General features: G+C 41.4%; 1 protein-coding gene across 1 annotated transcript; it reads right to left on the bottom strand.

Annotated features, from left to right (window-relative positions):
* Nucleotides 1-46,452: 46,452 nt before the first annotated feature.
* LOC310964624 (uncharacterized protein) lies at nucleotides 46,453-62,232 on the bottom strand. The gene is made up of 19 exons (XM_083937820.1): nucleotides 62,121-62,232; nucleotides 60,504-60,566; nucleotides 59,161-59,276; nucleotides 56,642-56,851; nucleotides 56,418-56,501; nucleotides 55,533-55,638; nucleotides 55,220-55,349; nucleotides 54,415-54,658; nucleotides 54,088-54,238; nucleotides 53,874-53,973; nucleotides 53,711-53,773; nucleotides 53,358-53,557; nucleotides 52,641-52,766; nucleotides 51,994-52,181; nucleotides 48,784-48,938; nucleotides 48,395-48,640; nucleotides 48,141-48,303; nucleotides 47,384-47,493; nucleotides 46,453-47,114 (listed from the first exon to the last, which is right to left on the bottom strand). Exons 2-18 carry the CDS (start codon nucleotides 60,538-60,540, stop codon nucleotides 47,398-47,400), a joined length of 2,415 nt encoding a protein of 804 aa, XP_083793946.1. The 5' UTR covers nucleotides 60,541-60,566; nucleotides 62,121-62,232; the 3' UTR covers nucleotides 46,453-47,114; nucleotides 47,384-47,397.
* Between the last annotated feature and the right edge of the window lie 9,857 nt (nucleotides 62,233-72,089).

The raw sequence follows: 72,089 nt of genomic DNA, 5'->3' as shown, positions 1-72,089 counted from the left end.
AAGTTCTAAATAGTGTGCACGTTATCATGGCTACAAAGGAATACCAACACGCCCCTCCCCCAACCTGTTGTTGCAACTTTGTAGCTACTAAAACAGCTGAGGCAGTGTAAGTGTTGAAGGATTTGGTCAAAAAATCAAAAAAGAGAGTAAATGAGCAATATGTCAACAATGATTTATTAGAGATCTCCTGCTGATGTTGTTTTTATTTGTCTTTCAAAGTAAAAGGAGTAAGTCATGGTTTGTGAGTCGTTGACTTTGAGGAAACATTATCAACTTTGCGAAAGGAAGAGATTCCGAATTATATGTGCATGGTTGTAAATTCTGCATTGAAGGTAACACATGAAGTTGTGAATCGTTATTCTGTTGTATCAGTGAAACAGCCAATGATATGCTTGTGTTTGTGTGACAATAAAGATGCTCCACTGTGTGTATATTCCTTTGCAGTCATGTTCAGTCCAACACAGGACATTTGCCATGACCTTATGATATGATGATAACAAGGGCTTCATTAGAAATATTTTCTGCCTCATAAACATCAAATATGATCAGAACTGCAGTGGTATGGCTGGAAAACAACTTCAACAACAGAAGAAGAGAAGCTGCTTCATGTCCCCTCTTCTGTCCATGTTTTATGACTGCTGTCAAACAAAGTTATGGTGTATTACTACCACCTGCTGGTGTGGACTTTGGATAGGGACTGAAAATGTGCCTGCTTTTGTTTAATGTAAGTGATGAAAAAAAACAAGGCTTTTCCAGAGTCCTTCACCAAACAAGGCTCACCTGTCCCAGGACCTGTTACACTGCAGGAAACTTTTTCCACTAATTTTATAAGCTTCTTATAGGGTCCCACAACAACAACAACTTTTTTTCATTTTATGAGATGTTGAATGCGGGAATTGAAAGAAGAGTACTTCAATTCGCCATATATTTTTGTACATTATGAGAAGAACTTTTTATCTGGAATATTATAACGTGCAAAATATACCCAACATTAGTGATGGTGTAACTAGTTGTAATGTTAGTGTTCTAGGGTTAAGTTAGATGCAACGCCAATACAGCAGGTTGCAGAAAGAAGTTCCTACTGCACCTGAATGTCGCACGGTGACGTTCTGGTCGTGGACTGGGCTAATCGGCTTCAAGAGATTTGTAGCGTCGAGAATCCGGAGAGAGCTGCAGAATCTCAGCGAACAGGAACAGGACCAGGATTAGGACTCGGACCAGGATAGAGCAGTAGCAGCAGAACCCGGAGCCCAATAGAGCAGCAGTAGGCTCGTCCTCTCAGGTCAGTGTTCAGGACCTCCCAACCAAAATAAAGACACGAGGAGGAGTCTCAAGAGTCCATGGATCATCCGCTCATTCTGTTGTTGGACATCTAATGTGAAAACAGTTAGTAGTTAACATTACTTTCATTTATTTTGAATTAAAAAAGGAATACTCCTTTAGCCGATTTTATATATTGGTTTTGAGGACAACCCGTCCACATGATGGCAGTAATTTATCTTTACTTATTTTATTGTTAACATCATTTAAAACATACATAAAAATTACCCCCAAAAAATAAGTAAAACAAATAAGACAAAGACAGCAATCTGTAAGCAGCACATGAGGAAAATAATTTCTAAAACAGCAGTTAAATGCTTGTTTATGCATATTTTGTGACCCTCAATGGAAATACAATTTTTAGCCAAATAGAAAAAAATCATTACATCATTTGGTTCCCTGGAATTTTATTGACATTTGACCTCTATGAGTGAGAAATTTAGGAGAATGAAGACCTGATGATTTACGAGTTGAACATGAATGTAACTGAGTTTGCTTTAAAAATAAGTCTGAAACTGCTCAGGAATATTCCCTTCATTAATCCCACAAGGGGAAATTAATTTTTTTTCACTCTGTTATTATTTTACTTGTAAGTATTTTGTAAATAAAAACACATTTGAAAAAATATGAATGTCATCCATTGTAAGAATCTGGAGTTTCTATAATAAAGGGGTGAATGAAATATGTGACTCTGACTGGGTCAATCCTGACAAAACATTTCTTGAGGATGACAACTTTGTGAAGATGACAAAATTATTACTATTAGAGACAAAATCAACTCGCTAGGCACCACTTTTTCTTCAAACACAGGAACCTTAGAAACAACTGTACGACCTGATATGTAATTGGACTGTTTTTTTACAACAAATTAACATCTCCCATTTCAGCATCAAAGCTTCTATTTGTCTCCTAGACTCTATTCCAACTAGATTACTTAAAAAAAGTGTTACCTTTAATTGCACTGAGCTGGTTCAAGTCTTATTTATCAGATAGATCTCAGTTTTTACATGTTAATGACAAATCCTCCATGCACACTAAAGTCAGTCACGGAGTCCCACAGGGTTCCGTCCTTAGACGGAATCTATCCACCTTGTATATGCTTCCTTAAGGAAATATTATAAGGAAGCACTCCATAAACTTTCATTGTTATGCTGATGATATACAAATATATTTGTCGATCAAACCAGAAGAAACCAATCAGTTAGCTTAACTTCAAATGTGCATTAAGGAAATAAAAAGCTTGACGACCTGCAATTTTCTGATGTTAAACTCAGACAAAACTGAAGTTATTGTACTTGACCCCAAAGGCCTCCGAAACTTAATAGTTAAAGACATTGTCACTCTGGATGATGTAGTGTTGTCCTCCAGCACCACAGTAAGGAATCTTGGTGTTATTTGTGATCTGGATATGTCCTTCGATTCTCACATAAAACTAATAACAACGACTGCATATTTTCACCTGTGTAATATTGCGAAAATTAGGAACATTGTGTGTCAGAAAGATGCAGAGAAACTAGTCCATGCATTAGTTACTTCTAGGCTGGACTACTTCAACTCCTTATTATCATGCTGCTCCAATAAGTCTGTTAAGAGTCTCCAGTTGGTCCAAAATGCTGCAGGTCATGTACTAACTAAAACAAATTGAAAAGAACATATGCGTGGATGCATGCATGGATGGCAGTGAAGGTGAGGGGCCTCAATGGAGCAGACACAAGCAGCAGGGGCTGGCTCTGGGGACGTGGAATGTCACCTCTCAGTGGGGAAGGAGCCGGAGATTGTGCAGGGGCTGGAGAAGTACCAGTTAGATCTGGTGGGGCTTACCTCCACGTACAGTGGACACCGGTGGTAAGGAAAACTGCCCGACTGAAGGAGGCCTTCCGGGATATGTTATTCCAGAAGACTCCAGAGGCAGTTGCAAGGTACCGACAGGCCAGAAGCGGCTGGGGGAGAAGTTTGGAGAAGGACTTTCAGGTGGCACCAAGGTGCTTCTGGAAAACCATTCTCAGGAGGGGGAAACGGGGAACCGTCCATGCTGTTAACAGTAAGGACGGGACACTGGTGACCTCAGCTTATGAGGTAATCGGGCTGTGGAAGGGACACTTCCAAAAACAACTGGTAGCTGTCGAAGTATATACTCATTAAGCATAATCGTTTATTCCAGAGTAGTATTATATTATAATTATTGATAGGTTATTGTAATTAACACTTTAATGTTGCAGCTGATAAAGGTAGGGATACTTTTATTGACTGCTGTTTAGCTTAATTTATAACAATTTATGTCATTTAATTAAAAAAAAAAAATCTTAATCTATTAAATAACTAAATAAATGCAGTGGAGTATAAATTAGATTAAAATGTAATTACTAATGTACAAGTACCTCAAAATTGTACCTAAGGTAATGTAGTAAATGTACTTTCCACCACTGCAAACAACTCTCTTAGGACCTTTCATACTGTTCCAAGTTGTGTTTGCTAAAATACTTCACTTTGTGTTATTATCTTTTTTTTAGCAAGTGAAAGTAAATCAGTGGATCTTTTCAGTACAGTTGCAGTGACAGTTTGGACAAACTTTAAGTAAAATACACATGCCATATATGTATATATATTTTTAGGCAATGGAGAGAGGTATCTTTTAAAAAAAAAAAAAAACTAAAAATAGTAAAAGAAACAAGCTTTGTTACCTGAGGTGACTGAAAGGTTAAGATAGTTCATACGAGTGTTACTTGTGTCACATGATGACTGGGCTCCCTCACACTACTTACCACGTTCTTTGAACTTCTTTGAACTCTATTTTAAAGAGTTTCACCAACAGAGGTCAAGTAGAAGTCTAACAGTCCTCAACACAGCAGGTCAGGACAAATGGGAAGGCAGACATGTAATCAAGTTTCAGACAAATACAGTAAGAATATGCAGACAGTAAGGGAGCGTCCACTAGATTGAAAACAACCTTTTTTTTCTCCGTCGTTGTTAAAAAGTGTTCCCTCCACACGGCCTGGACTCAAGAAATCTCTGTGTTCACAGGAAACCGACTCCAAACGCTGTAGTCCACATGCCAGGCATGGATGTTGCGCTGTAAATGCCACAGAAATACACCAGCAACGGAAAAGAAGAGACGGGGAGATGCTGTGGAGAATACAAACACTGGAGAGTTTCTCTTTCCAAATCCTCATCAATCCTAAAGAGAAATTTGTCGACCGTTTCTGGTGTTAGCGGAGACTTTTGTCGTGTTATGGACTCTGATGCATGATTCACTCTGTAGTTAGTGTCCTAACCGAGCAGAGGGTGCTGTTGTGAGACCCTTTCCAATGCCAAAGCACTCACAGGCGCCGCTTTCTCAATAGATTTAAAGACTTTTCACACTTTCTTACCAACTTTATTTAGAAAAAGAGACTAGAGCTCCTTATTCAGAGCATCAGGGAAAAGGGAGAAATCTTTGGTCAGCCTAATTCATTCCCATGCATGTGGCTCAGAGTACAGTTCAGTAACAGTCTATGGGTCCATCTCTCCTCTCACGCAGCAGCACTAGTGTTGTTGTTATGCTAGGCCGTGGGGTTAGAGGTTTGAGCTGGGATGATGATAGCATCGTTCAACAAAGTATGTGGTTTTGCCGTCTGTGTGTGGATGGTCGGCCAAAACGATACTAAAGTTTTGCGGTTACAGGAAAATAAAAAATAAAACAAATAAAAATATCCGGTCTCCTCTCCACTACAATTCAGAGAAGCCAGTTGTGACAGCAGAAGCATTATAGGATAACCAGCTGATTAGTTTTTGCATTCATGCTAATACCTTGCTTCTTTACATTTAAACCTAATTGATTGATTTTTGTTGTTTGTCCCTCCCTGCAGAAACAGCTCTTCCAGCTGTGAAGAGATCTGCCCCCCTTCCCAAGGAGCTGATGTTTCTATTGCAGAAAACAGCAGGACCTACTACAACAAACAGGAGAAAGCCATCACACTTCCAGATGAGTGTTATTTTATGTGTATTCACATTTAAAAATATTAGTGTAGTATCCATTGTAACTGTTGTCATTTGTATTTTTAAATTCTGCCTTTATCTCCCTGTTAATAATAAAATGTTTAGTATTATATGTAGAGCCTTCTGCAGCCCCCTCTTAACCTCTGCTGACACAAAGTGCAAAGAGATCTCAAAGTAGTTATTAAAAGAAGCATTTAAGCAACTCCAATGTCCTAATTCGGCCACTAGATGGAGCCAGCAGTGGAGCATATCAGATATAAACAAGTGGGCCTCTCTAATATGAAACCTCTCTGGTCTAGTGAAATTATTGATGACACTTTGGAGGCGGAGGGTGAGAACCTCATTAAGAATCTTACAATCTATGTTCAAAAGTGAGACTAGTCTTTAGCTGCCACATGAAGAAGGGTCCTTGTCTTCCTTAATGAAATAGATGCCTCATACAAGGTCGCTGGCAGTCTGCCTCAAGTAAAGGAGTCATTGAACATTCTCACAGGGATGGGGGCTTATATCATAGAGTACTCCTTAAAGAACGCGACGGTAAAACCATCAGGACAAGGAGATTTCCTGTTTTGCATAGACTTGTTCGCTTTGTGCACCTCAGACAGAAAGATGGGTCTACCGAGTTCCCTAGAGATGTTTATATCAATCTGAGGGTATGATAAATGATCTAAGGGATTAGGGGTTGCTGCAGTAATTGGGCTGTATTCAGAAGTATATAGTGCGGTGTAGAAATCAGAAAAAGACTTGTTGATCATCACCGGGTCAGAAGTGTGGCAACCCTCTGGTAGTTTAATTTAAGAGATCAGTCTAGAAGTGTTTGTTGCGCAGGCCTGCTGTGCCGAGATCTTTCTGCCTTAATCTCCCTGCTCAAAAAAGTTTTGTTTGGATTGTGGTAGCTGTCTCTCAGCTTCACGTGTCATTAAGAGGCTGTGTTCCAAATGTAGTAGTAGCAGTTTCTAATATAAAGGGGATGGAGAGGGGAGTAAGTTTTACCAGGTTTTACCAGTTCCTCCGCAATGTCCACCAGCCTAGCACGTTCAGCCCTGCTTATTTGAGAAATATAGGAAATCACCTGTCCTTGAATAGTAGCTTTAAGCGCTTCCCACAGCATGCCGCTGCTGACATCAGGGGTGTCATTAAACGGATTTGAGTTACAACAAAATCTTTAAACTTATTATCCGACAGTAATTGTGAACTGAATCTCCATGTTAAAAGTGGAATAACATTACGTGAAAAACTTATGTCGACTGTGGTAGGAGCATGGTCAGAATTGACTATTGGGTGATATTCACACTCATTCACACAGTCGAGGAGGTTGTAATAAGTAATAAATTCGGGAGAATGTGTGCTGTACATGGGAAAAAGGGGAAAGCTTTACCATGGGGATTTATAAACCTCCAAGGGTCAGAAATTCCATCTTTCACAGTCCATCTGGTCGAATGTGTCGGCATATTTAGGTGGTGTATCGGTTAAACGCGACAAATATTACTATTGTTGTGAAGTTCAGCGTCCTGAACCGAAAAAATTATCAAAAGTTGTGGGAGTGAGACTCGACTCGTGTCTTAGCCAAACCGGAAGTCCAATTAATACTACTTGTTTTGATCAGCTGTTGTGCTGTTGCATTTTGAGCCCTATTACTATTACTTACATTGATAAAATAAAGACAATATATCTTATCTCATCTTATCTTCATCTGCTTATCTAGGGTCAGGTCGCGAGGGGCAGCAGCTTAAGCAAGGGACCCCAAACTTCCCTTTACCGGGCCACATTAACCAGCTCTAACTGGAGGATCCCAAGATGTTCCCAGGCCAGTGTGGAAATATAATCTCTCCACCTTGTCATTGGTCTGCCCTGAGACTTCCTCCCAGCTGGACCTGCCTGGAACACCTCCCTAGGGAGGCGCCCAGGGGGCATCCTTACTAGATGCCCAAACAACCTCAACTGGCTCCTTTCAACGCAAAGGAGCAGCGGCTCTACTCTGAGTTCCTCACTGATGGCTGAACTTCTCACCCTATCTCTAAGGGAGACTCCAGCCACTGGAGTGACTGGAACTCACTCATGAACATGATCCCGAGGTACTTAAACTCCTACACTTGGGGTAAGGACTGATTGCCTTCCTGGAGTAAGCAATCCACCGGTTTCCTACTAAGTGCGATGGCCTCAGATTTCCTCCTCATCACGGAGGATCTGTTTCACGATCTGCTGCGAACCGATCCATTGAGTGCTGAAGGTCACTGACCGACGATGCCATCAGGACCACATCATCTACAAAAAGCAGAGACGATATCCTCAGCCCACTGCAGTGCAACCCCTCCCCCACCATGACTACGCCTCGATATCCTCTCCATGAAAATCACGAACAGGATTGGTGACAAAGCGCACCCCTGGCGGAGGCCAACCCCCACCGATTCATCGAGAAATGCTGAAAGCTTTGGGTTTGGAGGGGCTGTCTTGGTTGACACGTCTCTTCAACATTGTGTGGTAGTATAGGACAGTGGCAAGGGAGTGACAGACAGAGGTAGTGGTTCCCCTATTTAAAAAGGGGGACCAGAGGGTGTGTGCCAATTACAGGGGTCACACTATCACACTACTCAGCCTCCCTGGTAAAGTCTAATTCAAGGTTCTGGAAAGGATGGTTCATCCTATAGTGGAACCTCAGATTAAAGAGGAACAATGCTGATTCCGTCCTGGATGGGTCTCGCAAGGATGCTGAGAAGAAGAATTCCTTTATTGGTCCCGCAAATGGTGAAATTCAATTTTCACTCTATTATTTTTTTCATTTTACAAACACACAGACAGACAGACCCAAAATACACACATATGCACATGACTTATATACATGCAACCAATCGAGAGATGTTAGAGCAAGGGGGCTGCCAGTGACCGGCGCCCCGAGCAGTTAGGGGTTCAGTGCCTTGTTCAACAGCACCTCGGCAGCCACCAGTCCACACTACACACAGGGACTCAAACCAGCAACCCTCCGGTTCCCAGCCCAGTCACCTATGGACTGAGCTACTACCGCCCCATGCTTTGTCGTTCCTAGATGTGGCCCCATGCCCATCCAGTCTACATGTGCTTTGTGAATCTGGAGAAGGCGTACAACAGGGTCCCTCGGGAGATACTGCGGGAAATGTAGCGGGAGTATGGGGTGAGGGGGTCACTTCTGTGGGCCATCCAATTTCTGTACACCCAAAGCGAGAGCTGTGTCCAAATCCTCGGCGGTAGGTCAATATATGCACCTATTATTATCAAGCTGCTTCAACAAGTCTGTTAAGAGTCTCCAGTTGGTCCAAAATGCTTCAGCTCGTGTACTAACTAAAACAAATCGAAGAGAACATATTTCTCCTGCTTCTCTGCACTGACTACCTGTAAAATCTAGAATAGAATTTAAAATCCTTCTCCTTACCTACAAAGCTCTTATTGGTCAGGCTCCCTCGTATCTTAAAGAGCTCATAGTACCGTATCACCCAACTAGATCTCTGCGCTCTGAGAATGCAGGGCTACTCGTCGTTCCTAGGGTCTCCAAAAGTAGAAGTGGAGGCAGAGCCTTCAGCTACCAAGCTCCTCTCCCGTGGAACAAACTCCCAAATGTTATTCAGCAGGCAGACACTGTCCCCTTATGTAAGAGTAAACTTAAAACTTTCCTTTTTGATAAAGCTTACAGCTAGGACTTACAATAAGATTTTATTCTGCTTAATTATGAAGCTTTTCCTGATACTCTGAGCTTCTCTCCTTGCTGTCTGTATCATTCATTTCTCATCATAGCATGTTACTAATTCAGCTTCTTCCCCGGAGCTGTTTGTGCTTTGTCGTCTCGCAGGTCTCTGCTGATCGTGGTGGTGCCTGCTGCCGTGGTCCTACATGACGCTTCCTGCTGCTATTATCACTGTTACTCATATATACTATCACTAGTTTAATAAACCAAGAAATTTGTAGCTGTATCGTAGCTGCTATTGCCACTACTCATCATTGATCATGTTTGCCACCATAATTATTATCATTTTCATATTCTGTCACCTTAGCTGTGCTTGTTTCTACTATTCTGTTGTATTAATTGTCTTAACATATACGTCATATTCATATTACTATAAATATTATTATAGTTACTGTTAGGCTTTGCTTGCATCTCTGGAAGTGTGTCTGTCTGTCTCTCTCTGTCCATCTGTGTGTCTTTTCTCTCTTTCTCTCTCCTTTTCTTCCTGCCCAACCGGTCAAGACGGTGATGGATGGCCGTCCTCCACAGAGCTGGGTCTGTCTGACGTTCCTGCCTGTTAAAGGGAAAGCTTTCGTTGCCACTGTACTCTACAGGGGAATTGTTGGGTCTACGTAAATCATGAATAAGTCATTGAGTGTGGTCTTTACCTACTCTGTAAAGTGTCCTGAGATAACTTTTGTTATGATTCGACACTATAAATAAAATTGAATTGAATTGAATTGACTTGAACTTTCAATGACTCAGTTTTTGAGAGCTGAGCCTTCCCCTTGGTGGGAGATTTTACACGTCACGGGGTCATCAACATCAGACAGATTGGAGACTGCAGCCACAATCAGCGCTGAAACGCACAAGTTACTCGACAGCTGAGTGCTCTGCGCCTCTAACGTTGTTACATCCCCATCCCTGGAATTAAACAGTTTTAACATGTTAATATTGCAAACTCAGGTTTTCCTCCTGATTAAAAAGCCTGGACTGGAAATTGGAACCTTGGTCAGTCTGAATCACACAAGGGAGACCAAGGGTGGATGAGCACTTTGTCAAGGCTTTCACTACAGTGTTAGCTGTGATGGTGCGCAACGGAACATCTTCTGTAAAACTAGAGGCAGCGCATTTAATGGTGAGTAAATACCGATTTCCGCTTTTGGTCTAGGGCAGAGGCCCTACGCAGTATCACTCTTTCAAACGGCAATCTCAAGATTCAAGATTCAAGATTCAAGAAGCTTTATTTATCCCGAGGGAAATTATTGTGCAACAGTTTCGATACAAAGGCGGAAAAGGATCAGGGTAACAATAAGCATAAACATAAATCAAATCACAATAAAGCTAACGTCAGATAAATCAAGCAATGAACCAAGTGTGACAGAGTGCAACAGACGTCGTGGTTAAGCGTAGGTATATACAATATACAACAATACGCAGCGTGCAGTTTAGCAGCAGATTGAAATAAAATAAGTACAAACTAGATAAGTGAGAAGGAGCGATAAGTTATAAGTGTTAAAAATGTAGCAGCATGTCCTACAGAACTAAGTGACAGTATGGCACAGTGGAGTGTAGCAGCATTTCGTACTTCAGTCAGTTACAGTAAACCACAGTGAAATGTAGCAGCATGTCCTAAAGCAGAGTAAGTGTATCAGCAGATAGTTACAGTAAACCATTAATAAATGAATAAAGTGATGTAGTGGTGATATAAAGTGACAGTGTAGTATAGCAGCATTACTTACTGAAGTAAGTGACAGTACAACTGAATAAAGTACAACTGAATAAAGTGGTGCAGTGATGGTATAAAGTGACAAAGTGACATTTTCAGGATACAGTGTCTCCACTGTTCCTTACCTGACCGGGGGGAGATGAATTATAAAGTTTGATGGCCGCCGGAAGAAAAGACTTCCTCCGGCGTTCAGTGTTACACCGTGGGAGAATGAGTCTATGGCTGAATGTGCTTCTGCTGGAGGTCAGCAGCTGGTGGAGAGGGTGAGAGTTATTGTCCAGGATGCTGTGCAGTTTAGACAGCATCCGCCTCTCAGACACCGCCACCAAAGAGTCCAGTTTGACCCCTAGGACGGAGCCAGCCTTCCTGATGATCTTACTGATCCTCTTTGCGTCTGCTGCCCTCAGTCTGCTGCCCCAGCACACAACAGCAAAGAAGATGGCACTGGCTACCACTGAATGGTAGAACATCCTCAGCATGGTGTTACAAACATTGAATGACCGGAGCCTCCTCAGGAAATAGAGACGACTCTGGCCCTTCTTGTAGACAGCCTCAGTGTTCTTGGAAAAGTCCAGTTTGTTGTCCAGGTATACTCCAAGATATTTGTAATCCTGGACAACATCCACAGTCACGCCGTTGATGGAGATGGGTGTGGGGGCAGATTTACTCCTGCGGAAATCCACCACTAGCTCCTTAGTCTTGGTGGCGTTTAGAATCAGGTGATTAGCTGCACACCAGTCGACAAAGGAGTCCACAACGCCCCTGTACTCCTCCTCCTTCCCCTCACTGACACAGCCAACAATTGCAGAATCGTCAGCAAACTTCTGCAGGTGGCAGGACTCAGAGAGGAACTGAAAGTCTGAGGTGTACAGGGTGAACAGAAATGGGGAAAGAACAGTACCCTGTGGAGCTCCAGTGCTGCAGACCACGGTGTCAGACACTTCGTCCTGCAGTCTGACATACTGTGGTCGACCCGTCAAGTAATCCGTAATCCAGGAAACCAGGGGAGGGTCCACCTGCATCGCCGTCAGCTTCCGTCCCAGCAGAGCAGGCCAGATGGTGTTGAACGCACTTGAGAAGTCCATGAACAAGATTCGCACTGTGGTCCCCGCTCTGTCCAGGTGGGCGCAGGCACGGTTGAGCAGGAAGATGATAGCATCCTCCACTCCTAGTCTCGGCTGGTAGGCAAACTGTAGAGGGTCCAGTGATGAGCTGACCAGGGGCCGAAGAAGTGAAAGAACCAGCCTCTCCAGGGACTTCATCAGGTGCGATGGCAGCGCCACCGGTCTGTAGTCTTCTGAGGTGCTGGGACGCACCTTCTTTGGTAATGGTACTGGTAATGGCAGGATGTCTTCCACAGCACAGGGACCTTCTCGAGACTCAGGCTGAGGTTGTAGATGTACTGCAGGACTCCACACAGCTGGATCGCACATGTTTTGAGGACCCTCGGGCTGACACCGTCGGGACCCGCTGCCTTGCCTGGGCGGAGTCTGCACAGCTCCTTCCTCACCTGCTCTGCAGTGAAGGTCTGTCTGCTGTGTGTGTTGGTGGGGTTGGAGAGAGGTGATGGCGGGGGGGAGGGGACAGGTAGGGCAAAATCAGGAAGGAATTGAGGGGGAGGTGTCAGCAGGGTTGGAGGTTTGGAGGTGGGTGGTTGTAGAGGAGCCGTGGGGAGGTGGTCCAGAGCCCTTTCATCAAATCTGTTGAACAACAGATTTAGCTCATTGGCACGTTCAGTACCACCTCCTACCGTCTGGCTACCAGATGGTTTGTAGCCAGTGATGCTCCTCATGCCGCTCCACACGTCCTTTAAGTTGTTCTGCTGGAGTTTGTGCTCCAGCTTCCTCCTGTAGGTGTCTTTGCCCTGTTGGATCCTCTCTTTCAGCTCCCTCTGGACCTGCCTCATCTGCTCTCTGTCCCCCTCTCTGAAGGCCCTCTTCTTCGCATTCAGCAGGACCTTGATGTCTCTGGTGACCCACGGCTTGTTATTTGGGAAACAGAGTACAGTCTCTGTAGGAACAACGCTGTCCACACAGAAATTGATGTACCCTGTTATGCAGTCCGTGAGATCATCAAGGTCCTCCCCATGTGAATTACAGAGCAAATCCCAGTCTGTGAGTTCAAAGCAACCCTGTAAAGCTTCGTCAGTCTCCTGTGACCATCTCCTCACAGTCCTGGTGGTCACAGGAAGCCGCTGGACTTGGGGCTTATACAGGGGCTGCAGATGGATGAGGTTGTGATCTGATCTTCCAAGAGGAGGAAGGGCAGTGGAGCTGTAAGCCTCCTTAACATTAGCATACAGCAGGTCCAGTGTCTTGTTTTCCCTGGTGGGACAGTCCACAAACTGCTTGAAAGTGGGCAGTGTTGCAGCCAGAGTGATGTGGTTGAAGTCCCCAGATATTGCAATGAATGCGTCTGGGTGCCGTGTCTGAAGTCCCGTGACGACGGTGTGGATGCCGTCACTCGTGCGCGCCGCGTTTGCAGTCGGAGGAATGTAAACAACCAGAACGATCACGTGTGAAAACTCCCTCGGCAGGTAGTATGGCCGCAGACTCACGGCAAGCAGCTAAATGTCCGGGCTACACACACGCTCCTTTACAGTCACGTGTCAAGGATGTCACCACTTGTTGTTAATAAGAATAGCAAGTCCCCCACCTTTCCTCTTGCCACTCTCACGGTGACTCCTGTCCGCCCGAACAGTTTGAAAGCCGTCCACAGTTACGTTCGAGTCCGGGATGTCCTCGTGGAGCCACGTCTCCGTGAAACACAGCACACTGCTCACACGATACATCCACTGAGTCTTCACCAGGCCCGCCAGCTCGTCCATCTTGTTAGCCAGCGACCTCACGTTCCCCATGGTGATGGAAGGGAGAGATGGTTTATATCTCCTCTTCTTTTCCCGTTGTTTACGTCCAGCCTTACATCCCCTGTACTTTCTCCTCAGTTCTTTGGGGATTTCAGGCCTCTCCCGCATTAGCGCCGTTGGTGCTAGCGACAACAGCTGTTCACGGGTGTAAACAATGGAGCCGCCGCATTGTTGCGTCCAGACGGAGACGCGGTCGGCAAAAATAGTCCCAAGAATGAGACAAACGGACAAAAAACACGTAAGAAAGTTCACGAACATGGTTGGCTAAGGTTAGCACTACGACTTACAGGAAAAAGTACTTAATAAAAAGACAGTAAAATAAGATAAAATAGCAAAAAGTGCGGAAAGGAGACGGAGCAACTGTTGCTGGCTGCCGCTTTACACAGCGCCGGAACCGGTGGCCTTTTCTTACCTTGTTGTGAGCGGATGAAAAATTATCCAGGTCATCAGATGGGCATCCAGGATCCTGCAGCAGTTGAGCAAGACTTTTCTCCACTTGTACACATTGTTGTTGGGGAGGGTTGTTGTTATCCCTCCCTTTGGCTGCTGTCAGGGGCTCTGTCCTGCTAGCAGCAGGGGATGATGAGGCGCTATGCCGGGATGGTCGAGCAGGCCATCCCGTTGCATCAATAATCTGATTGTGCCGGGCTCTGCCTGTTAGTCTCCCATGCTTTCCCCAGGGAGATGATTTACTCTTAGGCTTAGCACCAAGAGAGTTCAATGTAGAACTTCTGGATTTATTACCTTGTACACAGTCCTCCTGTTTAGTGCTAACTAGCCATGTGTTAGCCTTTTCTTGTCCACTGTTTTGGGGCCACGGTAAAGTTGTATCGTTCCCACTTTGTCCATTCACTTCCACATTCACTTCTTACCTGTGGATTTTGCTTTCCGGTACTGCAATCTTCTGGAGAAGTTTGTGGTAGTCGTCTTCAGAGAAGGGAGGCATCTTGCTGCTCATTAGCTTTGGCTCCGTCTCACTACAGGCTTTTGCTATGGGTAGACCAAGGTTGAGCTAAGGTCGCAAAAATATTTAATCATGGCAGCAGCCTTTTATCCACAAAAAGTGTGTAGTTCCAGTGATTTATAGATATACATAATTGATCTTAGAGGAAAAGCATGATTGTCCGCACATAATTGCAAGAAAGGTGGAATAGCAATATGAACCATATGAAGAAACCAAAGCAAAAAAAATAATAAAATGGCCTGAGCTTAAAAGTTACATATTTGAGTATTTAAAATGTATGTAATCACATGAGAGGCTAATTAAAAAACAATAGAAATTTAAGTTTCATTTTAAACAGTTACGACATTCAAATGGCACATATTTAATGGAAGGCTTTTTGTTCACCAAATCAGTTGGGCCTCATAAATGTTTTTTTTTTGTTTTTGTTTTTTTCAACTGTCTTTCCTGCAGTTGCAAATGTGTTGTGTTATTATGTTGTGTATACTTCTTGGTGTTTTTTCAATTATATATATATATATATATATATATATATATATATATATGTTTGTCCTAATTATTGCTTCATTCTGTCCTGCAGACATGCAGCAGCAGGAGTGGAGTTCCAGTCTGGACCAGGAGGACCCAGAGCCCCCACATATTAAAGAGGAACAGGACGAACTCAGGACCAGTCAGGCAGGGAAAGCAGCTTCAGGGACTGGAGGAGGCTGATATCCAGATCCCATTCAATCCAGTCTCTATGAAGAGTGAAGAAGATGATGAAGAGAAACCTCATTATTTTACAGTTTCGTCATAGAGAAACTAAACAGATGGAAACAGAATCTGATGGAGAAGACTGTGGAGGACCGGAACCAGCCAGGAACTCAGATCCAGAAAGAAATCCACAACCTGATCCTGATGACAGTATTAAATGGATTGAAACAAATGAACCTCAGTCAGGTTCAAACTCTCTAGAAAATGATGACGTTCCTGTCAATGATCAGAGATGGCATGCTTGTGAGAAGCCATTTAGCTGTTCTGAGTGTGGGAAAAGATTTAGCACAAAGCCACTTCTGAAGAGACACATGAGATCCACACAAGAGAGAGACTATAAAGATGCCCAGTTCATAATAATGGATTCACGCGGGCCACAAATCTGAAGACACATATGAGAAGCCACACAGGAGATAAACTGTTCAGCTGATCTGTTTGCAATTAATGATTTCCAATTAAGTCATATCTGAAGAAGCATATGAGAATTCACACAGGAGAGAAACCTTTCAGCTGCTCAGTTTGTACCAAAGCATTCACAGAGGCAACAACATTGAAGACACATATGATAATCCACACTGGAGAGAGACCCCTTCCCCACCACGACGACGCCTCGATATCCTGTCCATGAAAATCACGAACAGGATTGGTGACAAAGCGCACCCCTGGCGGATGCCAGCCCCCACCAGGAACGAAACCGACTTACTGCCGAGGATCCGGACATGGCTCTCGCTTTGGGTGTACAGAGATTGCACCCCATACTCCCGTAGCGCCTCCCACAGTAACTCCAGAGGGACCCAGTCATGTGCCTTCTCCAGATCCACAAAGCACATGTAGACTGGATGGGCATACTCCCAGGCCCCCACAGGGATCCTTGCGGGAGTGAAGAGCTGGTCCTTTTTTCCGACTGGATATACAGGAAGAGTGATTTGTTAACCATATGTTCTCATCATTTAAATACATGACTTCATATTACAGCCTATTGTAACAACTGCTGTCCAAAGGTCAGGAATATGAGGCTCTGAAGCTTCACTGTGAACCTCACAAATATGAAAGGACACTATAGAGGAAGGAAGACACCAGTGACATCAAGAAAGAAAGAAGAATCAAAAAGGAAAGAAAAAGGGAAAAGAATGGGCTAAGGGCTGCCCACTTTGGCACTGCCAACCGAAGCTCGCAACACATGTCCTCTATCGCGTCAGCAGTTCAGATGGAAATACAGCTGATCTGACAACATCGACTCATTATTCGACAGTTTATTGTTGTTAAAAGCTCACTTGTTTGCACTGTGCACAATTCACAACTACACCGTTTATAACTAATCACTTACTTAAAGCAGCAATTAATGTAGCAAACCAATTTTCTTTTGTACTTGCAGTTTCTTGTTTCCTACACCAGAGGGCAGCCTGCATATAAAATAACTGATTTAGATGAATTTTTACATGATTTCTCTACAAATCATTTGATGATTTGGGATTGTTTCTAAGAAAATGTAATTTCATCTGTTTTTATATAATCTGGCTTGTTTTGATGCCAACGACTCCATTTTAAAACAGTGACATACTATTATGAAGTCCGCTACTTCTTACTTCCGCCCTGTGGTGTTTTGACCAGGGAATACCGAGCTAACAGTAACACGGTAAAGGTTCATGGTAAACTAAGGAAAATAAGGCAACAAAACAGAAACAGCATCTCAGCCCCCCGAGGCAGGCTGTTCAACAATCGGAGGCAATAATAACTGTATGGCGCCTCCCCGTGAGTTTTGGTTCTTACTTGTCGTATGGTTAAAAGGCCAGCAAGGGTTGTTAGGGCAAAAGCTTTGCAGATAAATAAGAGGGCCTGAGACCATTAAGACATTTAAAAACTAGTAAAAGAACCTTAAAATCGATCCTGAATTCACGGGGAGCCAATGCAGCGATTTTAAAACTGGTATATTATGCTCCCACCCTCTAGTCTTCCTCGGCACGCATGTGGCTGAGTTCTGTAGTAATTGTAAGCTTTACATGTTCTTTTTGGCAAGACCAGAGATCAGGGCATTACAATAATCTAGATGACAAGAGATAAAAGCACGCATAACGCTACTGCCGTAGGGCTCGTGCTCGTACACGTGCGCACGCTCGTGCTCGTACATGTGCAAACGGCTCCGCTAAAGCCCACCTCTTTCAAGCGGGCCGTGGACGGTCCGCTGGCCGCAGTTGAGACAGTGTGATCACGCCCTTAGAGCGTGATCACACTGTCCTTTTGGCCGCAGCCAAAACCGTTTTTTCAGCTAAAGTCTAGTACCTTTAAGTTGTGTGAGCGCACCCGCTCCGCGCTCAACTGGGGCCAGCTGGGCCGCCACGGCCCGCTTGAAAGAGGTGGGCTTTAGCGGAGCCGTTTGCACATGTACGAGCACGAGCGTGCGCACGTGTACGAGCACGAGCCCTACGGCAGTAGCGTTATGTCCGCCTGTTCGGACATGTAAATAGAAGGACGGACCATGCGCGGATATTTAACAACAACAACAATGGTGGTAAAGGTTCACGTTGTGTTTACTGCAGATTTGGTCGGATGAAAATATTCAAAAACAGTCGACAAGACGCACAAAAACTCTGACGTCTATGGAAAGATTTGTAAACAAAGCCACACACGCGATCAATGCGTGTGACGTGTTACGGCGTGATGGCGTATGGACAGCAAGAAGCATTGGCCGAGGCCCTGGCAATGTCAGTACAAACGGGGCTGGGGTGCGGGGGGAGAGGGAGGGGGGACAAGTACCCTAAAGTCCGGGTCGTGGTCCGGGAGGACAGTGTGATCACGCCCTTAGAAACAGTACCAGAGAGGAAGATCAGGTTCCTCAGTCCATTTAATAAAATGTAAAGGTCTACTGTATCAAAGGCAGCAGTTAGTTCCAGCAGTACCAAGACTGTGAGTCTATGATTATCTAAATGAAACCTGATGTCATTTAAAATTATAAAAAATTGAATGTTTAAAAAAAACCTTTACTTGATAAAAAAAACATTTTTTTTTAAGCTGGATACAGGCCGGTAGTTATTTAAAACATAGGGGTCTAAATCACTCTCTTCAGAACGGGCTTCACCACTGCTGTTTTAAAAGAGGTGGGGAAGACACCCGTCTGAAGAGAGCAATTCACCAGATACAACAGCTGTTCCTCAAAGAACCGATAGAGTGTGGTCTGTAGTCTGTTAAAAAGAGAATAGGTGGGCTGCTAAAAACAAAGGCATGGTACTCAAATGCTGAGTAGCTGTTACAAAAAAAACTTTGTTCATGTTTATAGTGTTCTTTATAATTGAAGCAGTGCCACCTCCTCTTCTGAGCCCCCTTGTTGAAAATAAAAAGTTAAAATTTGTTGGGGTAGCCTAAGGGCGTACTCAGACTGTCGTTCCGCACCGCGACCTGGGCTTTAGGGTTCTTGTCCCCCCTCCCTCTCCCCCCGTGCCCCAGCCCCGTTTGTACTCACACTGCCAGGGCCGGCCAATGCTTCTTGCTGTCCATACGCCATCACGCCGTAACAGGTCAAACGCATTGATCGCGTGTGTGTGGCTTTGTTTACAAATCTTTCCACAGACCTCAGAGTTTTTGTGCGTCTTGTCGACTGTTTTTGAATATTTTCATCCGACCAAATCTGCAGTAAACACTCCACCTCCGCATCACATCAACGTGAACCTTTCACCGCCATTGTTGTTGTTGTTAAATGTCCGCGCATGGTCCGTCCTTCTATTTACATGCCCAAACAGGCGGACATAACGCTACTGCCGTAGGGCTCGTGCTCGTGCTCGTACACGTGCGCACGCTTGTGCTCGTACATGTGCAAACGGCTCCGCTAAAGCCCACCTCTTTCAAGCGGGTCGTGGAAGGCCCGCTGGCCGCAGTGATGCGCGGAACGGGTGCACTCACACTGCTTAAGGGTACTAGGGTTCAGCTGAAAAAACGTTTTTTGCCCCGGCCAGAAAGACAGTGTGAGTGCCCCCTAAGTGAGAACAACAGGTGCATCAGTGCCAAGCCATGTCTCTGTAAGGATTAAAAAAATAATAAAAATGCTAAAAATGCTAAAAGATTTGTTTAATAGAGAGCGCACATTCAGAAAAGCAATTTTAATGTATGTGCTGTATGTGCGCTCATCATGTTTTACAAGTGGAAAGTTAAAAACACAGTTAGGTCTAAAACGGTTATGGGTTTCATTTGTCATTTGTGTTTGAGGGAGGGTATGGTGGAGGGAGGAGGGGGTGAAGGTGAGTGTGAGTTAGGTGCAGAGAGCCTGTGTGCGGGTGCAGTTAGTCAGGAGGTGGTGGTGGTGAGAGAACCGGACAAACTGTTCCTGTGTCTGGTGGTTTTGGTGAACAGTGTTCTGTGCTGTGTTCAAAGGTTGCTTGATGTTCGAGCGGGTGAGGGGTGTGTAAGTGAGAGGGGGCAGATGAAACCTGAAGTAAGACACTTTCAGATCTTCATCTTCACAGTGGGGGAGTAGTGTGTGGACGTAGTTAGTGATGTCTCTCACAACAGATGCAGGATCATCAGCTGAAAATATGTTCTTCAACTTTTCAGTGGAGCTCCTATTTGCTGCTGTTGTAGGCACACACACACACACACACACACACACACACACACGCACATGCACACACACACACGCACACACGCACACAAGTCCTCACAGAAACTGATGATGAAGATATGCCAGTGTCAGTCAGTTGGCCAGGTCAGTACTCTTCTTGGTCCCTAATTATTAAATTTTATTTTTCCACGTGCAAAGTTTCTTCTACAGTTGAAAGTCATGTTTTAGTTACCTGCTTAGTGGCTGTTACAGACAATATATTAATCAAGCACATTCTGTTTTATTTTATCTTCCCTTCCAATCTTAATCCCAAAATAATTTCTAATTGAATTGGCTCCTTTAAATCAAATACATATTTAAGTGTAAGGTGTGTGTGTAGGTCCAGACAACACGTCCCTGTCTGAAGTAGAAATTCCCCAACTTATCCGGTGTTAGAAATGATCTCATCCTCACTTTCTATTCTATCCCCTCCAATATTTAGAGTGACATTTCAAAGTTTCTAGTTAATGACTCTTTCCAATCTTCAATTGAAATGCTAATCTCTAATTCATTTTCCCATCTCTCTTTTCATTTATTTTTTGATAATGGTGAGCTTTTGCAGTATTTTATATACTTTATAGTTTTTCACTGCTGTTATATCCATTTTGAATCAGATATTGTAGTAACTAACATGCCCTAAATAAACGAATACATACATAAATATGCAGTTTGGGTAGTTGATATGGTTGAGTAAAACATCTCGCAGCAGATTGGAGCTGTTCAACACACTGCAGCCTATCAGTGAGGTTTTTAGAGAACCAAAGTATGGGATAACATTTGTTTATACTCACCATGATGACAGGAAAGTAAAAATTAGACCAAGGGTTTTCTCTCATCTATGTTCTGTTTCAGAAACAAAGAGGAAGACGGGGACTTCAATGCATCTTCTTAAAATCCCACATGCGTATTCACACTGGAGAGAAACCTTACAGCTGTGATCAATGAGGCACAGCTTTCGTTCAGCCTTCTGCTTTTAAAAACGAACCAACGAATTCATTCAGGAGAGAAACCATACACATGTAATAATTGTGGGAAAGCTTCAACATACCTAAGAATCCAACGAGTACACCCTCGAGAGAAACCATACAACTGTGAACTGTGTGACAAAGCTTCCTCTGTACATTGTTCTTTAAAAATCCATCGATGTAGTCACACTGGAGATAAACCCTACTGGTGTGACCATTGTGGGAAAGCATTTTCTTTATTGCGAATGCTTACCAGCCACCAACGGAGTCACACTGTATGTAAACCACATCGTTGTGACCAATGTGAGAAATCTTTTAGAAATCTCACAGACCCAAAAACCCCCCAGCTAGTTCACACCAGAGAGAAACCATACTGTTGTGACCAATGTGAGAAGACATTTTGTTTGTAGCTAATATGACAGCTGAGGCACTGTGAGTGGATTTGGTCAAAAAAATAAAAAAAGAGAGTAAGTGAGCCGTGTGTTAACAATGATTTGTTACAGATCTCTTGCTGATGTTGTTTTTGTCTGCTTCAGACCCGTACAAACAAAATGAAGACAGTTTGTGGGAGAAGTTCGAAGAAGTCATGGAGACGGGACGCTGATGACTTCAGCTAATGAGGTAATCAAGCGGTGGAAGGAGCAGTTTTAGGAACTCCTTAATCCGACTAACATGCCCTCTTTTGTAGAGGCAGAGCTGGAGGCTGATGGGGAATCATTGTCAATATCTCTGGCGGAAGTCACTGAGGAAGTCAAGCAACTCCACAGTGGCAAAGCCCCAGGGATTGATGAGATTCGTCCAGAAATGCTAAAAGCTTTGGGTTGGAAGGGGCTGTCTTGGTTGAAAAGTCTCTTCAACATTGCATGGAATTCTGGGACAGTGCAAAGGGAGTAGCAGACCAGGGTGGTGGTTCCCCTATTAAAAAAGGGGTACCAGAGGGTGTGTGCCAATTACAGGGGTATCACACTACTCAGCCTTCCCGGTAAAGTCTACTTGAAGGTGCAGGTCGATATATATATGTAGTCGAACCTCAGATTGAAGAGGAACAATGCGGATTCCGTCCTGGACGTGGAAAAACAGACCAGCTCTTCACTCTCGCAAGAATCCTGGAGGGGGCCTGGGAATATGCTCATCCAGTCTACATGTGCTTTGTGGATCTGGAGAAGGCATATGACCGGGTCCCTTAGGAGATACTGTGGGAGGTGCTGCTGGAGTATGGGGTGAGGGGGTCACTTCTGTGGGCCATCCAATTTCTGTACACCAAAAGTGAGAGCTGTGTCAAGATCCTCGGCATTAAGTCAGATTTGTTCCCGGGTAGGGTTGGCATCGCCAGGGGTGCACTTTGTCACCAATTCTGTTGGTCCTGGAAATCGAGGCGTAGTCGTGGTGGGGAAGGGTTGCAGTTCGGTGGGCTGAGGATCGAGTCTAGGCTTTTTGCAGATGATGTAGTCCTGATGGCATCGTCGGTCACGGACCTTTAGCACTCACTGGATTGGTTCACAGCTGAGTGTGAAATTGCTGGGATGAGATTTCAGCACCTCAGAGCTGAGCCGGAAGGCAAAGCTAGCCTGGGATTGCTCGGGATCCCCCAGTTAAAGTTGGTTAATGTGGCCCGGGAAAGGGAAATTTGGGGCCCCATGCCAACTAGAGAATGAAGTTACTCTCCGTCTGTGTGTGTCCTAATCTCACTGTCTCTGTTCTTTATTGTTCATATCATATAACAGGTATTAATGATGAACCATTTTAAAATCTAACCTACGACATATGAGATAAAATCAGCCTGCAGACTGATTATATGTGAAATAAAAATTATATTTGAACCGATGAGCAGCTCCAACTTTAACTTTAAATGTACTCAAAGAAAGAGCAAAGAAATATGAAATGAACACCAGCAGCAGAGAAAACAGATGTTGAGTGGAAAGGGAAGTGGCTCTTCATAAAACAAAAAAGAGATAGAAAGTAGGAAATGAGAGGATCAAGTGTGTCAGAGGGAGCCGCTACAAGAGGATGGGATACATAGACTATTGGTCCAGATCAGGAACATGCCGATAACTGGATCGATGTCACTGTGTTGTTCGATCAACTGAATCAAACCAATGAAGAAAATGTCACTAATGTGACCAAGTACACCAGCTCCAAGTGAAGCTGCTGTTGGACCAACAACACAAAGGCTCTTTTAAGCACCACACACTCATTTGACTGAGAGCTATCATGTCTTTTCACTCCCTTTATATGGACACTTTATTTATACACATGTTTCATCCACAATTACTGACACCATTAATGTTTTTACTGACATCAGCAATGAAATACATAGCAGGGATCAAACCTCATGTCAAATTTAATGTTTGAATATAGTGACTTGATGAACATCTACTTTAATTGAACTGTGTTCATAAGAAAATATCAATATAAATACCAAAATATAAATACATTTAAGTCGATATAATGTTTTTCCTAATATATACAGTGGGTACGGAAAGTATTCAGACCCCCTTAAATTTTTTACTCTTTGTTAAATTGCAGCCATGTGCTAAAATCATTTAAGTTCATTTTTTTTCCTTTTAATGTACACACAGCACCCCATATTGACAGAAAAACACAGAATTGTAGACATTTTTACAGATTTATTAAAAAAGAAAAACTGAAATATCACATGGACATAAGTATTCAGACCCTTTGCTGTGACACTTGTATATTTACCTCAGGTACTGTCCATTTCTTCTGATCATCCATGAGATGGTTCTACACCTTCATTGGAGTCCAGCTGTGTTTAATTCTAATGATTGGACTTGATTAAGGAAGCCACACACCTGTCTATATAAGACCTTACAGCTCACAGTGCATGTCAGAGCAGATGAGAATCATGAGGTCGAAGGAACTGCCTGAAGAGCTCAGAGACAGAATTGTGGCAAGGCACAGATCTGGCCATGGATACAAAAAAATTTCTGCTGCACTTAAAGTTCCCAAGAGCACAGTGGCCTCCATAATCCTTAAATGGAAGACGTATGGGATGACAAGAACTCTTCCAAGAGCTGGCGTCCAACCAAACTGAGCAATCGGGGGAGAAGAGCCTTGGTGAGAGAGGTAAAGAAGAACCCAAAGATCACAGTGGCTGAACTCCAGAGATGCAGTGAGGAGATGGGAGAAAGTTCAAGAAAGTCAACCATCACTGCAGCCCTCCACCAGTCAGGGCTTTATGGCAGAGTGGCCCGACGGAAGCCTCTCCTCAGAGTAAGACACATGAAAGCCCGCATAGAATTTGCCAAAAAACACATGAAGGACTCCCAGACTATGATAAATAAGATTCTCTGGTCTGATGAGACAAAGATAGAACTTTTTGGCCTTAATTCTAAGCGGTATGTGTGGAGAAAACCAGGCACCGCTCATCACCTGCCCAACACCATCCCTACAGTCAAGTGTGGTGGTGGGAGCATCATGCTGTGGGGGTGTTTTGCAGCTGCAGGGACAGGACGACTGGTTGCAATTGAAGGAAAGATGAATGCGGCCAAGTACAGAGATATCCTGGACGAAAACCTTTTCCAGAGTGCTATGGACCTCAGACTGGGCCGACGGTTCACCTTCCAACAAGACAATGACCCTAAGCACACAGCTAAAATGACGAAGGAGTGGCTTCGGAAAAACTCTGTGACTGTTCTTGAATGGCCCAGCCAGAGCCCTGACTTGAACCCAATTGAGCATCTCTGGAGAGACCTCAAAATGGCTGTCCACCAACGTTCACCATCCAACCTGACAGAACTGGAGAGGATCTGCAAGGAGGAATGGCAGAGGATCCCCAAATCCAGGTGTGAAAAACTAGTTGCATCATTCCCAAGAAGACTCACGGCTGTATTAGCTCAAAAGGGTGCTTCCACTCAATACTGAGCAAAGGGTCTGAATACTTATGTCCATGTGATATTTCAGTTTTTCTTTTTTAATAAATCTGTAAAAATGTCTACAATTCTGTGTTTTTCTGTCAATATGGGGTGCTGTGTGTACATTAATGAGGAAAAAAATGAACTTAAATGATTTTAGCACATGGCTGCAATTTAACAAAGAGTAAAAAATTTAAGGGGGTCTGAATACTTTCCGTACCCACTGTATATATTCCACATGTTTAAATAAACAGTAATACAGTATTATTACAACTGCTGTCCTGAGCTCAGCTGACCAGAATAATTCAAATCATTGCTACATATCAAATAAAAGTGCACTTTTCCTGTATTTTGATTCACACACACCACATTTTACCACCCCATAAGCCTTCTCAGCCATACAGGGAAATTATTTGATAGAATCCTCACCTCATGTCTCACCAGTCAAATCGAATCAATGGGCCTCCTGGCATACACCAGGCCGGTTTTTGGAAAGGGAGAGTCACCACAGACAGCATTCTCCGACTATCAGAAGACATCCACAGAAACTTCACCAAAAAAGAAATAAACCTGGCAATATTCATCAACATCGAAAAAGCTTTCGACAAGGTATGGCACAACAGACTCAAATACAGACTACTGGACACCAACCTCAAACTGCCACAGCTCACCCAATCCATCATTTCAAACTTAATGGATAACCGTCAAATCAAAGTTAAAGTTGCATCCACCACTCAACACCTTTCACCCCAAAGTAGTAGTTCCACATGGGGCAGTTCTGGGCCCGCTATTATTCCTCATATACATTTCTGACATCTGCTACCCCCAGCCACCATAGCCAGAGTCTCACAGTTTGCAGATGACCTCTGTTACTTGTCCAGCTCAAAACGCTCAAACCTAGCAGCCAAGACACTCCAAACATGCATCACTGAAATAGAAACCTGGACAAATGTGGCGAATCAAACTGAACCATCCAGACCCAATGAATCCTCTTCACCAAGAACCCACGCCTGCAGACCAACAACAACCTGTCACTTAACAATCACAAAATCAATATCAGCAAAGAAGCAACATTCCTTGGTATGACATTTAAAACAACATGAGCTGGATGAAACACATCAATAACCTGGAACAATGAGCAAACAAGAGACTCAACCACCACAAAACCCTCTGTGGGGGGCTCACCATCAACAGTCACTGAAGTTTACCTGGTATACATCAGATGACTCTTTGAATACGCCATCCCCGCATTGATCACGACTACATGTAATTCAAAACAAAGCACAGAAACTGGCTCAAAGACTCCCGTCCTACATCAGCAACCATTACATCCACACCGTAACCGGCATCCACACCATCAGACAGAGACACCAAGTCATGGCACTGGATTACATGAGAACAGCAACAATCAACCTGTCACTCCAGAAAACCATTCAGGAAGCACACACCACAGTTGATACCCCAATGTCATTCATGCTGCAGCTGGCCAAAGACTCCCACTCACAGAACCCCCAAAAGCCCCACAACTGAAGAAAAGAATGTGTAGAGCACTTATCCTAACATTACATCACATGCACAGACAGACATACAGTGGGTACGGAAAGTATTCAGACCCCCTTAAATTTTTTACTCTTTGTTAAATTGCAGCCATGTGCTAAAATCATTTAAGTTCATTTTTTTCCTCATTAATGTACACACAGCACCCCATATTGACAGAAAAACACAGAATTGTAGACATTTTTACAGATTTATTAAAAAAGAAAAACTGAAATATCACATGGACATAAGTATTCAGACCCTTTGCTCAGTATTGAGTGGAAGCACCCTTTTGAGCTAATACAGCCGTGAGTCTTCTTGGGAATGATGCAACTAGTTTTTCACACCTGGATTTGGGGATCCTCTGCCATTCCTCCTTGCAGATCCTCTCCAGTTCTGTCAGGTTGGATGGTGAACGTTGGTGGACAGCCATTTTGAGGTCTCTCCAGAGATGCTCAATTGGGTTCAAGTCAGGGCTCTGGCTGGGCCATTCAAGAACAGTCACAGAGTTTTTCCGAAGCCACTCCTTCGTCATTTTAGCTGTGTGCTTAGGGTCATTGTCTTGTTGGAAGGTGAACCGTCGGCCCAGTCTGAGGTCCATAGCACTCTGGAAAAGGTTTTCGTCCAGGATATCTCTGTACTTGGCCGCATTCATCTTTCCTTCAATTGCAACCAGTCGTCCTGTCCCTGCAGCTGCAAAACACCCCCACAGCATGATGCTCCCACCACCACACTTGACTGTAGGGATGGTGTTGGGCAGGTGATGAGCGGTGCCTGGTTTTCTCCACACATACCGCTTAGAATTAAGGCCAAAAAGTTCTATCTTTGTCTCATCAGACCAGAGAATCTTATTTATCATAGTCTGGGAGTCCTTCATGTGTTTTTTGGCAAATTCTATGCGGGCTTTCATGTGTCTTACTCTGAGGAGAGGCTTCCGTCGGGCCACTCTGCCATAAAGCCCTGACTGGTGGAGGGCTGCAGTGATGGTTGACTTTCTTGAACTTTCTCCCATCTCCTCACTGCATCTCTGGAGTTCAGCCACTGTGATCTTTGGGTTCTTCTTTACCTCTCTCACCAAGGCTCTTCTCCCCCGATTGCTCAGTTTGGTTGGACGCCAGCTCTTGGAAGAGTTCTTGTCATCCCATACGTCTTCCATTTAAGGATTATGGAGGCCACTGTGCTCTTGGGAACTTTAAGTGCAGCAGAAATTTTTTTGTATCCATGGCCAGATCTGTGCCTTGCCACAATTCTGTCTCTGAGCTCTTCAGGCAGTTCCTTCGACCTCATGATTCTCATCTGCTCTGACATGCACTGTGAGCTGTAAGGTCTTATATAGACAGGTGTGTGGCTTCCTTAATCAAGTCCAATCATTAGAATTAAACACAGCTGGACTCCAATGAAGGTGTAGAACCATCTCATGGATGATCAGAAGAAATGGACAGTACCTGAGGTAAATATACAAGTGTCACAGCAAAGGGTCTGAATACTTATGTCCATGTGATATTTCAGTTTTTCTTTTTTAATAAATCTGTAAAAATGTCTACAATTCTGTGTTTTTCTGTCAATATGGGGTGCTGTGTGTACATTAAAAGGAAAAAAAATGAACTTAAATGATTTTAGCACATGGCTGCAATTTAACAAAGAGTAAAAAATTTATTAGTTTTTTTGTGCCTTGGTCTTCATGTGCTAAAACATTGCGTGTCCTTTGCCTCTTCCTACCCTTTCGGCCCCCTCCTGTCATCACAAATTATGGATATAAAAGGCCATAATCCCTGAGCCATCCCTCCACCGAAATTAAAACCTTTCGACAAATTTGGGATCTGGTACGGTGTGCGAAAAATCAAAAGTCCATCTGCAGGGACATGCAGTCGGCAAACTCGTCCAGATCTCAAACTCAATCTCCCTCGATATATCCTAGATAGAACACTTCCTGCTTCATCTGTGGCTCCACTAATCACGTGGTGAGGCAGTGTCCCGCCATGAAGTGCTGGAGGTGTGGCAGCCTCAGCCACAGAACCAAGGACTGCTCCTCCGAAGGATCGTGCAGCCTGTGTGGGGAAAAAGACCACACTTTCTTCACCTGCCCAGAATCCTTTGTTAATAAAGCCAAGAGCCCTGCTCAGCTTGGAAACCCTGCTACTCCTTAGTCCGCAGCAGCAGCAGCAGCAGCAGCAGCAGAAACAACAGCAGCAGAAACAACAGCAGCAGCTCCTCTTTCTGCAGTAACTCTGACTCTTTCTCCCCCACTCCTGAGTTCCCTGCTCCAGAGTGCAATGATGATGATAATAACGATGATTAGGATGATGAAGATGAAACTCCATTTGTGGGAGTAATGTCATGAACGGTGACACTACAATAACTACAGTGAAAACAAGAACACTGGAGATGAGACGGTCAAGGGTAACAGGAATGAGGAAACAACGGACGGTCAAGGATCAGGACAGGAAAACAGGAACGCGGGAAACTACAGAGGGAAACAAAGAAACAATTAACAACAACAATAAACACGGAGCACAAATTCTAGAACGTATGAGAAACGGGAGCCAACCGACATAGCGTTTACCAAGTAAATGAGAATAAAGGTCCGGCGTTGCATGCATGTTACCTCCAGCTTCTCATACTCCTGGAGGTGATCAGCGTAACAAGCCGCAGCTGAGATTGAACCAGACCTACCCATTCCTGGACAAAACAACACACAGAGGAGAAACATTTAGGGAAAAACAGACAGAGGGAGACAAACTCACACAAAAGGGAGAAAGGAGGGACTGACAGAACCGAATCTTGACAAGTAAAGAAAAAATAAGAAGCACTTGTAGTTCATGTCATCAAACGAATACTAAGCGTCTTGATGACAAACCCAAAGTTTATTTTATCCCTCTTAACATCCATGACCTTCCATAAAGTTTCATCATGGAAAGCCCGTGCCATGCAGTCCAGTTTTCTTGAATCCAAAAAAATGGAATACATAATGAATTAATTACACCAATAAAGATGCAGCCGAGGTATCCAGCATGTGGAACAGGTTTAAGTGTTCTCGATTTGGGAAAATAAAGCTGATGGTGTGGGGATCTTTTTCAAAACTAATGATGTCATTATTATTTATAAAAGGTAATTAAGTCCTGGTAGACTGCTCATGATAACTTGTATTTAACGAGGAGAAAAGTATCCTAATATAAATGCGTACACTGCTCCTGAGAACAAAACCAATTCAACTTTTCAAAAGACTTAGAGACCTGCTGCTGGTTGGATAGAAAGTCATTTTATGTGACTTCAACACCATAACTGATGCAAACGACAGAGTGAGTTCTAAGGTCTTTCATACAGTGGCCCTGAGGGGCAAATCACAACAGCAAATAGAAAAAGGCAACTGCAAATCAGAAAGCACAACAACATATCGTAAAACAAAACAACTAATCCTAAAGCCCAATGACAAATCTGAAACCACAACGATAAATCTGAAACCACAATGGCAAATCTGAAACCACAACGGCAAATCTGAAACCACAACGACAAATCTGAAACCACAACGGTAAATCTGAAAGCACAACACCAAATCCCAAACCACAAAGACAAATCCCAAAACACAACAACATTAACTTCTACCAGAAAGAGTAGTTCTCTCTGACCCTCCTGATTGGACAGATGGACTGGCTGTCTTTTAACAGGAATAAGAGATGGAAAACCCGGAAAAGAGCCTATTTTCAAAGCATGAGTATTTCCGAAGATACTTTCGCTAATATTAAGAATTATTTATGATGCAGGGAATCTGTACAGCGTGACAGATGATATGTTGTCAACTAAACTAAACATCAGGATGAGTACATCAGACTATGTGGGAAGTGCTTCAGCAAAAACACTATCTGCGTGTTAAACGCAACCTTTGCTCACAGCAGATAGCCGAGTAGCTGCCTTGGTCCAAGCAGCTCTGGAACGACGGCATGTCTCACCTCATCTGGATGTGAATAGTTTCCCTTCTATACAACCCTGCTTCTCTCAAAGGTGACTTTCATTATCTACCGCTACACTGTATGGGGCTGTAAAGAACCGCAGGAGAGCGAGGACAGAGTCTGACTGAGAGAGAACTCATTTATTATTTTTTATTTATTTTTTCTAGAACAAGTGAATCTAACATCAACACTGATGCTGAGTGTTCAGCAGCTTTTAAAACCCAGAACTGGTTGGTTTTGTAACATACCTGATGTTTCATATGTACGGTTGACTTTTCTCCGTACTTGCAAATGCAACTAAATAGATGAATAGTAACATTAAAAAAGGGTATCCTATATATAATACAGTATATTTAAGACCATTTTAAAACTGAATCTGGTTTATTTTCTGTATATTTTTTTTAAAGTATGAGATCATCACTACCTATATCTACCTTTAAAATGTTTCTCTCATTAACTGTAGATATTGTGTCCATATAACCAGGCAGTATTATTACACAGCTAAGATGTGGCTGGCACATTAGAAAGCCCTTACCTTCACTATGTCCATCATCAGGAGACAGTTTCCAAAAGGAGGACATTAGATTATGAAATGTCCCATTAAGGTAACAATCTACAAAAATACTCAAAGTGTCACACTGTATAAAAACATTTTATGCAGTTAAGATCAGTTACTGCATTAATATTAGGCCTGCATACAGAAGTGAAACTATTTACCAATATCCCAAAAATATACAAACTATTAATGTATTTTTATATTTAGGAACTACAGTTAAAACAATAAGAAACATTCTGCAATACAAATGTAAAATAAGAGTGTATAACTGCACCAGCAAAACTTAAAACACAAGACTGGATCTTTTTAAAATATGAATGTGGATATGCCAAATGGTCAAAAGGAAGAAAAAAAAGGTGCATCCATTTAAAACTAGAAACCACTCAATAGATTTGTACAATCCTAAATTAACTATTTTATTATTAGAAAAGTGTTTTAATTGATCAAAATACACAGACAATCAAGACATATATGCAACATTTTTCTCAACCTAGTAAAATATGCAAACGTAAATAGTGACAAAGGTAAAAACAAACATCTTGCAATGTTTAGAAAACATTTTTCCGTTCATATGAATTGAAGACTTTGATCTGAATTTTTTTTTTTTGACGAACAATAATCTTAAGCTGTAAACTTTCACACTGATGTCCTGTGTTAAACTTCAAATGTTGTGTGAGAGACAGGCTGTCCCCGGTGATGTTCTGGCAGGATGTGGAAAGGGCAGGCTGTTATGTTCTAATAACATGGTCACACTGCGATACAGGGTTTTGCTGTTTGTTGTTAAATAGGGGTTAAGGGACCTTTAAGAGACTGAGTATTATGGGATGTTACGTGACGCGAGAGACACGTGAAAACGGTAAACAAGGAAGTCTTGTATGTGAACATGAGGCTGAAGTAAAAAGGGCAGTTGATGTTCTGAAGCAAAACGTCTGTGCGTGTCAGTCTTTTACACACAACACAGGCAGCATGGCTATTTGGTACAGCAGTCTTTGATGAGGTGATGATGTGATGTAGACCTCTCTGTGACTCTGTTTTGGCCGATGTTAAGTCTGAGCAAACACATGCTTTTAGATCACATTCAATGATTCAGCGTCTCCTTGATAGGGCAATCAGACGTCACCATCACTGGTCCATCAACCTCTCAGCTGCCATCATGGTTTAAAAGCAGGACTGCCAAGAGAAGCCTGGAGAAAAAGCACATTTTGCCATTCACAATGTGATCATTTGTGACGAAATACAGAAGTAAAGAAAATATAGTATACAAATAAAATCTAGTATGTAAAACAAAACACATTTTTTTGTATTTGGTAGATTAGGGGATCACTGCCACTCTGATTAAACTGTTGCCTTAAACACTGACAATAAATATATAATGTAGTCAAACACAAGGGCCCTGCAATGAATTCAATATGATTTTTATAATGTGTTTGTTTAAACTGTTACAGAGATGATTTAACTTTATTGTTGTTGTGGAAATGGATTCTTCAATAAAGATCAACAAACAGGATCAGTTTGTTTTTCTGTGGATTATTTTGCCAAAGCATTTTCCTCTGCAGACAAAAATACATTCATCCCTACATCCTCACAAAGTTAGAGTCTAGTAGGAATGATCGATGTGCCACATCTCGCACCGTCTTCTAGGTGAAGAGACGGGACGCGATAAGCCTTGGTTGGGTGACGTCTTTAGACCAAACAAAAACATGCCTTAGACATTACAATTCTGAACATTCTGAACCTCTCTCATCACAAGGTCTCTAACACAGGGTACAGATGCACAAATATGCCAATATATCATCATGAGTTAGTTATTTGCATTATCCATTAAGTAGGTGAGACCGAGGAGACACTGAACTGTGTCTGACCTGACAAAACTATGATTATGAATTACAAATATCCAAAATTCCCACAACATTGTTTTTTAGGAGTCTGCAGTTGAATCATATTTGAGTTGTTTATAAGTCCAGCTTTACTGAGATGATTATCATATCATTTTATCATTGAGGTCAGAGGGACTAGTAGAATTGTGTCTGACTGTTATTTTACACTGCATCATGTCATTGGAGTGGATACATCTGTTTACAATACAATATTTACAGTTAACAGTTCATGCTAGATAGCAGAGTAAATGCACATGTTTTGCTCTGAATCTACAACACTGTTGCTCTGTAACTGTAGGTGCATCTGTCCCTACATTAATGTTACAGACAGTCTGTCCATTAAACTTAGAAACTGAGGTTAACACACCAACATTGCTGTTAACGTTACGTGCCTAATTGCTCCATTTAACTGACTGTGGGCTGTCTGAGCCCAGGCAATAGTAGTCCTTACAACCATAAATTATAAATACATTAGCTGTGCAAACAAAATCTCAAACTAATGCTCTGTAACTACACTTTAGGGTTTTAACATTAGAGAACTGATGTTACAGAATTTGCTGGATTAACTTGTAAAGTTTGGCTCGATAAAATCCGATGCTAACCCATAATGCAGGCTAACAATACCATTAGATTGTTAGCTGGTGTGTTTCAGTTGTTTTACAGCAAGAGTACTAACCACACCTCGGTTCTTATGACTGAAACACTTATGCTGGTTCATGTGGATGCTGACAGACATAAAAAAATTAAGCTTACGATGCACAGTTCATGTTTTCGTCCATGGTCACTGCCATCCCTCCCACCGGGGGAGTCGATAGCACCGGAGGATGACGAAGCTGCTGCACTGATGGAGGTGCATTGTATGAAGAGAGTGTGAAACCACGTGGTGCTGATGCGGCCCAAGTCTTGCAGTCGCTGAATGTCTCTCTCCCGAAGCAGAGCTCTTTGACGGCTTCATTAATCATTGGCATGCCTTATGACCATAAAAGCAAGGAGTGGCACGATATAACTATGTGGTTGAGAAAAAGGGGTTCATCAATATGTTAAAAGCAATTGACCAACAGTACCAATTGTACAGCCGTAATAATTTTACTTGAGAGGTTCTGCCAGAGATGTATGATACATGCAAAAAAAAACTAAATGGAAGGACTAGCTAAAGTGATGCATTTAGGGCTAAGAACCAACATGTGGACAAGCCGCACACGCGAGCAGTGTACAGTGTTAATATTCAAACTATTTCTCTGTCAGTCACGATTCCATTTAACCAACATTTTTGGTACATCCATCTGTATCCATGGCACTGAACAGACCACAAACCACATTGGTTTTATTCTTTCGACACCAGTGCCTCTTCTTTTTTAAATCCTTTCAAGAGTGTGTTTGCTTAATACAATCCGATGTGAATTTGCAAGCAAATTAAGTATTTATAGAATAGAAATACTTTACTAATGCCAAGTTGGTAAATTGTAGTGTAACAGCAGCATTACACACACCACACTGGGTGCTTCAGCCAATTTAAAAAGGGCTGTCCACTGAGACACACAGCACTTTATCCCTTCCTGCTTAACACCTGGTCAAATGGTCGCAGGCAATCAACTGGTCATGTGACTATGTAGCCATGGCAAGTATCACACTATCCCACAGAGTGAAAGTAGCAAAAAAAGCAGCTGTGAATGTTTCCACTTCAAGTCTTCAGGAGCTGTGAAAGATCCACTAAAAGTGGACTCACACTGATGGCACACCACTCATTGACTTCATGAGAACAACTTATGAATCATTCATAACAGAAATATGGTCCATTTTAAAAGCTGTAAGCCACAAAGATGCTGGTCCCCCAGCAGACAACTCCATGAAAAAAGCTAATGCCACCACAGTGTCATAAGATATCTTCAGGAGTGCCCCTGCAACCCAAGGGACCCCTGAGCAGATAGAGTCTGCTCAGGGGGATGTTTGGCTGCGAAGTCCACCACCAGTTCCTTGGTTTTCCCCGCATTGATCTGGAGGCGGTTCTGCTGGCACCAGTCCACAAAGTTCTGCATCAGTCATCTGTACTCCCCCTCTGTAATGAGGCCAACGATTGCAGAGTTGTCAGAGAACTTCTGCAGGTGACAAGTGAGTGAGTGACCAAACAAAGGGGGTAGTCAGGGAAGTTAACTCTGTCATAGGGGACACCACTTGGCTGTAGTTCCGTATAAACCGAAGATAGAAGTTGGCAAACCCAAGAAAGCGCTGTGACTGTTTCAGTTTCATCACAGCCTGCACCTTAGCTGGATCCGCCCTAACTTGCCCACTCTCAACAATGTCACCCAGAAAATAAACTGTCACAACATGGAAGTCGCACTTCATTCTCAACATGTTCCTGAGAAGTCCTTAGACAAAATAATGATGTCATCAAGGTAAACGAACACAGAGCGGTTCAGTAGATCATGGAGGACATCATTCACTAGGGCCTGGAATAATGCTGGGGCATTGGTAAGACCAAAAGACAAAACTAAATACTCAAAATGGCCTAGCGGAGTATTGAAGACTGTCTTCCAATCGTCACCCTCCTTAATCCAGACCAGATGGTACACGTTGCAGAGGTCCAGTTTAAAGAAGACGGTGGCGCCATGCAGCAGTTCAACACGGAGGTAATCAGTGGCAATGGGTACTTGTTCTTGACAGTTATATTGTTCGAACCACGGTAATCAATACAAAGCTGTAGAGATTTGTCCTTTTTGGCCACAAGAAAAAACCTGCTCCATGCGGAGAGGAAGAGGGGCAGATAATGCTGGACTTCAGAGAGTCATTATAATAGGTCTCCATAGCCTCACGCTCAGGCCCTGACAGGTTATATAGGCGACTGGTGGGAAAGGTCGACCCGGGTATCAAATCAATAGGGTAATCGTAGGGACGGTAAGGTGGCAAGGATTGCGCCTTAGTCTTGCTAAATACTTTGGCAAGGTCATGATACACTGGTGGCACGGAGGACAGACCAGGGGGTTCAGGCAACGAGGAGCTGGGGTCACTGATGCACCTATCTGGGGCGGAGCGAAGACAGGACGAGTGACAACCGCTACTCCATCTCACAACCCTGCTTGTAACCCACTCAATTACAGGATTGTGAATGATTAGCCAAGGAAGACCAAGAACTATGGGGGTATTACCAGAGGGCATAACGTGAAGAGCTATGGTCTTAATCAATTAAGGCTTGGAGGGGGTAATCTCTGTCCTTGCAGCTCAAAATAATGTCCAGGTTGATACATTTACAGGGAAGTGTAGGGACAACAGAACAACTCACTAGAGCCCTGTCGGCAACTGGTGAGCTTGGGAGTTTAACTGAACTGGGCAGGACAGCAGTTGATCGTTGGAAGCCCCACAGTAAATACAAGGCCTCTCCCTGAAATGACGCTGGCGTCCTGCCAGGGTTAGGCGACCACAACCCAGTTGCATAGGTTCCTTCCTGGAAAGAGTGGATGGCTGAGGAACACCTCAGTCAATTGGGTTGCATTTCTGTCATGAACGGTGCCGGGAATAAGTCAGAGGAGAAAGACCCAAATGCAGACGCGGACAACGAGTAATACCTAAGCAGATATTTAATTGACAAAATCCATGAACAAACAAAAACCAGGGAACAGGAAAACGGGTAAAGGGTCCTGGTGGAGACGAGGGGAAAACCACACGAGGGGAACAGGAGGCGAAACACGAACGGCACTCTGGAAACTATAACAAAAGAAACAAAGAAACGAAGACACAAGACAAAGCAACACGGAAAGATAACACGATCATCAATTAGGTAGCCAACGAAAAAAGAGACATGAACCACAAAATAGCAATAAGGATCTGGCACTGGACATGAGTCACATCCGGCTATTTATACAGGCGTTGATGAGGAGATGAGCCATAGCTGGGCAGAACCACGCCTACCAGCTCCAACAGACAAACACACAAGAAAAGACACAAGCAGGGAGAAAAAAGACAGAGGGAGACAAACTCATACAAAACGCAGAGGGAAGAGACTGACAAGACCGGAATCCTAACAAGTAACCCTGCATTCTGAGAGTGTTAGAAAAATCTACTGAATGTATTATGTCTAATCTTTTCATTTTCAAATTAAAGAATGGTTATTTCTGAGGTTTGGTAAAAACTGCAATGCAGTGCAACTTTTTTAATCATGTTTTGGCCTTTGTTCCTGCTTTCGAATTTACATGATTTCAATATCAGCATATCTCCATGTTATAGTCAGAAGCTGAGATCTCTGCACAATGGGCCTCATTTATCAATCTTGCGGGAAAACGGGCGCATATCTGATCGCAGAATTTTTCTTACTACAGGACACACGTGTGATTTATGAAACATTCTTATCTGACTGATCTCAGCTTATGAATGAGCGGGCCTTGATAAATGCGGTGGCTGAATTTGATCGTCATTAACATGTTACACCCTTAAGCAGCGGACCACTGTGACCCGTGTGCATGTGTGTGCGCGCACTGTTGAATAGGTGTTGTGCCGAATTCAGCACCCCTGCCGTGAAATGCACCCCCTGACATTATAGGTGATATTCTGGATCAGAATGCTGTTGTTTCGACCTATAGGAGTAGTTTATATACAGGTAACCCAATTAAAAGCACACACTTTTCAACCTATTAATTGCCAGAAAAGCTGGTATTATATTTAGGAAACGCTAAGTCAAATACATTCAACTTGCTCAAAAGATCCATTTAATTCATTTTGTAATTATTGCTGCAGTATATTTCCACAGAATAAACAAAAAGGTGTTGTTTTGTGTTTGCTTTTATCCAAGTTTGTGATATTAAACTCTTTAAAATAGTTTAAAGACTGTAGGTAACCAATGTTCTGACCGTTGTGGGTTACCTGTATATATATATAAACTACTCCTATAGCTCGAAACAACAGCCTTCTGATCCCAAATATCACCTGTAATGCAAGGGGGTGCATTTCACGGCAGGGGTGCTGAATACGGCACAACACCGGCGCTCTTGCTCTGTAGCCGGCGGGGTTATTAGGTATTCTGTTAGACGATACTTTTGTCACCTAGAAGAACCATCCCAAGATGTCAATCATCTGATACTTTATTGAATTACTGCAATTTATCGAGGGTAGCCACTTACCGAGGAGATGACTTTGGCTCTGCAGTGCACGCCAACACATTTCATTCATTAGTTCTCCTTCAACCGCTTGTCCATGTTGGGGCTGCAGGGGGCTGGAGCCGAGCTGTTTTGAATAATAAAAGAATCGTGTGAACTTCCAGAAAACTGCCAGTCTGCTGCAACTTCGAGTTCTTTGAAATCAAGACTGAAGACCTTTCTGTTTGCTGCTGCCTTTCAGTGAACAAAACAATTCATGTACTGTTTATACTGAACTGTAACTTATTTTTGTCCCTTCATATTTGTCGTTTATTTTTATTTTTATTTTTATTTTGTAATTATTTTACATGCATGTAATTTTATATGTTTATTTCCAATGCTTTTAATATGTCATGTAAATCACTTTGAATTGCCTTGTTGTTGAAAGGTGCTATCTAGCCTTGAGTACGTGTACATGAATATACTGTTTATGATAGGGTTGAGTGAAGTGTTAGTAAGTGTTCAGTGGATACACCTCTGATTTAAAACAGGCTGGAGCGTCCTTAGTTTGTCTCGAAACATCCATATGTGTGCTGGCTGCGGCAGCCGGCATCTTGGCACCGCCATCAGCTGATGTAGGATGTCAACAAGCAAAGTCAAAAGTGGATAGCACCATCTGCTTTTTAAAAAAGGCAACACTATTCATTTTTTCATCATCAACTGAATCTGAATCATCACACATTTGTATCGATTTTTTTGTCACGATGCATCGTTACATCCCGATTAGTTTTTCTGTGTAGTTTCAGACCCGGGGTCTGTATAAAAAGACAACATCAATGAAGCCCCAATTCGACTAGTCCCCATGACAATGGGGAAGAGGTGGACTACGTTTTTCACACCACCCTCCCTGGAATTGGAAATATTAATGCACTCATACAGTGAGTTTGAACACATTTTTCCGACAAAAGTAACACCGCTACAGCAGCAAAAGAGAGGGAGACAGCTTGGGAGAACATTGCTGCTCGGGTCGTTGTGTAAGTTTAAATGTAGTCCTTTGCAATCACAATAATAACACAAGGGAAACTGCTTGAGTGGTAGCCTTTTTATTTATTTAATTATGGTGCATTCCGGCGGGGGAGAAGCCTACTTGGCAGCAGCTTAAGATGAAACGTAAAAACATTCTTCAAACAGGTAAGACCTCCGCACAATCTCAAGGTGATACCTCATTTGAGCATGTTTTACATTGTAAAGTAAATATTACCGTAAGTGGCTGTTTTATACGTTGTATAAAAAACTTCCATTTGCAAAAAATGCAGCGCAACACACAATGGCCCCTTATATATCAATCTTGCGTGAAAACGGGCGCAGAATTGGTTGTACGACAGGACAGACGTGTGATTAATGAAAAATGCGTAACCAACCAATCTCAGTATACGAATGAGCGGGCCTTGATAAATGCGGCGGCTGAATTCGATCGTCATTAACATGTTACACCCTTAAATATTCCTGGTTCGGAGGCCTCGCCCATTGAGATCAAACATGTAGAGAAGAAACACTGGTACGAATAGAAACTTTTCTGACAAAGTGATCGACATCCTGACATCCAACATGGAGCAAAATAAAGATGTGCTTATTGGCAGTCTTATGAGTTGAATAAAAGGGGCCCATAAAAATGCTGTATGGAAAAGAATAACGGAGGCAGTCAACCCGAAGCAGCGCTCCACTGTGACCCGTGTGCGTGTGTGGGCACTGTGGAACCTGCGTTCCTGCTCTGTCGCAGGGTTTGCCAGCGGGGTTATTAGGTATTCTGTTAGAGGATAACCTTTGTCACCATCTGGAGACCATCCTTACTCCGTCCTGTGTGGTCGGGGCAGTAAGGTGGGAGGTGAAGCGCGTGGTGGAGGAATCCTCCAGGCTCACCCAGCCCCAGATGGCTGTCCTCCTGAGCGGCTGTTTGATCCGCCGCCCACCTGGGCTCCAGTGTTGCAGTGGGGTCACTCGTCGAAGCTAGCCTGTCATCCGGGCATTAACCGGACCCTCTCCCTCATCCGACAGTGCTTCTGGTGGCCGTCGATGGCAACAGACACCCGGAAGTTCATCGCGGCCTGCTCTGTCTGCGCCGCGAATAAACACTCTCACCCCCCTCCTGCTGGTCTCTTGCATCCCCTGCCCATTCCTCCCAGCCCCTGGTCCCACATTGCGGTCGACTTCGTTACTGGACTCCCCCATTCGGAGGGCAACAACACCATCCTGACCGTCGTGGACCGTTTTTCTAAGCTGTCCACTTCATTCCCCTTCCCAAACTCCCTACAGCCTTGGAGACAGCCGACCTACTGGTACAGCATGTTTTCTGCCTGCATGGCATCCCCCAGGACATTGTGTCAGACCGGTCAGGGTTACCAGTACCTCGTTGACTGGGAGGGGTACGGTCCCGAGGAGCGCTCTTGGGTCTCCAAGTCGCTGCTTCTGGACCCCAAGTTGTTGTGATTTTTATGTGAATTTCCTGACAAGCCAGGCAGGACGCCAGGTGGCGTCCGTTAGGGGGGAGGTACTGTCATGGCTCGGGCTGCCCTGATTTATTTGGGGACGTATGTTTTGTGTGCGCTCTGCTCTTTTTCTGAGGTTCCTTACTTTCAGTGTGGAGAGCGCCAGGAGGCGGGGCTGATCCACCAAGTCAAGCGCAACAAGCACACCTGGTTCCAATCTCCACTTAATCACTTGCTCCATATGAAGCCAGCTCTGACTCCACTCCTGTACCAGATAATTCCGTCTCATCGGTAGAGCTTGTCGCCAGCGTTCTCAGCGTTTTGGTAACTCGTTAACGTTTGAAGATTATTCTGGCACTAACTCAGTTTTTGGCCTCCTTGTCAGCTCGGTGCCTTGCGGCCCTGCCTGTCAAGCACAATGATGACTGAGCTTCATTTCAACCCAAGTATCCATCCCAGCAAAAGTGTGATGGGGAGGAGCCCCCAGGAAGCCTGAACACAGTGGAAGCATCCTGCTTTCAGTCTCATGAGTGTCATCAGTCAAATGTGACAGTCTGCAGAGCTTTGAGCAGTAGTTTGCTGCGGTCCGCCTCCATCTTCACAGTGTGGGAGCAACTCAAGTGAATTTGTACAGACATTCAAATTTATGTGAGAGAGGACTCCTCAACATTCTCATTTATTACCACATTCTGATGATTACATCATTGTAGAACCCACAGCTACCAATCTAGTTCCATACTGCATTCTCTTCCTAAATCTGTTCAAAATGACCAATGTTAGTTTCCATTTTCCTTTCATGATCACACCATTAATACTATTGGCTGGTTAGGCAGCCACTGGTCTACCTGTGGGAATGAAATGATGCTGATGTTCCACAGCTCAATCCATCTGTCAGGCCCCACAACCTCCTCAGGTGAACTACTATGCACAGGTGTATGTTGTGATTTCCACCTAAGATCAGGTCTCCACTATTTTCCAACACCTCCGCTTGATTGGCCGCTATAACCCAGCTGTCACTGTTGAGGACCAGCTGAAATCTGACAAACACATCAAGACATTTCTTCAGTTCTACTTTCACCTGAGTAATAAAGCAAACATTATCCCGCTGTTGTCTTTCCAGCAGTTGAAAATGTTGATCCATGCCTATGTTTCCTCCCACTTAGACCACTGTAATGCTCCTTTTTCCTGTTTGGGTCAAAACATTGTTGCCCGGTTACAGTAAGTCCAGAACTCTGCAGTGAGTCGACTCGCTCAGACCTCATATCGCTCTCATATCGCCCCGGTCCTGATGTCACTTCACTGACTTACAGGAACATTAAAATTTCAGTTCAATTTCGTCCTCCTCATCTATAGCTTTGAATGATCTCACTCCAGAATATATCAGTGAACTACTAATACCATATATCTCTGCTAGAGCCCTCAGGTCCTCCAACTGGGTCTACAACAAACTCTCTTTCTTGCATTACACTTTACTGACAACCAGCAATGCATTGTTATGATATAGCATGCATTATTATAAATGCATCAATATGTAATTATCTATGTTCTATTAGAGCACACTATTCATTCATTTAGAATCGATTTAAGCAGGAAAAGCTTCATGAAGATTAACACTCTTCTTTACAAGAGCGCCCTGGCTGAGACAGCAGCAGACATTTATGAAGAGGTAGAATACAGAGCTGCAGCATCAGTGTCTCATTTACTAAACAACAGCTTTGAACTAAAAAACACTAAATTCATGGCAAACAGGTTTTTGTCACGCAATAATGGCACTGAGACAACATTGGAGCTGAATTAAAATGTATCTTTTTTAATTTGCTGAAAGAATAATTTAGTGAGAACCATGACTTTGCTTCACTCAGGATCTCTGTCATTCTCTGTGTTTTCTTCTGTGTTGCTGCTGCGTTTCAAACACATTGTTTTAACTCAGGACCGAAACTGACCTCCTGCTGAACAAATGTCCATGTCAAAGTACTTGTGTTTGTTTTGACAGTTGACAGTTTACGTCAGTTAACAAATTCATTGAAAACAGGAATGTTTTCCTTGACCCCAATTAGGAACAAATGACAGAAGGACATGGGACGTGCTATTGATGAAGATCAGTGGGAAACTATGTGACAGAATGTTTTTTCCTTACTCTCCTGTAATAAAATAATTAAACAAAATGAAAAGTTCATGCACAGGATGTACCTTACCTAGCTCTGCTTAAGTAAAATGTTCCCTAACTCATCCCCCAGATGGCATGGTTTGTTTTAAGATAGTGAAAACCCAGCTAGACATTAGCCAAATACAGTACCTCTTTGGAACGGACACCACTTGCAGGAAGAGGATTATCATAATGTCCTTTATAGCAAAGAAATGCATCTTGCTTGAATGTAATCAACAAAGAATCCCATTATTTGATCTGCTTAAACGAATCCTAAATGAAACTTTAAGACTGGAACAACGGGCATATGCCCTTAAGAACAAGGGGGAGTGCCTTTCCGAAGGATATGGGAACCACTTATGGACCTCTGACACTACCATACCATAACAGGGTTTGGCATGTTGACATGACATTCACAAAAGATGAACTGCGATCTGTGACCATGGACTTGCCCCATGAGAAGCACCCCGACAGTTTTTGGGGTTCAGTGCCTTGCTCAAGGGCAGTTCGGCAGTTATTAATCCACCCTCCTCTCTTGGCCCGTATGGGGACTTGAACAGGCGAGCCCAAGTCCCTATGGTCTAGCCACTGCCGCCTTAAAATGAATGTGATATACGGAATTAAACATGACTGATATTTTTGAAATCAACATTTTGAAGAGAGCTCAGAAACCCCCTGCAGTACTACAAAGGAGTCCTAGGGGTCCACAAACCCCCATTTGAGAAACCCTGTCCTAGATCACAGGGCAAATAGCTCAGTCAAAGCATCTGTTACATGATGGAACTTCCTTCAATCGACTTTCAAAACCAAGGCGGAAGAAAGTTAAGAAGAACAAACAAAAGCTTAACAAAGTCAAATCAAATCAACTTTATTCATACATCACAAATCAAACATTTGCCTCAAGGAAGTTTCACAGTCTGTACAGCAAATACAGCAATTATTTTGCAAAGATAAAAAAGGGTGTGTATTAGCATACAAGCTAACATATTTGGAGAAAAGCACAGAAGATAACAACACAAACATCAGGACATGGGGATCAGGCAGGAGGCAACAACCAGCCTGACTCTGAAAAATGTTTTAAATCATGCAGTGTGAATGTGTTGGTGGGCTTCAAGGGCCCTTCTCAACAAACAGGATTTCAGTCGTTGAGGATAAAGCTGAAATATCTTCATCTCTCACTGGTATTAATGTTTTGCACTCGTCCTAGTTTGAGATTATTTTGTGAGATACATTGATGTCAAAGAAATATTACAGGAGTAACAGCCAGCATAGACATATCCATGACAACATGCCGTTTAAATTACAGTGTAAAAATCACACAAGATACTTTTGAAGCAAATACACTAATCAATGAATTTTTCGGGACAATTTTTGTGTGTACAAACTTCTATCCGAAAAACAGCCGCTAACAGACAAATGCGGCTAACATTTATTGGCTTGAGGCGGCAACTTGGCATTAAAACAGCGTTTTCATCCACAAATACTGCTCATGGTTAAACCAGCCCTCTGCAGTAGCATGATGAGTCGTTACACATTAACTGAAGCACCAACAACATCGTTTAAAGAGCGTTTAAAAGACTTACCTACTGGCCCCGGTACCAGCTCCTCTCATACTAAAGTCCATTCAAATTGATTTCAAATAAAGTCCAAAAGGAAGAAGCCCATTGATGATTTATTCCAGAAAAACTGCTGCACTTGTGCAATGGCATTCTTCAAACTTGCCTTCTTTGGATTGTTTTGGTCAGAAGCTCTTCTAGGAATTATGAAATTGTCCTTTTCCAAATGTTTGCTGCAGACACGGTATCCCCTCTGCCTAAGTGACAGAGTTTCAGGCTGGTCGGCTTTACCTGTGCATCTTCTTGCAACACAAGCAACCTGATATTGATTGTGACTTGTCGGTGCTGCAGGAAAGATGCCGTGTGGGACTTTTCCTAACCTTTTACCATCTATTATTAACTTATATCAACCAACTGCCACAACATGTACGTCTTTCATTCAAGATTCAAGATTCAAGAAGCTTTATTTATCCCGAGGGAAATTATTTTGCAACAGTTTCAATACAAAGGTGGGAAAGGATCAGAGTAACAATAAGCATGAACATGAATCAAATCAAAACAAAGCTAACATCAGATAAATCAAGCAATGAACTAAGTGTGACAGAGTGCAACAGACATCGTAGTTAAGCGAAGGTATATACAATATACAACAATACACACTGTTCAGTTTAGCAGCAGATTGAAATGAAATAAGTACAAATTAAATAAGTGAGAAGGAGCGATAAGTTAAAAGTGTTAAAAATGTAGCAGCATTTCCTACAGAACTAAGTGACAGTATGGCACAGTGGAGTGTAGCATCATTTCGTACTGAAGTAAGTTACAGTAAGTTACAGTAAACCACAGTGAAATGTAGCAGCATGTCCTAAAGCACAATAAGTGTAGCAGCAGATAGTTACAGTACCATTAATAAATAAATAAAGTGATGATTTATTTGATGGAATAAATCATCAATGGGCTCCTGCCTTCTGGGTTTCATTTGGTAACTGACATGAATGGACTTTACGATGAGAGGAGCTGGTCGGTAAGTCTTTGAAAACACTCTTTTAATAAACTCTGTGTTCACAAAATACATTGTTGGTGCTTTGTTTTATGTGCAGAGACTCTTATCATACTACTGCAAAGGTTTGCTGTTATTTGGAGCAGTGCTAGTGGTTAAAAAAGACATTTAAATGCTTTTAACTTGCCACACAGAGCTAATCACTGTTAGCCGCATTTGGGCGTCTGTCCCAGGTTTCTCCTTTAGTAGTTTGTGCACAAAAAAAAATGTCTCGAAGGCTTATTTGGTGAGTGTATTTGCCAAAAAAGAGCCTGGGGTGATTTTACACTGGCATTTCACTTTAATGGGCAGAGTGTCTTTGACTAGTGCTGTGGTTTGTTTGTCTACAATAATGTGAGTTTGAAGTGAAACAGAACTGATAATTACTCCAAGTGCTCTATCTTCATTATCTCCATAATACTTTATGCTAAATCTGAGGTCCAAATCAAGTGAACTATTCACTGAGTCGTAGAACCAGTTTGCAAATCAAAATTATTATTAATTGAGTTTGTTTTAATATGAATATCCCAGTTATGCTCATACATGAGTTAGTTATGTCAGTGGTGTTTTTACATGAGCACAGAGTAATCACGTTTTACTAGTAACATGGTTACTGATGCGCCTACTGTGTTCTGTTTGCACAGGCGTAGTTAAATCATGTTGTCTGTCTCAACATGCTGAGCTGATGATAGGCCGTTAAAAATATGAAAACAGAATCACTGATTGATTGCACAAGTAAGTTTTAAACACCATCGTAAACGTTGACCTTTTTAACAGTTCAAAAAAATGATATTTTACTGCCTTTTCATTTTCATGAACATATTTGCATATGGAGAATATCCAAGGTGCCGTTATCATACGATCTCTCTCCACTATCATTCAGTCTTTTCCAGCTCCTAGACATTTGAAGTTGGAGTGTTTTATTTCATGCAGGAGTTGATGTGAATCAATCAGGCTGCAGGAGAAAATCCCCACACACTGTGAGAGCCATCAACCGGCCGACCTCAATGTGTTTGACTGCTGTTTTGATGGCTGCCAGGACACATTCACAGCCCTCACCGCGGCTGACACACCCAACTACTGACGTCACCCCTTCCCCCTTCCTTACTGGGATGGTTCAAATCCACAAAGAAAACATGCGGGAAAGTGAAACAACCAAGAAACCAAAGTATTGAGTTTGTTTGAGTCACTTGAAGATGAAAGCAGGAAACACGGAGACATCATTTCCTTTTTCCACATTTGATTTCCAAAAACAGAATGAGTGGATGATCAACGGACCCTCGAGACTCCTCCTTGCGTCTTTAGTGTGGTTCTGAAGTCCTGAACTCTGACCTGAGAGGATGAGCCTGCTGCTGCTCTGCCGCTCTCCAGGTTCTGCTGCTGCTCCATACTGGTACTAGTCCTTTTTTTTTTACATATCATATGCAAATTATATATATATATATATATATATATATATATATATATATATAAATATATATATATATATATATTATTCTCAATACGAAAAAAATCACAGAATATTCAGGACGGATGAGTTTGTTCACCCACAACCTTTATTGATTTTTTTTGGTCTTTCTTTTGCTCATAGTATTAAAAACATAATAATGGTACAACAGCATGTCTCAGGTTATTCTCAGACACGGTTATAACTGACAATCTTCATTTGCAGGAACTTTACTGTTCACATTCCAATCACTATCTTCCTTCTTGCTGCAAAGCTCAGCTTTCAGCTGAGCCTGACAAACTTCATTGAACTTCATATCACTAAAACACACAAATTCTGTTTCTGCAGTCAGTCAGTAGCATCTAGGCTGTGTACATTTAAAGGATAGTTCATATTAACGAAGACATTATAGAAATTTGAACCCACAGTACCAGGAAGTAGTGCATAAAGTAAATCAAACCCTCTTATCCCTTCTTTGATTATATGTGTTCTTCATTGCACGCTTCACTTCTATGATTACACCAAAGATTATGTTTTATTTCAAAATGAATAATAAGCATGATTCGTGGATTAAATCATTAGCCCACAGATTCTTCAGGAATAATATTTGCCATCTCAGGTGGATCAAATGAAGATGCCCTGCCAGCGTTGTTTCACAGCAACAATAACTTCAAACATTCTTTGACAGCAGTGGGATTTTAGGCTCCTTATTGGGACGAATCAGAAGTCAGGAATCATCTGAGAACGACGAGACAAAACTGTGATAAGTCAGGATTTATACTTTGTCTCTGATGAAGGTTCAAAGCTCAAATAGTCAAACTGTTGCAAACTTTACTCATCACACCCCTGCTACTGAGAGGATGAATCATTTTGATTTGAATGACCCAGTGAGCTTTCCTCTGACATCACCAACAGGACAAACGGGACATTTTTTAGCTCCAAGAGCAGCTGGATCATCAGTATGATCAAATCATCTGACTTAAACAACTCATTCGGTTCATACACACCATGTAATGGGTCTTTAATTGTTCCAGCCCATAGTGATGAGGGCTGCGTTCCCATCTGCAAATTTAGTCCTGAAAGCTCTGCGCTTCCTAGAATCACCTCCACCACAGGTCTGTAAAACAGAGAGGATGTTAGCTGTGAAACTTTACTGACGTAAGCTAAATACATTAACATTAGAAATGTTATAATTAACATTATACATGTGATGCCCCCATAGTGTCCTCCCAAATGAGACCAATTGTACTGACCTGATGGTCAGATTGTCATTACATACAAATTCATGTTCTTTTTTTTACAACAGGCTAAATATATACACAAATACATACGGAAATAGATTAATTACATACATTATTACATAAAGCATAACACATAAAAAATAATAAATATGGGAATATGAACTGAAATAATTAAAATAACATATTGTTTACTTTCTGAGCTTTTCCACGACGATCTGATTGGTTGATCTGACCAACAAAGGTGGTGATAGACAGATGGTTTATCCAATCAACAACCAGTATCTTCGCCCCTTCCCAAAATATTTCCAAGCGAGAAAAAAAACTCTGGTGGAGTTCTACACGTTTAACTTTGCAACACTATAAAATACTCTGCTCCACCTCAGCTAACTACAAGCATGCTGCCCACATAGGAATGCATCAGTGATAATAATCCTTTAATATCACCATAAAAGGAAACAAATAGCATAATACGTACTTTGTTTCTGTGAGTTTTACCTTGTTGTATAACTACTACACTGCTTACCGGAGCACAAGATTGGCCCAGTGTGGGGCACAGTTCCACTTCGCAGTGCAGGTAGACTTCATTAGGTAGACCAGGGAACTCGAACATTCTGAAAGAGACGGCGCTGTACGTTCCCAGTCCATTTTCCAATACTGACACCGTCATGTCAGCTGAGTTTGCACATCTGCTCAAAAACAGAAAACAGACACAATGACATCAGCTTCATCAGCAGGTGATTCTTACAGCCGCTGACAAAGTCGGACAGTGTTTCTCACCCGTCAGTAACTAGGTCGTATCGCGGAGTGCTGTCAGGTGGAGACTGTGCGGTTGCCCAGCAGGAGTCGGTCACTATGGCCACCATATTTTCATCCAGCCCCTCCGTTTTCAGCTCCACCCAGACGGGCTGGTTCAGCAGGATCTCAGTTTCTGGCCCGACAAGGTTCATGAGGCCAGAGTCGGTGTAGGCGTTCATCAACAAATTGTAATTCCAAACTCCAGATACAATCTCCTTCACCACGGAGCTAAAAACAAACAAACAAACACACACACACAAACACACAAATACACAAACACACAAATACACAAACACACACACACTACAGCTGTCTTAAACTTTAACTGCTACAAGCTGCACACTAACAACCACATGAAGCTCCACACACACCTGTCCTTGATCTTGAAGGATACACTCTGGACATCTTCTGGCACAGTGTAGTAGCAAGAGAAGTCGATGGTTACGTCAGTGTCGCGGTTGATGACACCAGAGCTGTTGTTGCCTGTCGTGATGGTGTTCATATACATGACTTGGCTGTTGTTGTGCTACATTGTGACAGAAACACATATGTGTTTTCAGGGGAAGCATCCATAATCTTCATCTCCCAGTTCTTAAAGTGAAAAATTTAGATAAATTCAATTCCATTTACAGTGGCAACTCATACCAGTCTGCAATTTCCCAGCCCAGGATCAATAAAGTATTTCTATTCTCTTCGATTCTATTCTATTCTTTTCTATTCTAATAAAGGTTAGCTCAGGGCACTTTACATATGGAGTAGGTTAAGACCACACTATATAACTTATATACGGTTTACATATCTTTCTTTCATAAATAAATAAAGTGGTGTAAAATGTACTCCCAAACTCAAGGCAGAATAAAACACATTCAGCTCTTCTTTGTGATGTTACTGCTTCACATTCATAATAGCAACTTCATAAAGTGACTATAAGTCAGATGTTGTGGTACAACACTACCTTACCACTACAAATACTTCTTCTACAGCAAAAACCATCCATCTACACAACTCACAACATCATTCTTAGTACTAACAAGCCCCCAATTTGCTCACAGACCATAACAAATATAGAAGCCAATGCGTAGTATTCAAACATCTCAGCCCCAGGCTCATCATTACTTTGTCATGAGTCTACATAGTCAGCTGCATATTTTGACCCAAAATAATTTCGAACAAAATTTCTTTCAGTGGTCTACAGTAGTATCAGATGTACTTAAAAACATACTAAACGTTTACGAAAGTTTGACTCCAGAAAAGGCCCTTATTTCAAAATGGCTGCTGCTAGGTCCTTAAAATGACTCCATTACTTCTTTCTATTCCTCCTAGACCAGGAACGCTGGTTCCTGATGCATGTTTTGGCTTGTGATATTCTTATTAGCATATCTGCCTGGAAGATAATGGATTACAAGTACACTTATATATAATGCAATTGGTTACAAGCATGTTAATGCGAAAAAATAAGTACAATTTCCTCAAGTTAATGCATTGTTCTCCTTTCTCATATCATTTTGTATAATGTGGTGGGTTATGTGGTCAATAACCATTATTTTGATTTGAATAAAGAATATGAATTGGAACTGTGTGATACTGTAACATGTGTCAAAACAGGGCTGCCACATGAAGGCTCAGTAAGGCTAATCCCTTTTTTTCTTATTCTGGTTTATTTGCCATACTTTTTTGCACTGTGGCATAGACCTATATTCACGATAAGTCACCACACTCTTCCTCCCATAGAGGTTGATTATATTGATTATCACACTTCCTTACTTGATATGGTCCACAAGCAGGCATGTGTGGTAGTCCATATGCCCTGCAACTGCACCATTGCAGGGCGTTTAGATTATTTTTTGGCAGTTTTTCAAGCCTTTATTATACATGACAGACAAGAAATGGGGGGAAACATGCAGCAAAGGGCCGCAGGTCAGAGTCGAACCTGCCTTGAGGAACATTAGCCTCTTTAAATGGGGTGACTGCTCTACCCACAGGGCCACCGGCAGCCCCTATTGTTCAGATTTTGATAGAATATCCGCTCTGGCTATACCACTACTGTACTAGCATGTTTTTTTTGTTTTTTTTAAATAACTATGGAACTTCAACAAAAAAAACTTTATTTTGTGAAAAGAACAGTGAGAAAAATTAAAAAAACATTTTCAGATCCCTTGTCATGTCAGTACCCTCCTCTCTTCCGTTATGTGTGAGTTTGTCTCCCCCTGTCTGTGTTTCCCTGCATGTTCTCTCCCTCATCTCTGTGTAGGTCCGGTAGGCGTTCCCCCAAACCTGCAGCCTGTTATGCTGATTACACCACCACCTTAAATACCTCAAGCTGACAGGCATGCAGCGCCGAACCGTCGTCGACCCTTCATTGGTAACACTATTCTTCCCCGGACTGGCATTCCCTTTCTCGTTGTGGTTTTCACGCTCCCCGAAGTAAGTTGGGAAACGTGTTTTGTTTTCTGTTTTTCTCCGTAGTTTCCCGTGTTCCCGTTTCCCGGTCGCATAAGCCTATGTCTTGGTTGATTTAATTCAGCATTTAGTCATGGTTTCGGGTTACGGTTAGGGTCAGGATTAGGCTCAGGGTCTACATTAGCCCAATTGCCCTGGAATTCAGCATAGATTCTGGAAAAAATAACATAGGACCCTTTCTGTGACAAAGGGATTAAGAAAGGGTCTGATATTCCCCGGTAACATACATAGCGAGGAACATAGGACCTGGGGACCATAGGTGTGCTCCCTTCTGAAGTCATTCAAAGCAAGGACCTCTACACTTTTTGAATCCTATAGCCCTAAATAGACATTGTTGAAATCTTCTGACACAATGGTAACTTATCACTCATTTTGCTCACTACTTTTTTCCCAAAATAGAAGTTTTTATAGAAGTGCCTTGATTATTTAAAAAACAACAACATGCTAGTACAGCAATGGTAACGCCACAGTGAATAATCTATCAAATTCTGAAAAAAAAAAAAACAGAATTCCACAATAAATCAAGAATGAATACTTTATTATCTAAACTTGATCTCAACTGTATGTATTACCTTATTCAAATTCAAATGAATGACCATTTTAGAGAGTTCACACACAATAATCTATTAGGCTGATTCAGAGTTGTTTATGATCAAAAGTTTTAATACTCCAATTTAAGTTTTCATTATAGGTGCAATAACTTTTAGATTGAATGTCAACTCTGTGTTTAAACAAAAATGTGTATGTGTCGAAAAGCATTAAATATGCTAAATCATTTACATATCTAGTTCTTCCCAAACAAATATATATGCATTCCACAAGTATGCAATCATGTCAGTGCAATTTAGACAAGTCCCAGAAAACATGGGGTTAGACACCATGATTACTTGGCTAGGTCAAATAATATAGGGCTTACTGCCAATCTTGAGCCATCTTAAAAATTGCAAATTTGGTCCATCTCTGGTAAACTTTTAGTATGTTAAGAGCCGTAATAAATGCAAAAAACAGCTGAGAGTTAGGTGTGTTTTCATATATAGAGCAACCTAACAGGGTAGTGAGGAGAAATAACTGCAAGTTTTTTGTGCTCGTTGAGATCTTCAAACATAGAGACGGGCACCCACCATAACCTCTGTCCCGCAGGTGTTGCTGCTGTTGAAGCTGAAAGTCACCATGTGGGTCTCTTCGTTCTTTTCTCCTTTGCAGTTGGGGTCATTGAGGTGTAAGGTGGAGTAGTCGATGCCTTTCTCTGCCAGCAGACATTCAGCCAGAGTCAGAGTGGCAGAGCTCTCCGTGCAGACTGTTGGATCGCCTGAACACCCAAAAAAAAACAAAGTCAAAATATCACCAACCGAATGTGGATGTATCTGTGGTTGAATTGCTCAATAAGTAATGGCTACCTTGTGTTGATGTTATCTTTTGAACAAAATAAAATTTGATTTTGAGCTATAGGAGGCAGAAAAAATGTCCATTTTTTTACGGAATAATAATTAGAGAAGAAAAAAAATATGTTTTTCTGCTCTTTGGGACATCAGACTGAACCAAAACATAGAAACAGATGTACAGCTGCCAGATGTTTCTTCATAACTAAAATATTTTGTATCTATGTCTTTTCTGTGAATCAGTAAAATGTTTTTTTTTTCTGTTTTAATTCTATTCTGTTCTGTTAATTTACTTAAATACACATCACAGGTATTCATCCTGATGACCCATCTCCTTCCAAAGAAACATCATAACCTTTCAGGAGGTTTTTCCACGTGTTGCATTGTACCTAAATCATCTGTTGGTTTGTACGTGGAGGCAAACGTAGCCCGACATAGGCAGTGGCTTTCACCGAGGCTCTCTCCGCAGAACTCATGATCACTGCAGTACTGCGGACAAAAGGCCTGACGGACAGCTACAGACACACAAACGCACACACACACGAGCTTCACTTTCAAATGACAGAAAAAGAACATTTCAAAATAGGTTTGTTTACTGGAAAGGAGTAAGTCCATTAAAAAAATGACTTTGACATTCAAACATTCATCTTCAAATGCTTGTCCCTGTCGGGGTCACGGGGGAGCTGGAGTTGATCCCAGCTGACTTCGGGTGTGAGGCGGGGTACACCCTGGACGGTACACCAGTCTATCGCAGGGCACACAGAAAGGCCCCAGCCGGTATGTGAAACCTGGAACCTTCTCGCTGTGAGGCAACAGTGCTAGCCACTACACCACCATGTAGCCGACTTTGACTTTTATTCCCCTTTATTCTGGCTGCTTGTTACTTATCAGACTTCATGAGCTCAAAAAATTAAAATTGGATGTTGTGTATGGAGGATTTAACCCCAGATTAAATTGATTTTTTTTTCTTATTAGCTTCTACTTTCTCTCGTCCGGATGGTTAGAAATAGTTTCAGCCTGAAACATCAGGGGGAAATCATTCACATTTGAGCCTGCTCCAACTCATTGTATAGAACATAATCAGTGAAACTGCATAATGATCTTACGGCAGCCAGTCTGTGACCTCCACTCCAGTATGATGTTGTCTCTCAGGAAGCAGGAATTGGCGTAAGCCTCTAAAAACCTGCAGTTGAGACCATCCTCCATCGGGTATTGGCAGGAAAGATTTGTGCAGGCGGTTATGAAGGGCTCTGGGTCAGCGTGGTCGTGGCAGGCGGTGAAGGGGGCTTGATTCAAGAGGTTACAGCTGATTCAGCCGTGTAGAGAGGAAGAACGAGAGTCAAACAGCAGTTTGCTGAACAGTATTATCGAATCACCCCTGCTCATATGATAGTGTCATGGCACCTCAGAAAGGCCAGAGAAAGATGAGTTTATTGTCTTTTCATGGGTCAGTTCTTACCGTTCAGTTGCGATGGTGCAGTTGATCGTACTGTCGGGGTCATCGCTGTGCTGAGTCTCACAGCTTGGGGGTGACAAACAGGACAGCATATGACATATGAAACCTATACAACAATGATGAACAGCCCATATCAGTTATGTGTCAAGTTAAGACTAAGTCATACCCGAGGGCACTTAAGGGAGGGAACTTCTCAATAGCTGGGTCAGGGGTAAGAGTCTGATTAGATGTAAAACCACAGAAGCCACCTAGATCTTCATAGTTTCCTGATTTTAGGAGAAAATAAAAGATGAATCAGTGAAATCTGAAACTTACAAGCACAGCTGTCATTCTTAAATTTAAACAACAGCCTTGTCCAGATAGGATTGAGTTCTTTGTACCTGACATTTGTGCGGTGTTGCCGTCAAAAAAGACGGTCATGTTGGATAATGATGGGGTAAACTTGGCAGTAACTCCAGTCTGGTCCTTGGAGAGCTCCACACCGTGAAAAAGTTGAGCAGTGGCATTTAGCTCTACTGTTTGGTCATCAACCTACATCACAACAGATAAGAGATGGGATCAGGTTCTCTCTCATCTTAAGGCTTTATGGAGTTAGAATAACAGATTGTAAAGTATTCAGGGGGAGAATGATCATCATCAGTGATCGAAATAAAAAGAGGAAACAACAATAATCATATGCTGTCTCTTGCTTTTAGATGGCAGCTTACCAAAACTCTTCCACTTTGTCCCAGATTAATTACACCCCCACCGGTCAGATTTATCATCATGTGGTCCAACAGTAACACATCCTTACGGCGTTGCTCACGGAAAACAGCAAGGAGGACAAAACCTTGGTTTTGTTGAGGCGTCATCAGATTGTACGCACACTGATCTTGGACAGTGTGGACTCTGCCGAAGACATCGATGACGGAGGAGCCAGTCACAGTGCACACAATGGGGTATGGAACACACCTGATGGACACGGAAAGAGATGAATATTAGTCGGTATATTTCTCAAAACAGTTTGACCATTTCTGCAGAAGTCCTCTGTCCCAACTTTACTACAAAACATATCCACTCAAAAAAATCTAAAAAATCACTTCGCAACCCTCAAGAAAAACGGAACAACTTCAAACCCATTTGATACAGCTATTGGATAGAGAAATGCTGTGCTTCCTGTTTTATTCTTCTTGATATTATTTATATTATAATTATTAGTAGTTGTAGTATTATTAGTATTAGTATTATGAACCGTGTTAAAGATCTGGTTGTTTCTCTCTCTCCCTCTTTTTTATCGTCTGTTTGTCCATCCCTGTTAATAAAGTGCAAGCCTGAATCTTTGGAGTGCTGTTTTAAGTTTTATCGACTGAATCAGTCATTAGTTGATTTAAAAACACATAATGGAGACATTTTTGAAAAAGGAAGGGCTTTTGAATAAGGTAAATAATGGTTAAATATCAGACCTTTCTCAGAATTCAAATCAATCAGAGCTTTATTCAAACCTTACCCCAAACATAACGCAAACATATTTACGTGTTGTTGACGTTGCACTCTTCAAAGGGTCCACATGTACTGACATTCTTGACGACTGCAGATGCATCACAAATTAAGTTGGAGCACCCTTCTCCCTGCATTATCACTGAGTCGGCTACAAAAGCGGAACCTGGGAGGTGAAGGGAGGTTTATTAAATTAGTTTCATATCAAAGTTTCACCAACTAGAAAATGTGAATTCAGACGGAAAATTGTAAGAGAATAAAGTAACTTCAGAAATGTTAAAATATCATGTTAGTTCAGAGGATGCCTGAGGATTTCAGTGTCTTAATGGGAACCACCTGATTCACCCACCTGAGTGTCTGCAGCCCAGAAGGTCCGAGTAGACAGTACCACTTGTTTCAGCAACTGTCCAATTCTGTGAGTACACAGTTGAGTTATCAACCGTTGCTTCAAAAACCTAGAAAGGGATAAGACAAAAACATAAATTCTGTTATAGTGAGTGAACAGTGTCGGTCTTCAGCCTGCGATCATTATTAATGATATATCTAATCAGCTTCAAATCCAGGTTCATACCCTAAACTCTTCATCTCATTTCGATGTAAAAAACCCTAAAAATAAAAACTGAAGCACTTTCATGAGGTTCATAACCACAATATTAAGAGTTTTCTCCTCGTCCTCCTCCTCATCATCAGCTGGTGAAAGCGGAGACATTTTAGAAGCGAGGAGGTGCAACTCAGTGATTTCCTCACGTGTTTACTCCCTGCCATGCCCATAGGGAGATGTTCCAGGAACATTCAGGTCCCCCCTGAATGTTCCTGGAGGCCTCGTTCCCAGGACTAGATGGAGAGATTATATCTCTACACTTGGCTGGAAATGTATCCGGATCCCCCAGCTAGAGCTGGTTAATGTGGCTTGTGAAAGGAAATTCTGGGGTCCTCTGCTAGAGCTGCTGTCCCCCAAGACCCGACCCCAGATAATAGTGTGTGTGTGTGTGTGTGTGTGTGTGTGTGTGTGTGTGTGTGTGTGTGTGTGTCTGCTCGTGTGTGTGTAACAGGCCAGTAAAGCAAAGCAAAAATAATGAAGATTGAGCTGAGAGGGAGTCAAATGGTTGGTCCAGCCCTAAAATGTCTCTTCAGTGATTCACTTATCGCCCAAAACCATTGAACTGTTTTAATGCTCACACACTTAATGTTGATATATGAGAACAACAAAGATTTATTATAAAGCCAAACTTACATGATTGGCAGCAGAATTAAAGGAGGGATAGGTAACTAGCTTCAGAACTGTTTGCTGATTGAACTTGATAAGGAACAAATCCGCCTGAAAGCATAAACACACAAGACAGAAAATATCAGGAAATGATAGTTTTAGAAATAAACCTTGTCACACAATGTCGTTGAAATGGTTATTTCATACAAAAGATCAGTCAGTCTAAAAGCATGGAAGTGATGAGGACTCACAGTATATTGAAATGGTCCACCAGCAGTAAATTCTAGATAAACCTCACAGCTGGACGTCTGGCCTGGTAGAATGGGGACAATTTCTGTGATGGGGTAAACTGTCACAAAGACTAAATGCCCTAAGTGGGACAACAAAAGACAGTCTTGTGAAGTTTCTCCTGGGTTATTGATGAAACAAATATCAACTGATGCATCATCATTGATGGTCACCTGCGAAAACAGAGAGACACCATTAGTTGTGGAGGGTCAATAAGCTTGACTGCTCTCAGTTAGAATAGTGAGTGTGCACCTATCTGAATAACCTCTGTTCCATCAACACTGAGTTGAATAATCTCTGTTCCATCAACACTGAGTGGAAAACAACCCTGTTGTAAAGTTGAGAGTTAAACCCAAACAGAATGTGATGATTTGCAATATCTGTGGCGAGGCCAGTCCTATTTGGGTGGGCTCTAGCCCACTGAAAACTTGCCTCAGCCTACCTTATTATCTTTTTCCTCAAATCCGTTTTTTTCCATCCCCCAAACTCCTTTTGTTTAGAGATGGAGAAAATGAACAGGCTCAAATGAAATTGAGCGTAACCTTCCAGCATGAAACTCTTACTTCTGATTGGTGGGTGGGCGTATCCTGTTTGACAAAACCGAGCACGAGCCCAGCACAAGCACGGGCCTAACAAACTTGTTTTTTTTACTGTTTCGTCTACCCTTAGAGGCTACGTAGTATATTGAATGACAGTTAACCACAAGGTGATTATATGACTCTTTTTGAATCGCTTTATGTCTCAGTCAGCAGAGGCTTGTAGATAAGCTAAGGTGCCAGGAGCTAGCGCAATCTAGTTAAAGAGCAAAGAGTTGCTAACATGCTAGTTTATGACAGGAGGCCTTCTGAAACGCTGCACTGACCATTCCAGTCAGCAGCTTCAGTTGCGAACGGTCCTTCAGAGCCTTAAGACATCTCCATACCTGGCTCAGAAGGACCATGGAGCGAAAGAGACTCAATCACCTAGCATTGATGTATGTTGAGAGTGATGTTCTTAAGAAAATAGATCCTGAATGATCGACTGATAGATTTTCATCCCTGAAAGTGAGGCGACATAGTTTAGTTTATCCGAAATAGTGGTTTGTCTCTCATAGTACTGTATAAGTCTAATACATGTTGTACTTGGTGATGCATGGTCAAGTTGTTCTAATTTTAAAACTCTCCTTTTGCATCACAAGTTTAATGAAAATCTATGTTGATAAAATATTCTGACGTCAAAAAACTATATCTGTTTTAAAGTACACATTTGACTTTTTCTTCATATTTTAATCATCCATTTTCCATATTTACCATAAATAATTTACATTGAAAGCAATTTGTTTCAGTAACTGTGTGAATACAAAAAAGGATAAAATACAACATTGTCAATGTTTCTGTGAAAATGACCCAAAGGAAATGTCATATACCTCAATGTTTGTATTACAGCTTTCTTCAGTATGATCATTACTTCATCTTAACATTCTTTTCCGCCTTTCATCACTTTGTATTATTAATTAATGAATTAGCTCACACTGCCATCTATTGGCTCAGAATTGACACAGCATAGACGCAAACGGAATAAAGGTAACAGAATCTTGGACCGAAAAAGCATGGGTTTATACTACATTTGCAACAGTGTTGTCTATTTCTAAGATAAAAAGGTTAAGTTATAAACAATACATTTCTTCTTTAATAAAGCTAGAGACTAGCCAAAATGTGTTTAATATAAAATAAACTTGGTGTCAACAATATCTCAGGTATTGAGGAGGTTAAAATGTTTACAAATCAAGAAAAAGTCCTCCACTTCAACAATCCCAAAGTGCAGGCCTCCCTCGCTGCCAACCCTCTCAGCATCACTGGCCGTGTTGAGACCAAACAGCTGACAGAGATGCTGCCGGGTATCTTGAACAGCTGGGAGCCGACAGCCTGACGTGCCTCAGGAGACTTGATGATGCCCTGCCCATAGAGGCTTCAGATGGAAAAGTGCCGATTGCAACAGTAGAAGAAGACGATGAGGATGAGGATGAAATACTCACATAGGTATTATGAGGTTAAACGTTAAATAATTTGCCCCATGTAAAGAGGCTGAAGGTTATCGATGGCTGTGGGTTCGGCCCCGACCTGCGGCCCTTTACTGCATGTCTCCCTATTTCTTTCTCTCACCCCATTTCCTTTTTTGTCCTGTGTAATAAAATGCTTGAAAACTGCCAAAAAATTATCTTAAAAAAAAGGCCTGTGCTTTTCTGACCATATACCACTAGACTATTAAAAATCTATACTGTGTTGGATAAATGGATAAATAGATATTTCTATTATTATGTATTAGATCCCCACATAAATAAATGTAGGATCTTGACCAGGTCACCCTTAAATGCAGCAGAATGCAGGAAATCACAACTACAATATTCAAAATCGCAAAAGTGAACTTGAGAGGTGCTGGCAGATGGAGGAAGGGAAACAGTTGGTGAATACAGGTAATAAGAGAAACACACTATCTTACTCACAGACAGCAATGTGTATTCGGCTCCATAAAGGAAGAGGGGACAGATGGTGAAGTCCACAAGTCCAGTATCAGTGATTGTTGTTTGAGACAGAGAAAGGTCAACCTGGCTGGCAGCAACTACAGCGTGAATTTAAAGGACAAAGGACAAATAATTATTAATAAACATCTATCATGACCAACTTTGATACTGTTCATTCACACGTCTGACTTAAAATGATATTCATTAAAACATTAAAAACTCATTCATTTTTTTAATTCATCTTCAACCACTTATCCCGGGGTCGGGGTCGCGGGGGGTGCTGGAGCCAATCCCAGCTGACAGCTCGAGCCTCGGGCGTGAGGCGGGGTACACCCTGGACAGGACGCCAGTCTATCACAGGGCACATAGAGACGAACAGAGACAGACAACCATTCACACCTACGGGCAATTTTAGAGTCATCAATTGACCTAACACGTGCACGTCTTTGGATTGTGGGAGGAAACCGGAGAACCTGGAGAAAACCCATGCAGAGAACATGCAAACTCCACAGTGCTAACCACTACACCACCATCATTGCAGGGTGAGAACCGGCTTCAATATTGGATTCATAAATGGAAAAACGTAATTGATTAAGTCCAAGTGGATGAATGAACTGAATCTATTCAACTGGAATTAACTTCCTTATGTTAATCAAATGTTATCTTTATTAATTTATGTTGATTTCATGGATGAACATATGTTTTGAAAACACATCATTCAGAAAATGTTTCCGGTGAAAATCTTTGAATGCAGAAGTTAAAAAAGAGGCGGACAAAACAAAATAAATAATTCAATAAATAAATGAATATGCTATAAAATGTACCAAAAATAATATTCAAAATAAACGTAGGCATTCATCAATTGATAAAATATATGTTTTAGTTTCCTTGTTTCCTTATTTACCTTTGTATTCATTTGCCTATTTATTTATTTCCATATTTAATTTTCACTTTTATATATTTGTAATTTTTTCTTTAATGGATATTGACTTTTGCATTTATTTATTATTAATTTTCTTGTTAATCAAATGTTATCTATTTTAAATTAGAAAAATAAATAGTAAACAAATAAATTGGGGACTTCATAAAAATGTAAATAAATAGACTAAAAAAGAAAATAGTTCATAATTAATGACACTTTGTGAGCGTCTGGCTTTCAATCCCATGCAGTTCAACTGCAAAGAAGCATTTGAATGGATTTTGATAGGAATGTTTCAAATTAAATGTCCCGTAGAGGCTGCTGCTGGAAAAATAGTCTGATCATCAAATGCCTTTAAAACAAAGGTTTTTTTTAAAGTGGTGTAAACTTTTCAAGGGCTGCTCACCTGCCAGCAGGAGGAGCAGTGTACCTGTCTTCACCATGACGGAGCCTCAGCCGTAAAGTGTTGCTTCATTGGAAAGAAACAGATCACATTGTAAGTACTTTATTTAATAACACTACACCCAACACCATACGAATGCACACATTGGGGCAGTAGTCTTTATGGCATGCTGCATTGGGTAATAACTGAACAAATTACAATGAACCTACTATAGTCATAATAAGGTTTTCTAAGGCGATGTTTAACATCTCTAAATACATGGTTGTCATATTTTTATTTTTTTTGCTTAATATTAAATGAATTTTCCTTACTTTATGGGGACAACTGGGGACACGTCAAATTGACATGATTATATTTGTACACTGTTTTTTTATTTTGTCTCCTTAAGCTGCTATGTTAAACATGAATGAAAGTAAATGTGTAGTTAATTTATTAAAGTAAAAAGTATATTTTTTACACATACATTTTCTTTAGTGATTTAGGATGACATGAAGGGACTATCATGTATTAAAGTTTCTTTTTGAAATATGTAGGACCCTGATTATGACACATCCTCCTCTGATGCTCCTCCTAAGTGCAGACATGTTACCTTCCAAAAATGGAAAATTATTATGGTGCCGCTCCTGACTTGAACAACTTGGTGCTGCTCATGTCTTTAAAATTACAATCATTATAATTATATATCTATATAAATTATAGAATAATGATTCTCTTTAATATTATCTATTTTACAATTCAAATGTTTAGAAATGTTTGAAATTATTTTCTTTTCTTGAGTTCAAATTGATCCTGCACGTAGCCTGACACACACTACTGTACTTGATAATGGAAATTTATTTCATTCCAAATATAAATAACACAAAATAGTACTTAGAAATTATATACGTACTTTAAAACACACAAACAAATATCTCTGGATCTAATTTTAAGACAATCCAATATTAGGTCAAAATTGTTGATTTAAGTATTCTTTTTAATATATTTCTGAAGTTACGTTATAGGTATTGTGGATGTATAAGAAGGTGTTAGGGGTGCTGTGTTTCATTTAAAATGCTATTTAGGTAGTCAATAAATACACATTCAACCCAGTGTCCAGAGTGAAATTTGGCATTGTACGTTGCCGGAAACCCCATATATGTTTACTCTTTACGTTTCTAAGATGCTGCAACCCTTTCTCATTACCCACTTTTCACATACTGACACTTTATGAAGCTCCACGATCACAGTTTTAAATACACTATTACTATAACTTAGGTTTACACATTAAATGACATGCTCAGATTGAGGAAAGGATTTGGGTTAAAATAAGTATGTCCGTGAAAGACAGAAAGGGTGAAAGTCTGTTGTGTGTTCGACCCCCCCCCCCCACCTCAATCCATTATAAGCATAATATTAATGTACATAATTTTAGATTATAGTCAGTAGTCAGTTGAAAGCCTGTTACGTTACATACAGATATAAGAAATGTTTGCAGAAATGTACAATAGCAGTTGTTTTTCTGGGGACCAGACTGGCATCTTGGCAGAACCAGAATAATTCTGCAGTCCTTCTGGATGTGCATAATATGCATTGTCTACACGAAGCTAGGCAGACAGAATAACAGCATCCAGCTTATCTTACCGTCTGGAGGTTGAGTGGCCAGCCAGGGGTTGAACCTCTGCTGATGGAGGTTGGCGTTGATCCACTCTGGGTCGTTTCAGCTCTCAGGCAGATGTGTCTGACGTGTCTCTCTGTCAGTATTTTTTATAAAAGGCCCTTGTCCTAAAGATTAACTAGAGTTGGGGATTTACTGTTATGACTCCCCAAACTGGTTGTATCTGTTCATCAGCTGTCAAGTCAAGTTTTGTTTGTGCATCAAAACAACACAGTTCGCCAAGGTGCTGAAGGGACAACATACAAAAACCACACTTTGAAAAACTCCATGTGACAATGAATCACATGCTTTGTTTATTAAAGTGTGCCCAGGCATCTGCTTTAGAGACAATGGCAAAGAAAATTCCAGACCCTTTTCAAAACATGGATTCAATAGAAAAACCCAAGCTCGTATATATTTTGACTGTGTGAACCAAATGAAAAACATTAATTCACAAGTGATTGAAATGACTTTCATAATTATGAATTCCTAATGCACCTGTGTGAAACACAGAAATGGGTCACTTTTTTCTCACATAAAACAAAGTAACAACAACGTAGTTAGAGAACCCGGAGTTTATTTAAAAGAGTATTTTGAAAGACTTAGCAACTGGCCCCTGTACCAGCTCCTCTCATAGTAAAGTCCATTAAAGTTGACAAAAAACAAATGCAATTCAAGAGTGGTTTGCTGCTATTTTGAGCAATATTAGTGGTTAAAAAAGACATTTTAATGCCTTCATCGTGCTGCCCCAACCAAATCACTGTTAGCCATGTCCAGCTGTTAGCGACTCTCCCGGATTCCTCCGTTATCAGTTGTAACATGAAAAAAACGGTCTCGGAGACTGAATTGATGTATGCAAGTGCAGAAAAAGACGTTGGGATGATTTAAGTTTTTTAAAGTTTTTCTTTAAGGGCTCATTCTCTGGGATTTTGATTTTGATTTTCCTCTTGAACTCTCCGTAAGAATTAGTCAGGAGAGGAAACCTGTAAATTGACCGATCGGCCTCTGCTGCACATCTGAAAGGAGTGTGATGGTTTGAGGCTAAATTGATCCTTCAGACCCTTGAAGACTTATTGCTGTTTATTCAACCACCTGCTCCAAACTATACCAGTGTCATTTACATCTGAATCTAGTCCTGCACTCAAGTCTCATGAGGGCCATTCATATGCAGAGAGGTGTTACTATCTAGTGTCTGGACCCCCTTGAAAACGGGGCATATCCAAATAAATCAATTTTCAATCCCATGTAAGGGTCCCTGAACATCAGCTATGAAGAGTGTTGTGATATTGAAGGGTGTGTAAAGCCTGTAGCTTCATACACAAGAGGAATCCAGCCTGGAATGTCTTCCAAAGGTGCTTCATCAGCGTAGTGAGTAAAGGGGGAAAAAACTTTTGTACATGCAATGTTTCAGTTTTTTATTTTTTATTTTTTTAATTTGCAAACAGCACTGTACACATCTGTCGCTAAGCTACAAGCCGCCACAAACAGGAAGTTCCATGCAGTATTGTTCTATGTTGCAACTATGATTCATTGGAAAAGTCCACGTTCGATAAAGTTGGGGATATCAACACCATTCTCTCCTGAATTGTAGTGTTTATTTCACAATTTCCAAACAACATAATGTTTGTTTTGTACAAGATCATGATAAAGTATTCTATTTATAACCGACCACTTTCTTATTTTCTTACTTCATAATGACATCCAAAGCAAATTTTCTTCAGGAAACATTTTATAATTTATAAGGTTTATAAGGACAGAATGAAAGATTTTGGTGCTAGTGCTGAGCCCCATGTTGATTTTGCTCACCTTTGTTCACAAAGTGTTCAACCAACTCAACACCACGCCTCTGATACCATACCTTTCTAGGTCAAGTGTTTCTAGCGCCTTTGGTAAAGAATTACATTCTTTCATAATGAGCTTGGCTTTTTGGCACAAAGTGAATAGATGTGTTCATACAATCCGTAATTATAATTGCAAAGAAATATTTCTCACAGGGCAAGGTGGAGTGTGGAACAGTATTTTGATTGTTCACTGGAGTAAAAATAATAACACTTGCAACACATGCAAGTAGAAAAAGTCCTGCATTCAAAAAAGGAACTAGGCAAAACTATATAAGTATTATAGGAAAAAGTTTTACAGTACTGAGTTGTATTGATTGTGCAGTACAATGTTCCCTGTGAGTGTTTTTCCTCTGCTGGATTCATATTGCTGCTGAATTAATTTGTAGGTTACAATTTATTGCTGTAGATGTTAAAGGTTGTGCTCATTTTATTTATATATATCGTTTTGTAAATATTGAAATAGATTGCATGTAATCACACCTCAAAATTGTAGGCTAAATGTAGTTACTTGGCACTACCTTACCAGATCTGTGAACATAATATTGTCTGAAAATCAGTTTTGTAACCATTGTTATGTAACCCTCGACATAATATGACTCTTTTCCTATTTTGTTTTGTTTCAAGAGTAAAGTGCAAACTATTACTTTATCATGGGTATCCGATAGATGGTATTAGTATTGAAAGAGTGTATGTTCACAAATTCCTAGGTGTGACAATAGAACTGTCACGTAGCACCTGAAAGTAAAGCAAAGCATATATTGGATCTCTACTGTTAAATGATCTTACCTCACTAGCAAGGACCACCCACAAAGATAAATTGTTGGAACATTTATTGATGATGTGGATATTAATAGATGGCTGAATGGATTTAGATGAAATGCAAGAGGGATGCAAGAGCCTGGTTGCTCTGGTCTGGGAGGTTAATCAGTAGTGCGGGTGACTCAAGACTGTGAGGGTCCTTTATTGGTTCCTCTCACCCGAGTGTATTTCAGACCCTCTGAAAACCACACTGTGAATGTTTACTAAACCAAATGTTTACTAAAGTGTGCTTAAGAGACAGTAAAGCAAATTCAAAACACTGGAATCTAGTTGATCTTCACTGGCACCTTTAGGAACAGCAGACGTCTTCGTCAAATGTGTTTTTTCATTGGTCACACCTTTTTCAAAAAATGTAACACAGATTTCATAGAAAACTCCATTAGATATACTGTGTTAATCAAATGGAAAATATTTACTCACAAGTGATCAAAATAACCTTGTAATTATGAATCTCTAATGCACCTGTGTGAAACACTATGCAGAAATAGGTCACTTTAAGAGTTTAATCTCTTGGCTGCGTTAGTCAGGAAAAGAAACCTGTTATGTGACCCATCGGCATCTGCTGCACATCTGGCCACATCCAACACTACATAGAGGGCCAGGCCTGCCCCCTAAAATGCTTGTGACCCCCATTTGAAGCATAGATCTCTTAAACAAATGACTTGAATTTTTATTTTATATTATCATAGTGGCTAATTTTGTTTTGATACATACTAATGTTTCATCATTTTTCATTAAAACATTAAAAATATAAAGAAACAATGTTGTGGATTTACCTTTGATGGGAATCAACATTGCAACAGCCTATTGGTGGCCTTACTGAAAATAAAGTTAGGCTACGTATGTAACGTAGCCACCCAACATTTACCATTCATTTTTGAAAGTGAAGCTGGACTAGACACGGGAGAGCTAACTTGTCAGGCCTGGACTCTGCTGTCCACTTACATCTCAAGGAGAAAGCCCACTCCTTTGATGACAACAATGTCCACATCCTGGACAACGAGGACAGATGGTTTGAAAGAGGAGTAAAAGAAGCCATTGATGCAAAAGTTGAGAAACCATCGCTAAACAGAGGAGGTCTGAGAGACCACTTTACCTCAATTTACAATGCAGCCATTTCATCCCTTCCCAGGTGATTCAACAATCTAACCTCAAAGAGCAACTGTTCACAAATGGCCTGCTGTGACTCCAACGACTGTCGTTGAGACTCAATAGAGAACTAACAAAGTTGAAACCTACTTCCCACCAACGACTGTCACTTTAACAACGGTCATTGGCACTTGGAGGACAAAGGCTTCCAGTGACATCATCAGCCTTGTGAAAGGTTAAATACCTGGATCTCCACACCAGATAGCTGGAAGAGTCCCAGCCTGGTCAGATGCGTACGCAAACTGATGAAGTCTCTTGGATGAGAGGTGTAATATCTTCCTAGACAAATAACCAAGTCCAGTTGCTTTTGGCTGAAATTGCTTTGGGGATAACGATGACCTGGAAAAATAAGAACATTCACAGGCTTATTTTCCAAACATTTGCTTCAAAAATAGAGGGCAAAAGGCAAATGGAAATGTCAGGTTTAAGCAACCTAAAACACCCAAAACTTAACAAAAGAGAGAAAGACAAGAGTTATTTTACTTGCAAGGAGAACGGACAGAGATGTGTTCAGCTACAGTCTCCTACCGATCTGAGGTAATCTCTGCCGGACCCTTGATTTTATTGGCTTTTGGTGGTTACAATGTTTACAATGAATTACCATTCTTAAGGTGAGGGTCACATAGCTGCAACTCAAGACATATGGAAAATTCATTGTCTTTATGACTTTACAACTCTAAAGAAACCTTAAAACTAGTCTTGTCATTAATCAGTTGAGCAGGGTCTGTGTTTTCACCCCCCCCCCCCCCCCCCCTTTTGGTGACTCCTCAACAGTCACGCTTATCTGATTTCCTTGACCTGCATCCACTCAGCACGAATTGGCTATACACACACACACCAAGTAATGTTAGTTTAAATGTAAAGATAATTGGAGTAAATATGGGATTACTTTATGTACAATTATTCCAACATTTCCCTCCTGTTTATCACATATTTGCTCAAATTCTCACATCACTTTCAGTCAGCCACGTGTTTGATTTTCAGCTGTAAGATAATTTTCATGAGCACAAATACATTTACACTCAGAAGTTTCTTAATACATGTCAGAGTCATAGTCGGTTGGATCAAGACACAGTTCCGTCAAATCAAAAGGAGTTTCCTGGTTGTCGTCATCTTTGCTTTCATCATCACTTCGGGGATTGCTGTCAAGCAAAGGATACAGCTGCTCCATTTTGTTCTCCATGGGTGAAATAGCTGTAGTAATGAGATGGTTAAGCAAAGCACACATACAGGAAACACAACCACATCCACACAAGGTTAAAATTGCAGCAAAAACTGCTATTGAGACTAGGATAGAGGACACCAAAGTTCTATACTTCCCAAAAGCATCTATCCAGGAGTCCCACATAGTGGTATAGACTCCAGAATGCTTCTTCATCTTACTGTTGAGAGTACGGAGCCCTGCTACGGCCTTGGTGAGGCTGCCATCAGCAGCAGTGTCGTTAGGGATTTAAGTGCAGCACTGTTCACCGAACATTGCACATACCCCTCCTTTCTCGGCCAATAGCATGTCCAGGGCTATTCGGTTTTGGAATGCCATGAGGGAAGTTGCAGCTAATTGATCATGAACTGCTTCAAACCCACTTTGTGTCCAATTACCTAGCTTTTGCACATTGTAGTGGATGTAATTGATTCTGTCAACGTTCTTGTTAACTTTACACCATAAGCAAAAAATAGATTCAAAACCATTAGATATCTGATTTGCTTCTTTATATTCCTCTTGCACCCCTCCTGGAACACCTATATCATCAATGTATGTTGGATCTCTTACATCTATCCATTTTGCAGATCTTTTCACACGTTGCCACTGTTCAGGCATTTCGTTGGATCGAGTAGCTGCTAAATCTGCAGCAGACATAGGATGAATAGATATTGGCAAGAGCAATGTTATGAGAGCACAGTATCCCGTCACATCTCGGTAATTTATCAAACGATCTCTCGTCACCACTGCACCACCAGATGTCGCTCCGTGACACGGGTTTATATTGACCATCTCCGGGCACAATTACTTCACACCATTCATTTGAGAGATTGCCTAGTCGTTTTTCTCCTTCTGTCATGTTTATACATGTAAAGTTGCCTGGTGCTACTTTTCTAGAAAACATTACTTTCTTAAGGTCGATCGCAGTGATTGGGAAAATAGAATCCCAGTATCTACAATTTTCCCTAGGATTTGTGTTATTCATTATGTCAGCTACACATATTTGGGGAATTATAGGTGGGATTATTTATAAGAGGGGTCTAGGACTCATACATGCTACACAATTCTGTTTAGACATGTTAGCAGCTTGTTCAACCATTAATAACTAATTGTTATTATGTCCAGATACCCCTGTTGCTGACTGGAACCATTCATCTTGAGTATTCGCTGTTCTAGGTTCTCTAAATGCAAAAAAACTTTTTGTTCACTACAATTATACATGCATAGACTTATTAGGAACGAAGGATCATTATTATTAAACAGATAGATGTCTCTTAGCAATAAATGGCATCTCCTAACCATCTTTGGATCATTTTGGCTAAATCTCCTCTACTTGGTTTTCGGTCTTATAAACGCTTCACTGACTTTCAGGTCTATCCAGCCTCTGTACGTCTGAATCAACCCTATTATCAGATTTTGCTCACCTCCCCTGACGGAGTCTTTAACCGAAATGACCTTTTTGCAATGTGTTAGATGGATCCACGTTGATCTTTCTGCTATCTTTACTGCTGTGGGAGTTGTTAGCAATACCTGATACTACCCTTCACACTTAGGTGAATACCAATGTTACTTTCTTATGATTCTTATTAACACCCAGTCTCCCAGTTCCACTAGGTGGAGTTCCTGCATGGGGACAGAAAGGTTTTTCATTAGTTTGTTTCTGTTTTTGTTTTTCCATGGACCTCATCTAATCAGCTAATTTAGCCTCATCATTCGTTTCCCATTAATTAATTTTTTTTTAATTGGGGTAGTCTATATGGTTTTTCAAAGAACATTTCATAAGGTATCAATTTAAAAAGTACAGGTGATATTTATGTATAAGTTTACTAAATCCAAACATTGCGTCCATGTCTTCAATGCACTTCTTTAATCTTTTTAATAGTTCCGTTCATTATTTCTACTAGGCCAGCACTTTGTGGTTGGTAAGCACAATGATTCTTCAGATCAATATGAAACATTATATTATATTATATTTTTTACTATCTGGTTTACAACATGAGTTCCATTATCACTATAGATTTTCTCAGGTATCCTTTACCTGGGAATAATGTCTTGTCAAAGCATCTATTATGAATGGACTACTTTTTCCCACTTTTTCCTTCACTTTGGTTTAATTCTATAAAATCCATGTGGATTATTTGGAATGGATATTTAGGTGTAGGAAACGTTCTTCTACGCGGTCTTAGATTACCTTGTGGATTGTGCCTGGCACTCGTCAGACATGCTCTACAGAATTTCTTTTATTTTATTTTATTTTAAATAAGACTTGAATCCATAGGTTGGTGTATCTGTCCTACCATCCCTCCTGTTGAGACATGTGTTAACCCATGGCTCAATATTGCCGCCCATTTATACAAGTTTCTTGGTAGGATAGGTTTGTATTCTAGTCATATACATGTTGCCTTGTAGTTTTGCTCCATTTCTTATCCAAACTTCTCTTTTAGTTTGTTCTCACATTTATTTTAAAGTAGTTTGATCTAGAGTTGTGCATTATTGCACTGTCAACACAGTTGTGTCACCTGTTGCTGACGCTTTTGCTGTTTCGTCTGCTAATGCATTTCTTAGGGAAACACTATCTGTGCAAGACGTATGTGCTGCACATTTACATATTGCTAATGCTTTTGGAAGTTGCACCGCTTGCAATAGATTTGTCAAAAGTTCAACATGTGTTACTAATTTCCCTGTTGAGGTTATCATGCCTCTGTTCTTCCAATATTGTGCAAAAGTATAAACTATAGCAAATGCATATTGACTATCAGTATAGATAGTTACTTCTTTGTTTTTCATTAATTTACATACTCCAATTAGGGCTATTTATTCAGCAGCCTGTGCTGAATAATGTGATGGCAGTTGTTCTGCTTTTAGCACCGTTGTGTGAGTTACAACTGCATCTCCTGTCAGGGTTTTATGTAGTTCATTCTTTTTAGGGTAACCATCTACAAATATCACTCCTCCTTTTTGTAATGGTTGGTCTCTCAGATTGGCTCTGCTTTAGCTGTCTGTTTTGCTAGTTCCTGGCAATCATGTTGTATACCATCCTCTGGGAGGGGTAACAACGTAGCAGGATTCAGAGTTGTACATCTTTCAATGGTCAGATGGTGTTGTGACAGCAAAGTAGACATGCAAGACAGATGTCTAGCCGGTGATTTGTCTCCATGTTGTTGAGATAATACAGAGGTCACAAAATATCCTTTGCAATCTACCATTTGAACAAAAGGTTTACTATAATTTGGTAATGCTAGTAGATACCAAAATTTGTTTTATTTTACAGAATGCTTCTTCAGCCTCTGCATTCCATCATAATGGGGATGTCATTTTTAGATCTTCTTCATACATTAATTTACTCAAAGGTGCAGTTATTTCTGCATAGTTAGGCACCCAAGTTCTACAATACTGACATCATCTATTTATTTATTTTTTCACTAGTTTAGGAGCTTGGAGGATTGCAGTTTCTTCTGTCTTCCACTATTGTTCGTCCTCCTGCACTAAGATTGTGTCCCAAGTATTTTATCTGTTCTTTGCACATCTGCAGCTTGTTCTTTACTTGCTTTGTGACCTTCTTCAGCTAAATATTTTAGGAGTGCTATAGTGTCTTTTTACATATCTCCATATCAGGGGAGGCTAGTAAAATATAATTTACATACAGGAGCACTTGGCTTCCCCCTGGAGGTTGGAATTTAGCCATACTTGCACTCATCACTTGAGAGTAAATAGTTGATCCCTCAGTCTTGGGAAAGTCTGGTATATGTGTATCTTTTCCCCTCAAAGGTGAAGGCGAACCAGAATTGACCTTTTTTTTTTAATTTAATTTTTTTCTACTGGCACCAAAAAGAATATTTTACTGATATCTACTACAGTGAACACTTTTGCATCTGGTCTTAAAGTATTTAGCAGCGTATGAGGGTCAGGAACACACAGAGCTCTTTGAATTACAGCATTATTTACTGCTTGTAAATCTTGCACCATGTGCCATCCTTCAGATGGTGCTTGCTTTTTTACTGGAAAAATAGGAGTGTTGCAGGGGGAGTCTTCGCATATAATTATTACTCCTGCAGCAATTAAATCCTCAATTACAGGTTCTATTCCCTCTTGTGCATCCTGTTTTAATTGATATTGTCTCACACATGGTCTGTACTCAGTTTTAGGTCTTATTTGCACTGATTATGCTCCTTTTACTTGTCCCACATCAGTTGGTCCTTTAGACCATAATTTATCTGGAACACTTTTTTAGCAGTTCTTCTCATTTTCCACTAACATAATGTTTCACTGAGCTGTTTGGTCCAGATGAGTACCTCCCTGTACTGGTACTGTCCAAAACAATGCTTTTCTGGTCAGACCTGTATTTGAGTTATACCACGTGTTCACTGATGTGGCAACCCAGTCTGTTGCACTCTCCCCCATTTGCACTATTTTACCCAAATCTTTCCATTGTTGATTTTTAATTTCATATAGGGAGATGTGAGGTGGGGTCCACATCCGATACAGCTTGGAATTTTCACCAGACTGCTGTACTTTCTGAATCTCCATACAAATACGTTACAGGGATTTTAGCAGGAGTGTCTTTCCCTAGTTTAGCTTCGTATTCTCTATCTGATCCAGGTGTAGGTATTCGTGCTAGTCCTAACAACAACAAGCGTCTCTGCCCAAAAGGTTGACTGGACATTCTGGAAACATTAAGATGGACAGCTGACAAGACAGTCCAGATGGATCTGGGTCTCTTGTCCACATGGGTTCTGTCTCTGGCACCTGAGTCAGCTTTCCACTGGCAGATCTCACAGTGACACTTGTTTGATTTGTTTTAAACCCTGGTATCCACATAGTATATTGTAATATAGTATGTATCTGCGATACAGTACTCTTATTATAGTTTATATTTTGTATTTTATATTGTATTTTATTCATTCTTTATTATTATTTTATTATTTATGTTACTTCTGATTGTTTTG

Source organism: Echiichthys vipera (genome assembly GCF_963691815.1).
Source record: "Echiichthys vipera genome assembly, chromosome: 23".
Lineage (NCBI taxonomy): Eukaryota > Metazoa > Chordata > Actinopteri > Perciformes > Trachinidae > Echiichthys > Echiichthys vipera.
Note: the sequence above shows the minus strand (reverse complement) of the source record. Positions and strands in the feature narration are given on the sequence as shown.

Bases quoted from the DNA above. Each gene is read 5' to 3' on its own strand.
- LOC310964624 (XM_083937820.1), bottom strand. From the start codon at position 60,540: ATGGTGAAGACAGGTACACTGCTCCTCCTGCTGGCAG. The intron at 55,639-56,417 runs GTAAGTTTGGCT...ATCCCTTTCTAG, and splicing joins TTAATTCTGCTGCCAATCAT to GTTTTTGAAGCAACGGTTGA. The intron at 53,774-53,873 runs GTATGACTTAGT...GTCACCCCCAAG, and splicing joins CCTCCCTTAAGTGCCCTCGG to CTGTGAGACTCAGCACAGCG.